The sequence below is a fragment of the Labeo rohita genome, chromosome 16, assembly GCF_022985175.1.
Source record: "Labeo rohita strain BAU-BD-2019 chromosome 16, IGBB_LRoh.1.0, whole genome shotgun sequence".
Taxonomy (NCBI): Eukaryota; Metazoa; Chordata; class Actinopteri; order Cypriniformes; family Cyprinidae; genus Labeo; species Labeo rohita.
The window spans coordinates 13,437,915-13,510,003 of NC_066884.1; positions in this window are offsets into that span (position 1 = coordinate 13,437,915).

A 72,089-nucleotide genomic window follows, 5' to 3' on the forward strand; every position below is an offset into this window, starting at 1 on the left:
AATATCTTATTCAGGTCTGTACTATATAAACAATAATATGCATTTTGTTTGATCCCCCTTATTTTGGTAAAACTATTAATATTTTTTTTAATGATTTTGAAAGGGGGATGCAAAATTTTGACCTCAATTGTATATCTATTAACAATTGGACAGTGGAAACATGTATGAAACACAAGAAACTCTCATCATTCTTAATGCAATACATGACATTTATATCACATATCAAATCATTTAATATAAATATTATAAAATATAAATGTTGTGTATAAAATCTTCATAAATCTGTGAGTCTATATGAAACAATATGAAAACTGATCAATGTATCTTAAAAAAGGCTGAGCAGTCCATTATATCAGATCAGAAGTGCTGCACCAACAGACGCTGCATCACTCAATAACAGAAAATGTGATGTTAGTGGAATTTTAACAAACTCTGAAAATTAGTAAGTGGATCTTAAAGTTAAGTAGATTACGGTGCAGAGCAGGGGACGTAATGAAATAATGAATCAAATCTACCTCTGTTTCTCTGCGGTACCGCCGTGTTACGCAAAGCAGGGCCCATGCCAAATCCATTGCATATGGGAAATAGATTAACTCTTTTTTACACCCTCTCCTGGCTGGCTGCGGTGGCTAGCGTGGCCAGCCAGCTGATGACAAGGGAAACCCCACCTCTCCAGAGCCCATTAAGACACTCAACAGACTGTGTAACCCTGATTATTGCATCACAACACCAGGAACGGCCGTGCAAATTATGGCTGGCTGAGGAGATTGGGTATTTCCTTAATTTAAACAATAACTCACTGCCCTACTCTTGGACCTCCCATTGATGTATGGCTCTTTTATTTAATGTGTTAATTATTCCAGCTTGATCTGTAATTCCCAGCGCAAGGATTTACAGAGGCCGAGACGGAGAGAGAGAGAGAGTGAGAGAGAGAAATAATATGAAAGAGAAACCTTGGGGAAAGATCTGTTTAATTTGCTCCTCGCCAAAAACACGCTTGCTTTATTGATTTACACCCCGACTCATCTTTCCATAGATTTACTTATTATTTTTCGATTCCAACTAATTCAATTAAAAACCTTTTTACACATCTTGTCGCTGATGTAAATTCCGCCGCAACATTTCATGTTTCTTATTCACACACTTACACTCACACTCTTAGTAACACATGCCCGGCCACAGTCTCGCGTTCACGCGCACGTACACTCGGCGGTGGAGATTTCGCAAGTGTAAATGAGCCTGTGCCTTTCTCGCCAACTGACTCCGCTTATTATACTTCAGTCACACCCCAAGCGTCAATCAGAAAGCGTTGCCCTGCAAAGTGGCGCAAAACACCGTTTCGGCTAACCATATGCTACGCGTACACGCTCGCCGCTCACGCTCCATGTCAGCTCGTGCCCATCCAGCCAGGCATTTAAGCATTGCTAAGACCCAAACGAGAGCTTTAAATAAGTGCGCTAAGGGGGGAAGAAGCGCGCCAAGCGGAGTGTCGAGTCGCCGGGCACAAACATCCTGGCTAATACACATGAACATTCTTCCACACAAACACGCTTCGGAGAGCAAATCAGTCTCTCTCTCTCTCTTTCTCTCTCCCACATGCACTTGTGTGTGTGTGTGTGTTTGGCAAAGAGTAGACTGAAGTTAGCTGTGCTTGCCCTGGGGAGGACTCGTGGCCGTGGCGGTGTGACAGGCTGCTGGCAGATCAGGCTCCTGTCAGCCATGCAGGCCCCCGTTAAACAAGCCACACTTATGAGCCAGAAAAATAATTGGAGGCTGCCGCCCGCAATATGCTGCCCCCACTCTCTGTCCATCCGGGTGGCTTCAATAGTGTCAGCTTCGATTAGGGCGTGGAGGCCAGTGCAGAACAGGCTCCTTTCCACATCTATTTCCCTCCCAACCTCTCTCTCTCAGGTCCTCAGAGCGGCCTGAACTCGCCCTATCGCCCACCTCTTCCCGAGAGGGCGAAGATATAGAGGAAATTCTGAGAGTGGAAGCGAAGAAAAAAAAACTGAAGGGGGAAGATGGGCTTTTTTTTCCCAGTCGGGCCTGTCATGTCAGAGTCTCATGTGAGCGAGGAAGCCTGGCTGATTCCGTTGATGTTGTCGTATTGTGTACGCGTGCATGTGTGGGACGGTGAAGGCATGCTGAAAGGGACAGGGGTGAGGATGTCACAGAAGAGCTTAGTGAGGACCGCAGCCTCTGATCTGACAGGTCAGCGGGGCCACGAGAGATACACAGCCGGCCGCGCGCACACTACATGGCCATTATCCCCCTTGGGACCGAAGGATCGCTGACCTACTGACACCGGATCAGCCTAACTAACACACTAGATACTGTCTACAATGCCCAGTGTACTGTCAGCTCGGACACATGAGGCACAGCACATGTAACCGCATCCCGCGGCAGCACGTTACACAGCAAACATGTCAGACTGTTTGGACAGGGCTAAAACTATCTGACACACTCCAATGTGTGATATCCCAAACAACAACCCGCACTGCCCACCTTCCCTTCCGGCCTAAAAACGGGCAGGGCGTGGTGACCACATGCAGTCGTCAGTGAATTTCGACAATATATGGAGTCAAATATGGAGTGCAGAACCAGAATATTCAACCCAAATAACTTTGGACACTTTTCATATTTCCAGGGTTCTCAGAACCAGAAGTCAAAATCTTTCAAAAAGTTGTTTCAACTTAATATAATTTGTTATCCCGCTGACTTAAAATTTTTAGTTTAGTCAACTTGAAATTTTAAGTTACTTAATGTTCATTTAAGTGTCAATTGGAATATTTTAGTTGACTAAACTAAACATTTTTGCGGGGTAACAAATTATTTTAAGTTGAACATTTTTATTTATTTTAACATATATAACATTAGTTATTTTAAGTTTTTTTTACAGTGTATAACTTTCCAAAAAAGGAAAAAAAATATATATCCAAGATTAATTATTTTGGTCTGCAGTGAGAAAGATGTCAACATTTCTGTAACTCTACACTGTAAAAAACAATTTGTTGAGTCAACTTAAAATAATCTGTTACCTGGCTGCCTTAAATTTTTAAGTTCAGTCAACTCAAAAAAATGTATTTAATTTGAAATGTTAGGTTATGCTAAGTGACAACTTAGACATTTGAGTTGATTCAACTTAAAATTTTAAGGCAGCTGGGTTACTTACCCAGCTTTTAGGTTTAACAAACACAAACATCTAAGTTGTTACTTAGTACAATTTAACATTTCAAGTTGACTAAACTTATTTGAGTTGACTGAACTTAACATTTTAAGGCAGCAGGGTAACAAATTATTTTAAGCTGTCTCAACAAATTGTGTTTTTCGTTTTTTACAGTGTATCAGCTGTTGTGTCAAAAACGGCAATAATGCCAAAATATTTAAATAATATAAATGTACACATTTAAAAAAACGAAATAAACATAATATATTTTTATAAACTCAGCTAGATTTACAATGTTAATTGTTAACTGTGGAAACACATCATCATAGTCTGTGAAAAGTGTCCAATTTAATGCTCTAAAAAAAAGGATAGTTGTTAAGGTTCTTTAAGGATGTTAAAGTGATAGTTCACCCAAAAAAGATTCTTTCATAATTTACTCAGCCTCATGTCAATCCAAACCTGTATGAATTACTTTTTATTACAAAAGAAGATATTCTGAAAAATGTTTCAACTGTTTTTGTCCATACAGTGAAAGTCAATGAGGTCCAAAACAACACTGAGGGGGTGGGGGGGAAAAAAGGCACTTTTAAAAATGTTTTTTCTTTTCTCAGAAACCAAATAGGTCAACCAGGAACCAGCTCTGGTTTAGGTGAGAAAATGATAATTTTCATTAAAACTAGCCCTTAACTTTAAGGACCACCTAAAGATGATGAAATTTTATTTTTAAGTCAACATGAAATCAAAACTGAGCTTATTTACTTCCTAAATTTGCAGTGTTCCTGGTCTTGTTTATTTAATTATTTTTAATTTATTGCACACTGTTCCAAAAAAAAAATGTATTTCATAATCTTTCATCAAAACATACAGACAAACCGAAATTTATTCAGACACCTTCAACATTTCTCACATTATCAGTTTATTCGCTGTAATTCAGAAAATGGTAATGAAATATGTCAAGAGATTTGACAAGAGTTAAGCTGTCAGAATAAATTCATCTTGATAATGTCAGATAATTTTGATAAAAAGGTATATAATGGCTTACAATCTACCAAAAACTCAGACAACTAAGTATGACAATATTTACACAACTATCAGTTCTTTGTTCTCAATTACCAAACAATGCTTAATTAATGTTCATCTGTGGTGTAAAAAGGTCACATTAGCAATTAAAGAAAAAACACTTAAGCAAAACATGGTCAGGTCAAAGTGTCTGAATAATTTTTGGTACCAAATGTTTACTACATTTTACTGGTAGTCCACTGTAAACATGTCACAGTTTACTTTATTTTGCTGTCCTCACATAAATGAACAATTACGTACTGCACCCACTAGTAAAAAATATCAAAAATGATATCTAGTGTCTAAATCATTTCTGTTTTGAAAGTAATTAGTCCCAAACACCTATTTTTCAGCTTATGTTAGCAAGACCTCTAATTTTTCTGCCGCTCACTTCATACAGGCAACTTCTCATAGTCCATTCAGATCCCGATGGAAAAACATTTACATTTATGCATTTGGCAGATGCTTTTATCCAATGAGACTTGCACTGAATTATGAATCTATACATTTTATTTTTTAGTAATTCATGCATTCCTTGGGAATTGAACCATGACCCTTGCGTAGCTAGCAACGTTCTACTGTTTGCACTACGGTAGAGCCCCACGTGTTTCTTTCAAAATACACATCACATGAACAACATGGGTTGCGAACAATGTTTCATGTTGATTTTTAATATTTTTGTCTATGCATTACACTCTTGTTTATCTACTGAGCAATAAAAAGGAAAGTAAATGACTTAATCATTTTGACCTGCGATCAGTGAATCATGCCTCCTCACACCATCGGCAGCCCGGTCTCTAGGCCTCTGCATCCCTGTGAAACCAGTGCAACTGAGGTTGGAGACGCCGCGTGAGGTGACATTGAACGTACCTACGGTCTCTGTGGACGCGGGGCATCCGTCCGTCCATGGCCGGCGTACAAATAAATAATGCAATGTACACCTAATGCAGTGGTCCCAAACGTAGGAACCTGCCGTCGCCTCCAGCTGCCTTTGGGGTGGAAAATAATTACAATGCAGAGAGTGAGAACAGGCCTCCTATACACAGCGTAATGGGCCAAAATAAGGGGATGGAATGAGGCTGCCCTCTACGCTTCACTGCCTTTTTCACAACACACGCGCACATACACACACTGCCCAGCTGAAAGTTACTACCAGCAAATTGCCTTTGCATATCCCCATTCAACACTGAAAAAGGCTTCCATCTAGGAGGAAGTGAGAGTCACTTATAATGGAGGGATGAATACACAAACAAGTAAACAGAGGCCGGGAGCGAGTAAATAAACCTGCGGAGTGGAGAGATGGAATCGTCTTGCTTGCAAATAACTTTTCTGTTTACCTTGTTTGTTTCCTACTGTAATTATGCATTATATTATGCATCTGCCAGCATTCATAACAAATATTTTGTTTAATGCTTTAAACGTTTCCACATGTTCTAATTATGCATATGAGGAAGCGCAGATATGTAGTGCCGTAGCCTTATAATGCTGACGCCTCACAGTATTGATTGGACTAACAGATTAATTGGAAATAGAGTAACAGATTCATTGATCGACTGATTACTTAATTGCGTTTAGCAATTAATATTAATTTACAGTCTCTAGGAATTGGATGCATTCACAGTACGTCTGTATGTAGACTGTACACACTGTAGAAGCACATTGTGACCCAATGCACACAAAATGAAAGGCTGTGCATGTGTAATAAAGGCGGTCGATGCAGTGCTGTTTGATTGGAGATCAACGTGTTTACTCAAGCTCTCTCAAACCTCAGTCTGGGCTGAGAAGTAAGCCACTGTATGCATACCTCGAAACCACAAACTATACGCTTTTCATGTAAAAGTTACATTTTCATTGCTTTGCTTGACAGATACTCTCTTACAAATGCAGTACATAGATACAGTATGTACATTCACATTTTTATCTGTCATCAAAAAGAGTCATTTTAGCAGTTTGGGGTCTCAGAGACACCAGGGCCATTTTGATAGCTTGGGAAAAAGTGGTCAACATTGAAGTATCAGATAGATACTTCATGCATTTTCTTAATCTAATGAGAGCTGAATGCAAACAAAATTTCAACCTAAAATGTGCAATTTTAGATCTATTTTAAAATTATTTAAATATAATAACAATACTTTTATTTAAATTTTCTACATTGTGGTTTTGCTGGGGTCAAACTGATCCCAAACAAACAATATTACAACCAATTAACAACCAACTAACCAATCACATTTACAAATAAATAAATAAATAAAAGTTTATTTCTAAAATTACTAACTTCAATAATATATGCCTAGATGGACTTAAGTCTGATGAAATAATAATAATAATAATTCTTAATAATTATAATAATAAATCATTGACAGTGTTGGGAAGGTTCCTTTGGGAATGTAATAGGTTAATTTATTTAATTTAATTTATTTACCATATTTAAAATGTAATAAGTAGCGTAACTATTTCAATTACTTATTATAGTAATGTAACTTTTTACTTATTTTTAGATCGTTCTGAGGTAAAATACAGATTCAAAATCTTAATCAGAAATAGTAAATTTTAATACAGGAAGTATTCAGATGTAACCCACTTTGTAATCGTTAACAATTTCATAGGTAAATAATTTCATTTCACAGTTTTTTTGAGTAACTGTAACAGAGATCAGTTACATTTATTTCGTAATTAAATTATGTAACACAGTTACATGTAACTAGTTACTCCCCAACTCTGACAATAGTTAATAAAACCTAAAAATAATGTTCCTGGAATGGTAGTAACTGATCCTTGGCAAAAACCCGCCCTCCTTAGTTACTGTTTCTATGTCCGACAAACAATGCCTCTCTCACACTACACATCACGCAGAGCAAAGAGGAAACTGACAACACTTACTTCTGGCATGAAACAAGGTCTCAGTTTTGAAATATTGTCATGTTTTAAGAAATTCAATTCAATTCTTTAATGTGTTGTGACAGATCACTGTATTGCCTTATTAAAATGACTGGAGACACAGGTCTTGTCTTCCTTACTTAAAGCACAAAAAAAAAAAAAAAAAAAAACACAAATGAACATCAGAATGTATTTTATTTAAACCATGGAAAGACGTCAATACAAACAATGTTTCAAGTTTAAGTCCACTGAAGTTAATCTACTCTCCTGCCTGATCTGTTTGTCGGACAGAATGGCGGATTCTACGTTATGATTGGTCAGATCGCCTGTCAATCAAGCTGTTTTCGAACAGTCAATTGGTTCCCAAAAATAACCAAAAAAAGACCCATAACAGTACATAATATTGTTCTCTTGGACCCCAAACATAAGAACAGTAAATTGAATTTCAAAAGAACAAGTATGGTTTCCCCATCACAATGGACTTTTGCATAAAGGCTTTTGATTTGATAATGAAATTTGGTTATGCAAACCAAACTGAAAGTTCTTGTCAGCTAGTGCACAACTTCCACTAAAAACAACTCCAATATCAAAGCTAGAATACATCAGACATTAAGAAATACGATTTGCCAATGTAATTCTTGTTTTAACCACATAATAAAGTTTCCTCTGTGTTCTCAGCAGCTCCTCAAGGTCAAGACAGAGTTTCTCGTCCCACAGGAGGATCGCTGGAGCCGAGGCCTACTCTTTAAGCTTCGCTCTGCTCTCTCCACTGGGCACGGGAGATCCGGAGCGGGTTGAACTCATCTCAGCTGCCCACATCGGCCTGCTTCCCCCTGGGTGACCACTGCTCTGGGGTTCTGGACACTTCCCTTTGAAGCTCTAAAGACTTTTGTTGGAAACATTGAATGTCCTTGAGAGGCCCCACCCCACTGTCACCCTAAAAGGCTCCAAAATTCCCTTGTCCCCTGTGTTATTTTCAGCCCCTTATCTTTGTCTAGGGCTATACTAAAAAAGGGGGGGGGGTATACGAAGGTTAGGATTCTACAGATTTGCCCACCAAATAAGGTTTAAAATGTTAAAACTGTGTGAGAATGAGCTATGTAGTAGAAACAGTGAGATCTTCAACTTGCTTTGTTATAAAAAAAAAAAAAAGTTGTCTGAGCATAGGTTATTTTAATAATCAGTGATTGAACAGTGATAGTAAAACAAAACATGTACTTCAAAAACGAAAGCACAGCTGTTTTTATAAAACTGAATCCTTATATCTCACAGTAGAAAGTGCAGTAACTTATATGTAAATGCTTAAAGAGTCATTTCACGACAATATCCAAAGATTGTGAAAATAAAATAAAATAAAATAAATTAAAATAATTTTAAATATGAAAAAAAAGAAAAAATATTATTATTACTATTACTAATAATAGTACTGATAATTATTATAGTTATTATTTTTTTTTAGATAGACAGACAGACAGACAGATAGATAGATAGATAGATAGATAGATACATAATATTAAAAAAAAATAAAAAATTAAATATGAAAAAATAGACAGACAGATAGACAGACAGATAGATAGATAGATAGATAGATAGATAGATAGACAGTCAGATTTAATTGATAGCATTTTATTAAAAGTTCATTTTTTAATTTTCACACACATTTTATGTACTTTTATATTTAACATTTATTTTATTGATAATATTTTAATACATTTATTTTGTTTATTATTTACTATATTTTTATACATTTTTTGCTGCACTAGCATGATTATTATTTTACATTTTTATATTTATTTAAAATAATAGCTTTATTTGTTTATTTTTGTAGTGTTTAAAAAAACAATAATAATAAAATAACTGTTACGCTGTTTTTAAAATTAAAAATGCACCTGTAACTGTAGTAATTGGATTCCAAAAATGTAACCAACTGAGAACTATACACTTACATTAGGAGAATGTTATATTTGCTGGGTTACAGAGACCTATTAAATGTCTTTCAAGATTCAGACACTGAAAACAGAGTTTAAAACTAAAATGTGTTGTTCTGTCAGACACCTTTCCCACAGGGGTCCACGTTAGTTGGAAGTCATTACTACACCATAATCCTTCTGACAGTAACATAAAGTTTAATCATCGTTCTCATTTGCTTTGGAATTGGTTGCATTTTCTTATGTCTTCTACTATACATCAATATGAGTTGCATATTACACCTCAAACTCCATCCCCGTAAGATTCATTAGCAGCTAGAACTGCAGCACACATAAAAACGCACAAATAACTGAGTGTACATCATTAGGTTTTCAAGCTGTACACTGCACTCTCACACACACACACACGGCTGTCATTTTCTCTGAAACAAGCAAGGAACACGCATTTGACCTGGCAGTCTTTTCCACTGTCCCACCTCTATTTTCCTGTCATTATCGCCCGATGAGGAGTACAACTATGTGTGTGTGTATGTGTAGAGACGTCACTGTGTCTCTCTGGCACACACAGAGTAGATTCATGCCCAGAGGCAAGTGCCTTTGAATAACGGTAGGTTAAGACATAATCATCTACACGAAGGAGAAGATTCTCTTTGACCCGTGTCACCTCGCCACCTCATTCACCAGAGCTGGCGGGCCAGGAGAGAGGAAAAGCTAATTGCAGAGGGTGAACCTAGAGGCAATAGCGGAGACACTGAGAGACAGAGAGAAGGAAAAGAGAGCACGAGGGAGACAGAGAGGGGGTATCCCACCGCTTTGAAGCTAAATGAGGAGCTCTTGTACCGCTCCAGAGACCAGGAGACGGAGAGACATATTTTAGTCAGCTGACACCTGTTAAAGTCAGAGTTATTGGGCGCTCCTACATCTGAGCTTGAGATACTTGAATAAAGTCGTGGGAGATTCGGCGAATGCTTTCAAGCACTCTCGCTTTGTGTGCACTCTTAAATCTCTTGCTCTGACACACAGACATGGGCCAGAATTAACAGTCGGCAAGTGATTTTCTGATAAATTGTCAAGCTCTGTCACGTTCACCTCAGTGAAATAATTCTGCATTCTTGGTAGTTAGCTAGGAATACAAAAAGAGTTTGTCCCTTCATTTTTGTAAGTCTGTGACTGTATAGTGGCGTTAAGCCACTACAACATAAACACAAAGAACAAAATCAAGCGTCATGTCAGCAAGAGATGCTGTCTTTTCTTATTAAATAAGAAAACCATGGAGAAAGTTGTCCGTTAGTACTGAGCTGCAGTAGCTCAGCTGGTGCAGGAACCCCTGCAAGTATACAATCTGAAATCTGCCAACCTGCCAAAGCTTCTGTGGTTCATGTGAAATGCCATAAATGCCATGTGACTAATAACTCTTGAGCCACGTCAATATTACATAATACTGATGGCACAGGTAAGAGTCAGTAACAAATAAGAGTGTTACAATAAATAATAAGGAAATCCCTTAAAATCTGTTTTTACTTAAATGTGCCAAGTACTTATAATCTTTTCTTAGAAATAATAATTTTTATGCCAAACGGCATTTGTCTTTTTAAGAAATTTATCCAAAAATATCTAAATTAATTTTTATTCAGAAATTAAAATCAAGGTTTATTCAAGTCACAGTGTGTAAGAATTGCATTTTTATTTTATATTTGAATAAACTTAGTGATGTACAGAAATTTCAGCAAGTGAAAATGAATGAATCTTCAGTTGCAGCCGAAACAGTTTTGGAGAATTTAATGCACAATATAGATAATATGTATTATTGTTTACAATAAGATAAACATGTCAGCTGTGGACACATTTCACAACGGCCATAAATAATGCTAGTGTAACAATAAAACTTGTATGTAAATTGTAACATTATAGATTAAAAAAAATGTGTTGTGTCATTGGCCCATAATTCTTTAAGTGTTAATATCTTTTCTCAGCAAGCCTTATGTGCTACAGTCAAACCAAAAATTATTCAGACACCATTTTTTTTACTTGTGGGTGAAGGACACTATAGTTAATTTATGTAAGTGATGATAGCAAAATAAAGTAAACTGTGACATATTATACCCAAAAAATTCTTCATACAGTGGACTACCAGTAAAACTGATACAAATGTGAGACCAAAAATTATTCAGACACTTTGACCTGACCAAGTTTTTTTGTCTTTAATTGTTGATGTGATCTTTTTTACACCACAGACTGAATAAAATTAAGCACTGCTTGGTAACTGATCAACAAAGTATTGATAGTTGTGTAAATATTGTCATACTAACAGTTTAACAGTTACAATTGTAATCCATCACATACCTTTTCTGAGTTCTTGTCATATTTTATTACTCAGTTTCTAAACTATAACAAATAAACTGTGATAATGTGAGAAATGTTGAAGGTGTCTGAATAAATTTTGGTTTGATTGTATAGGCATCTGACTATAAATCAACAGGTTAAAAGTCTGAAGAATTAGCAGTTCTTACCTTTCATATACATATAAATTCAAAAACATTATTATGTACAAAATTATGTACATTTTGAATAAACTTATGGAATATTTTATTAGTATTTTGGAGAAACAGAAATAGTCAGATATGACTGCTTTGGCCCAAAAATTCATATCCTTGATGATTTTTTTTATAGTGTATAGTGTATTTTATAGTGTATTTATAGTGTAGATACACTATTAGGAGTTAAATGTGCCTTGATAACCAGAAAAAAAAAGTGATAATTGGGATAATAATTTTGAAAATTCACTTACATGTAGGGCTGGGTGATGAAATGATAACGATAATTATCGCACTATAATTTTCCTCAATAAAACAACAACAAGAGTTCAATAAAAGTTCGATATAATGTTTATGAGCTAAAAGCGGAACAAAACAACGCTACTCATTTGAAGCGCGCCACACGGACCGTTTATCCACTCAGCTCAAAGTTCAGTGTGAGCTTACAAAAACAGATACATTTACTCGCTAATAAGTCCCGGTCACATGACCAGTAAACAGCACTGTGAGATCCAGTGTGAAGCACTTTAAAGGAGAAGTCCACTTATTGATGTTTTTTGAGGAAAACATTTCAGCATTTTTCTGCATGTAATGGACTGCTATGGTGCCCCAAGTTTGAACTTCCAAAATACAGTTTAAATGCAGCTTCAAACGATCCCAAATGCGGTTGTAAACAATGCCAGCCGGGGAAGAAGGGTCTTATCTAGTGAAACAATTGGTTATTTTCATTTAAAAAACACAATTTAAATACTTTTTAATCCCAAATGCTCGTCTTGTCTTGCTCTGCCTGAGCTCTGTGTATTCTGGCTCAAGACAGTTAGGATATGTCGAAAAACTCCAATCGTATTTTCTCCCTCAACTTCAGAAATCATTTCAAAATAATCCTACATCGCTACAGAAGTACCGACCCAGTCTTTGCAAAGTGAACATGCAAAGAAGATCAAACACCCTTAACAAAAAATGTAAAACAGCAATATAGGACAATTCTGAAGTTGAGGGAGAACATGAGTTTTTCCACATACCCTAACCGTCACAAACCGGAACAAAAACAGCCCAGGCAGAGTAAGATGAGACGAGCGTTTGGCATTAAAAAGTATATAAATCGTATTATTTTTATTAAAATAACCGATCGTTGCGCTAGACAAGACCCTTCTTTCTCAGCTGGGATTGTTTATGACCACATTTGGGATCGTTTGAAGCCGCATTTAAACTGCATTTTGGAAGTTCAAAATCGGGGCACCATATCAGTCCATTATATGGAAAAAAATGAACATCGTGGATGACAAGGGGGTGAGTAAATTATTTGTAAATTGAGTTCTCCTTTAAAAACCACAATTAATGGTCTGATTGCTAGAATTTTTATTCAGGAGCAAAAATCTACCTTTAAACTTAAACTTTAAACTTAAAGATTTGAAATTTATTGTGACAATTAGCAAAATCAACTGATATAAAAAAATTTTTCATGATCATTTTTGGGTCATATCACCCAGCCTTACTTACTGTACATGGCAAGCAAAAACAATTATGGCTTGTTCAAGCCATTCAATCACCATTAGCAGGTTCTGGACCCTTTGTACAGATGAGCTCACATATCACCACAAAGAATTCTTCTCGACCGCTTATTTTTTAGCATTTGCTGTCCCACTTTTGCCGTTTCTACTGGAGTCTGTCTCTCCACACGACTTGCGGTCCACTAACCTACTTTAGAACCACGTCAACACATCCTCTCAGGTCTTCCTGTCTCGACTGTCGTTTGAGGTAACTCAAGCTTTTAATGAGCTCTTAATCACAGAATCCCCGAAAAAGAATTCCCCCCTCAGCTACGAGCGATTCTCTCCACAGAACGAGACGACTCGGTGCGCTCCGCCTGTGAAAATTCATGAATTCAAAAGGCTGAGCCGATTTGTCTAAACACAAAGGAGCAGAATCGGTTCAGGAGATCAAATCTACTGAGGAGTGTCAGTTGAGGCATCTCATGCATCACAGTAACATGAAGTTCATTCATGAATATACACAAGCCAAATCACAGAGAGGATTCACATGGCTTGACTTGGCATTTCATCCTTCAACTGTCTTACTGAAAACCTTTTCCCTAAAAGCTAGCACGTTATTTTTTCATTGCTTTCTTTTTCTTTCCTCAGGCTGTTGGAATGCATGATTGACCTCAACTTCAAAGGCAGGACAAAGAGCAAATTTTAACACTAGAGCTCTGTCACTTACACAAACAGATATAGAGAGGGAAAAACATATAAAACGACAGACAGAGACGCACACTCAGGGTCTAAAATTAACATCCTCCATGTGGCAAACACCATTAAGAATTGGCTTTGGTGGGTATTTATCTAATTTGGAACCAAAACAAAGGGTGAATATGGGTAATCTGGGACATTTTTGCTGTTTTGATGTCAGCAATTTACTGTGCGTCACGCCAACAGTGCAAGTCAACAGATGAGACTTTTTTTTTTAATCATGACTATTAAAAACTTGCATGTGTTCCTCATGTTAAGATATAAAATTATGAGGAACACAATCATGTTTTTAAAATTTTTATTCAGAGTAGTTAATCTCTTTTACAATGCTGACCTGTGATGTTAATCATGATTATACAAAAAAAGTATAAAATAAATATTTTTTCAATTATTCATAATTTTCATAAGACAAAGCAATACATGCATTTTATACACATAACAGAAATCTAAAGCTCATTAGAATTTTTTTTTATTATGTAATTTTAATTTTATTTAATTTTTCAATTTAATTAATTTTTTATATCAAATTAATGTATTGGGTCTCATTCACTAACGGGGCATTTGCACAAATGTGCATATATATATATATATATATATATATAAATAAACACACACACACACACACACACACACACACACACACATATACATATATATATATATATATAGATAGATAGATAGATAGATAGATAAATAAATACACACACACACACACACACACACACACACACATATATATATATATATATATATATATACATACACATACATACATACATGTACATATATATATATACACATATACATATAGACAGGACAAATCTGGAATCTGAAGGTGCAAAAAAAATTATATATATATATATATACATATACATACATACACACACACACACACACACACACACATAGATATATATATATATAGAGAGAGGAAAATCTCCTTTAAAGTTGTCAAAATGAAGTTCTTAGCAAAGCATATTAATAATCAAAAATTAAGTTTTAACATATTTATGGTAGGAAATTTACAAAATATCTTCATGGAACGTGATCTTTACTTAATATCCTAATGATTTTTAGCATAAAAAAAAATAATAATTTTGACCCATAAAATGTATTGTTGTCTATTCCTAAATTTACCTATGCTACTAAAGTGAAAAAAAGTGTATTATACAGTATAGTGTGAGCATGCACCTCACCCAATTTTGTAAGATATATGCCTAAAAAAAAAAAAAAAAAAAACGGGGTGACAACACTACATCCACATGGAGTTAATAAGGGAAAAAAAAGGAGGGGGGGTGTTCAGATATTTTTACCAAGTAATGGGGAAAAAAATAAAGTTCCGCACACTACAGACACAACAAAGCACGCGTAAATGATGCAAATGTGTCACAATCAAAACAGCGCACCTCCACAGACACACACACTCTCTCAGAGCCAGCCAGTGATGAGGGACAGCTTTAAAGGTAATTGATTTTATCCCCGCCTAATTTCCCCTTCTCTCTCCCTGGAGCTTCATCAGCAGTCTGTCAATAGGCTTGCCGGCCAAGCTCCATTCGTTAGTGCCAAGGAAACGCCTCAATCAGATCACCATCACTCACACACACATACACAGCACCCTTGCGGAAACCCTGCAGCAGAGTTCAAACACTCAGAAGTGCTGTCATACATGCACGAACACAACATACAGGCTCATTAGAAGCGCTGTACGTACACGCGTTCACAGAAATACGGATGCGCATACACACCTAGCGCTGGAGAGTAAATCAATGCTTGCAGCTAATCACTGGTTGATTAGCGTGTGTTAAGAGGGCTGCAGTAAAGATGGGCAGTCATGTCACCGTGAGCCTTTAGGCCTGAATGACAGACACGAAACTAGAGCAACTTGAGCAACTTGCAAAAACTCAATATTGTACAACTTTTGAGATTTGTATTATTTAGGTTAAGAATTCAGCCAATAGTTCACTCTAATAGTTTACTATTTTATCAAAATAAATCATATGATGTGTAAATGACAACAGAATTGTAATTTTTTGGAAAAAGTATGCTTTCATTTTGAAACCCTGAACCTGGCCCCTATATTTAGGCCATACATTACATAAAAAAGATGTGCTGAAAACAATACAACTCTGTGTCTAGTTAAGGACAACACATTTCGTGTTACTTTTAACTCAACCAAGTGTTATTCCTGCTAATTTTCTACACACTAATGCGTTACACTTACACAACTTGTCTCAATTAGGTACACAAAATGTGTTAAAATAGTCAACACAAAAAAAAGTGTTAAAAAATTAACACATCCTTTTTGAGTGTGGAGATATACAAGTTTGGGGTCTGTATGATTTTTTTACTGTTTTCGATTGAAAAATACATTCTAAACAGTAATTCCGTGAGTAGAATGTAACTAAAAGTAACTAAAATAGGGATGCTACTGACTAGTAGATCAGCTGTCTTTATAATAGAGTAGTTTATCCAGCAACAAGCTATTTTTTTATAAACAAGTGGCAAAATGTGTCATTTGTAAAGTTTTTTTCATGTGTAGCATTGAAAAGTCTGATTCATTCTAGTGATAAATCGGTTAAATGCACAGACGAAAAAAACAAGAACGAGTCACTGATTCAAGTCCCCGCAAGCCATTTTTTATCGTCTACATTAAAGCAAAATATTTAGTTAAATGCTCCTGTTAATCACTATAAATTCAACTCAGTTATAAATAAATTAGGCTTTTTATAGCTTCATAGTTGCAGATTAAGATCAAGTTTAATACAAATTCATTCAAAAACCCTCTTTTGTGCCTGAAAAATGCAGCTTTGACTAAAACTGAATTGTGTTATATAATTTTATAAAGCCACATCCTGGTAAGGTTCACAACCAGGGCCTAAAACTTTTTGCCACACCTGCCAATGGCCAGTGACGTGATCAAATTTACCTCCCTTTTTTTTTTCTTTTTTTTTTTACCGGCCATGAAACTCTTTTTTGTTTTTGTCTCTATTAAATGCATTTTCCCTCAAATGTACCTACTAATTATAGCCATTTAACGTTACAGTATAATTGAAAGCCATTATTTTTAACATTTAATAGGCTCTGAAATATATAACAACTTTTAATTTGTGATTTAAAAAGTGATTTTAAAACAATCTTCACATAAACTGTAAATTGTATATGCATAAACTATACAGATTAATCTAACAAAAGTTAATCAGCGACTACAGCAGTCGAGTGATTTCTCTTTTTCTTTGGTTCTTTGATTTACATCAGTGACAGACTTTACTTTCACTTTAAAATCAGTGCTGTCTCTGTACACATCCGATATTCTCTCAACTCTTTATGGTCATTTAAGACTTTATAAATCATTTAAATTTTTGTTTACGAGGTAACTTACCAAAATGTGCATTTTTATGTGCATTTTGATATAATTGTGTGTGTTTTCACCCGTTGATGCGCTACTGGTGAAGCTGTCTGAAGCGGCTAAGCCTATGCGTACAGCCAAACACGCAACCTTTCAAACTATACTTCACTGCACCGTTAAGGCGGCGTAACCCCAGGTATGAGTCGCCACATTCTTGGGTTATGAAGAATAAAGAAAAGGTAATTTTCCGAAAAGAAGCAGCAATATCTTCTTAGGTAAAAGTTATTAGAACCGTGTCTTGAGACAAGCTGGCCATCACAACGCTTATCAGCCCATTTGTGTCCTATTATTTGATTCAGTCTTTTTGCTAATGACAGAACAGCTAGTCACAATGATCTTGTCTTCGGAAAAAGATTATTTTATTCGCTTACGTCAGAAACAACGAATCTCTTTAAAACTGGCTGTTGTTATCACTACACTGCATAGTTATATTTCATAAAAAAATTTTGGTGACTGACACTGTTACATATACTCGCCAATGCCGATTTTTATTTTTTTTTAGGCCCTTTTTTCTTATCTATACAGTTCAGTTTTCCGGAATAACAAACCAAAAATGACCAGGTAGTACTAGCTTTGGTTTTTGGACACAGTATCATGGTAATACCATGTTTATTTGAAGTACTTTGTAAACACCATAACATATGAAATTCAAAACCAGTACCATGGCACTATCAAGTTTTTTGGCCATGCACCATGGAAATACTACAGTAATCTTAAAAAGACAGTTCACTCAAAAATCAAAATTCTGTCATGAATTTTCACCCTCATGTCGTTCCAAACCTGCAAGACCTTCATTCATCTTCAGAACACAAATGAATTTATTTTTTAATGAAATCTGAGAGCTTCTGACCCTGCAAGCCAGCAATGGTACTACCACGTTCAAGGCCCACGCTCTTAAAAATAAAGGTGCTTCACGATGCCATAGAAGAATCTTTTTTATCTAAAGGTTCCATAAAGAACCTTTAACATCTGAAGAACCTTTCTGTTTCAGAAGGTTCTTTGCGGGGACAGAAGGTTCTTCAGATTCTAAAAAGGTATGAAAGAGATTTAAGCACCTTTATTTTTAAAAGTGCAGAAAGGGCTTGAGTGTGGTAGATAAAATAGTCCATGTGACATCAGTGGTTCAACTGTAATGCTACGAGAGCTACGGGAATACTTTTTGTGCACAAAGAACAAAAATAATGACTTTATTCAACAATAATTTCTTTGACGTGTATACAGTAGTACCAAGACTGACAGGAACTGATTTGTGTTCTGAAGATGAACAAAGGTCTTACAGTTTTGGAATGACATGAGGGTGAGAAATTAATGATAGATTTTCATTTTGGGGTAAACTATCTCTTTAACAGTACCTTTGAGTGTTTAAATACTATATGATAATTATTCAGTACCATTGCATATATCAAAGTGGCATGGTAGTACCATTGGTAGTTGATTTTACAATAAAAATATCATGCATTTTTCAAAATAAACCATGATAACACTGTGGTATATTTTTTTACACTGGTAATTAGCATAATTATTGAGTACTGATGTACATTTCAAAGTATCATGGTACTGCCATCTGATGCCAACATTGTATTTTGGTAGCACTCCAGTTCATTTTTTGTCAAAGGCATAGTACCATTGGTAGCATGCAGTAACCCTGATAACACTTGGTATTTTTTTACACTGGTAATTAGCATAATTATTGAGTACTGATGTACATTTCAAAGTATCATGGTACTGCCATCTGATGCCAACATTGTATTTTGGTAGCACTCCAGTTCATTTTTGTAAGGCATGTCGTTCCTAGCAGGAGTTACCTGTTCGCTGCCACCTCTGGCACAGGAGGGGTTAATTCTATTTTGTCTGGGCATGTGTGTGTATGTGTTTCACCGAAGCAGTTTGTATGTGGCTGTGTGTCTGTTTGTGTGTGTTTGTGTGTGTGTGTGTCCGTGTAGCGCCCTGCCTCTATGTGTATGTAAAGGAGAAATTTGCCTGTCCTTGCCTAAGTGAATGGCTAGGATTAAGCTGACAGCCCACCTTAGTGATGGCGAAATAATTGGTTGTTCAGCTCTGTCCTTGTCAGAGCGCTGACAGTTCTGCAGATGTCCTGCGCGGTTCTCCAAAGGTTAGGCTCAGCTGGGGCTGCCGTTCATTAATCATTCTGCTCTGACAGTGCTCTGAGCAGCCCACAGCTGCCACCCCGTCCCCCTCAATTTCTGTCACCGCCTACCACCACAGCCACCGACCCCCCCACGCCAAGCATCCCTATGCACGGCCGGGCGTGTGTACATTTAAACACACATTTGCATCCAATAAGATCATATACACAAACGCACGCGCCATATGACGGTGATGTATGAACACACAGGGTTAAGGTGCTGGTGTGTCCTGAATGCATGATGCATAATTGGTACCTGGGCCACTGTGTTTTGATGGTGGGAATCTAGATCAATAATGTTAAGATACAGAACGTACAGCCATTGTAAGAGGTGTGTCCATTGTACTGACTAAACTTTATGCGCACAAACAAGAACTACGACTTTTGTCTAATGAACACTACAGCATATTAACAGGGTTAACATGAAATACCACTTTTATGGTGCTAAGCGTATAATTTTTCTGTCAGAGTTTTAGCACGAGAAACGGGTGTGAAGCAACAGCTATAACTAGCCTTCAGTCTGGTCATGCTGGTCAGCAGGCTGCATTTAGAGGGGTTTTGACCACTTCTGGTCAGGGCTGGGAGACCAGCTAAAAACAGCTACTTCCAGCTTAAACCAGCTGGATTTAGAGGGGTTTTGACCACTTCTTTAGATGGTCAGACCGGTCTTAGTTGGTCAGGCTGGGAGACCAGCTAAAAACAGCTACTTCCAGCTTAAACCAGCTGGATTTAGAGGGGTTTTGACCACTTCTTTGGACGGTCAGACCGGTCTTAGTTGGTCAGGCTGGGAGACCAGCTAAAAACAGCTACTTCCAGCTTAAACCAGCTGGATTTAGAGGGGTTTTAATCACTTCTTTAGCTGGTCAGACTGGTCTTAGCCAGTGTGGCTGGGAGACCAGCTAAACCCAGCTACTTCCAGTTTAAACCAGCTAGATTTAGAGTGGTATTGTCCACTTTTTTTGCTGGTCAGGCTGGGAGACCATCTTAACCCAGCTACTTCCATCTTAAACCAGTTGGATTTAGAGGGCTTTAACCACTTCATTAGCTGGTCAGGGCTGGGAGACCAGCTAAAAACAGCTACTTCCAGCTCAAACTAGCTGGATTTAGAGTGGTGTTGACCACTTTTTTTGCTGGTCAGGCTGGGAGACCAGCTAAACCCAGCTACTCCCAGCTTAAACTAGCTGGTTTTAGAGGGGTATTAACCACTTCTTTAGCTGGCCAGTCTGTGAGACCAGCTAAACCCAACTACTTCCAGCCTAAACCAGTTGGATTTAGAGAGGTTTTGACCACTTCTTTAGCTGCTCAGGCTGGTTTTAGCTGGTCAAGCTTGGAAAACAGATAAAACCAGCTACTTCCATCCTAAACCAACTAAGACAAGCCAACCAACTTAGGCTGGTTTTAGCTGGTATTTTCAGCTGGGACTACATACAGGCCCTCAGTAACTAACAAATAACTAACTATAGATACTGCAGCTATACAAATCGTAATCATTACACCATGGTTACCATATTTTTACTACAATAAAACCATTGTTAACTTTTGAAAGATGTAGCAGTACTACTATCTTAATAGAATTTTAACTAGCATTACATTAGCATAACTGTTTTCAAAATGAAGTAGCTTTTCCAGTAACAAGCTACTGATTCATTTTAGTGAACTGTTTCTTTTAGCAGTTTTGTTAAAATGAACCGGTTAAAAAACGATTCACTGAATCCTTTGACTCGCGAGCCTGACTGTATAGTTTATCTTCTTAACGACTCAAAATTATGACCAACTTGTACTGTAGCAGTTTAACCATTTTAGTTTTCCCAACACTGCAGCTCCCAATACTTGCTTCTCATTGTCAAGCTCATCTCTTCATCAACCAATCAGCATCATTATCCCCAAAACACATTAAACAGATCTTCTAAGCAAATTAGTCCTCTAACTCTTTCTCAATCCAGCTCCACTCACCATGATCAGACACCGTCCTTTCTCCAGCCCCTAAATCTAACCTCTCTCCGTCTCTTTTCCTCCATTTTTCTCATTTTCCCTCTCTCAGCTGTGGCTCTGTCTCTCAGGAGGCTAAGCGTTCATTCCTGTGTCTGTGTGCTGCTGTCGATTGGGCACTAAGTGCTGTGAAGACCCCAGATAAATCCTCAATTACGGCCTATCTGCTTCTTACAGCCACTGATTAACGGTCAGGCCCCGTGGCCGGCACTCTCTCTTGCTCTTTCTCAGTCTCTCCCTCTCTTTCTCTGCCCCTTGGATACAGTACAGAACAAGCAGGAGATTTCCCCAGCGTCTGGTCAGTTCTCCTGAGACCTCCGAACACCAGATGACCAGTGGACGCTGTGAGCTGACTGCGCTGAAGTGTGCAAGTAACAGATTCTACAATATAAAGAATATAAATTCTAGAATATAAAGAATCATGTGGTGTGCCACAAAAGCAAAAAAAAAAAATTATTTTCCCCACTAACCGAATGTAAATAATTTCATGTTCCTTGTTCATGTAATGTGATTATATGTTGCTAAGATTTACCTGAAAGACACAGTCAGAAATCAATTGGGCATCATATGCACATAGCAAGCTGACTATGCTGAATTTTAAAATGCGTAAAAAAATTACAGTTACAGGCATCAAAGGTTCTGGTGTTTTGAGTTGTTGGACACCAATGCCACATCAATAATATCCAAGTTTGCATGTTTACCATCATGTTTGATGGATGTTATCTGAACGGTGGAAACTGAAGGTCAGATCAATACTTCTTAAAAAAAGGATTATGAACAAAATATGGATGCTTGAGCTCCTCAGGTTTTGGGCTTCTCAGTGTGAGATATTCACCTGTCCAGTTCTTGATTCCCTGGAGTGTCAGATCTCAGCATGGTGGGACTACGGTCGTATATCTGGACGGATATTATTGATCCTGTTATTTCAGTGTGGTTAAGGCTCACCGACCTCTCCCATCATGTCTAGTGATTCGCTCATCTGACTTGCAAGAACTTGATTGATGATGTTACCGACGCGACAAAAAAGTTCCGGCGGGATGCTAATGCCGTTGCACATTTTCCTTACTGGCTCTGATGACTGGGTGACCTTTGCACAACATCTACAGAATACAAACAGGCAAAATAACCAACACATAAAACTTCGCAATATTCAACAGAAAGAAATACAGAACTGGTATGAATAAAGGACCAATTACAGTGTATTAAGATAATGAATGCCTTTCTATACTGTTTCTGATGCATCACTGACATTTATATCTTTTTAAGTATTCTCATAGCTTCATAAAATTATGGTTGAAACACTGATGTCACATGGACTATTTTAACAATGTCCTTACTACCTTTCTGGGCCTTGAACGTGTCAGTTGCATTGCTGTCTATGAAGGGTCAGAAAGCTCTCAGATATCATCAAAAATATCTTAATTTGTGTTTCAAAGATGAACAAAGGCAATTTAATTAATAACATCATTTTCTTTTTTGGGTGTACTACCTCTTTAAATCATGTCAATTTTTTTATATAGTGGCTAATGACAAAGAGGTGTAAATCACAGTACTTTTACTGTGACAGCTGTATTGTCAGCACACCAAAATGACAATTTCTTCTTACACAGCCATTTTAGCTAACCTGATAAAGAGTATGTGGAAACATTAAGTATCTACTTTTAGTATTTTTCATGAAAAAACTGTATAGGTCTACTTTATACTGAACATGTGTAACACCACAGACACCATAACATGACATATGATGTTTGCAGGAGACTTTACAGGAGGGTCACATTAAATAGCAGCTTACAGTGTTGAGTTTCATCTATTGTGTGGCCAACAACAACCTGAGATATGTGCTTGCATCAGCATGTGAGTAGATGAGAATAGTTTGGTGTTAGAGTGGGGGATGGACGCAGTGACGACAAATGTTATGTTGGGAAAATACCCCTCTTTTTCCCTGCTAAGTCCAAATGAGTGTAAATGAAAGGCAGACAGATGTAGATCTGCTTTAAAAATCTAAATTTACAAATGCAGATCAACTACAAGGCAATTGACAATAAAACCAGAAGGGATCATGGGGAAGTTCACAAAATGGTTTGTAATGGTTGATATGCCAGTCTATTAGCACACAAACACACACCTTTACTGAATCCGCCAGTCCGGTGAGTGTACAAACAGAGTCATGTGACTGGTGGGGTCATGTGACAAGTCCTCAGAGGAGCTCATCAGCCTGTATGTAGATGTGTGGTGAGTGAGTGATTGCCAAGGGCTGAAAATTGGTGTAGTGAGCTTCACAGGGGAATTGCAGCACACACATACATACACATATGCAGGCAAGATTATGGCCCTGTGCAGAGCTGCCAAGCTGTAGCTGCCGTTACCTGCCAAGTATTAATATATGGTCCTGTATGCTCTTAAAGGAACAATACGCCCTGGCCTTCAGAGTGTCTGAGGGGTCAAAGGCCACTGGAGCACTCTGCGTAAGTCTTCGTGCACTTATAAATTAATCTCGTTCATGCAAAGCACATTTTTCACTAGGTTATGATTTTATATTTTGACTGAAATGTTAAGAAGATACACAGTGTTACTTACAGAATGACAAATACATTAAAAATAGTTATTGAAATAGTAAAATTATATATTTACAAAGTAGTGCTGTCAGATCGATTAGTCGCATTTCAAATCTATCATTTTCAAGCATCTATTTATCTAGTTGACTATACTTTTTATGTTAATATACGTTCATTTATGTTTAGATTTGTGTGTGTCTTATTTATTTCTATATACATTTTATTTTATTTATTGTATTTATTTATATAATTTATTTTGGATGTGATTAATCGCAATTAATCAATTAGACTATACTTTTTATGTTAATATATTTTTATTTATGTTTAGACGTGTGTGTGTATGTGTGTGTATTTGTTCACACACACACACACACACACACACATATATATACATACATACATATATATATATATATATATATATACACACACACACACACACACACACACATATATATACACATATACAATACATATACATACCGTATATATACACAGTATATATACATAGTTTTTTACAGTATATATACATAGTTTTTTTTATATATTTTTTATTTTATTTATATTTTATTTATTTTAGTTTGTTTATATTTAAGTCTGTGTTTTTTATTTTAAATAGATAGATTATCTATCTATCTATGTGTAAATACAGTACATATATCAGCAACTATGCCTAATAACTCAACAATGTGTGTAAAAGTAAATGTCTTTAACAGCATTGTTTTATCACCTTAAACGGTTTATACAAAATCCGATCAGCACGTAGATTTAGAGTTGAAGGTTTTTATAATAAAGCTGATTCTTTATACATGTAATTCATTGAGCATAACTTGAATGAATCAGTGTGGAGCGCCATGATCTTGACCGTTCAACAAATCAAAATCTTGAGTTTCTGAAAGGGTGAAAGGACATTTCACAGTACATTACATTACCTTAAAAACTGGTACACACCATAAATTTACCTAAACCTACAAGACGTGACTAGCAAAGCTAAGTACAGAAATCTGCTTTCAGGTCAGTTCAACACTCTGCTTCATACAAGAGACTTTGCATACAGCCTAAACAGTCTGATCCCAGACCGGCTGATGGTGTAGTCAGCTCAGCCATGTTCCCTTGGTATATTGGAGTGAGGGGGTGATTTGTTACTCTTCTTGGGCCGCTCATTTCCCCATGCCGCACGTTCTTCCCTCCGCCTTGGTGGTGTGATGAATAGCTGGCCGCATGGAGGAGAGCGGCCACGCCACCACCAAGGTTACAGTAACCTGGGCTCTAGTCTTAGGCTACCTGCCTCTAATTAGCAACCCATAGAGACGCTGAGAAATAGAGAAAGAGAAAAAGGAAGAGGGGGTGGAAGGAGCCCAGCTCTGTGTTTATGGGCTCTAAATCTGCATGGCAATTTTCGCCCGTCTCTCAATCTCCTTCTGATTACCTGCCCCCCATCCTCAGCCCCCTCCACTAAAGGTGGTTTGTGTCGACGTGCGTCTCTTCTGTCACTGATCACTTCTTCCGGCCTGCCTGAGGGAGATTACACACACACAACTGTGATTTATCAGAGGAAAGGATGGGATGGACTCCTCTCTCACTGTCTCTGGCTGCGGAATCTAATGGATTTATGAGCTGGAGATGCTGGAACAGAGATAGAGGATGAGAAAGAGAGAGAATCACGCAGCATTTGTTAGTTATTTATACAGAGGAGAGATACAGTGAATCCAGCCAGAAGGTATGTAGACTGATATACAAGAAAATTGAGCTTAATGATTAAGTAAGACAGTTAGTGTTCGCAATATTAGAGATTTTGACTCAAGCTTTTTTCTCAATTCTCACCATTCTAAACAGACAGATATTTAGGGCCACAGAAATGATATGGACAGTAGGGAAAGACCGTATCAGCTTGGCTTATGAATATTAATTAGCCAACATAATGTTCAGCCAGTAGTCTTTGCTGAAAGACTAGCCACAATCGCTGACTGCTTCACACTGGCGTATTTAATCGGTCCACTGTCAAAGCAGAATCGGAAGTTTTTGCTAAGTCTTAGAGTTGTCATTTTGTGACACATTCAATATTTTGGCAGTGTGGAACTAGGGGTGTGCGATATTTAAGGTCTTAATGAAAAGTCTATAATATACTTTGGTTAAAAATTCTCAATGGTTGTGTAAAACAGCACCCATTTTATCTTGCCAAAATGAGCTCTGCAAAAATCATCTCTTTCTGGTAGAGGCTGCTTTAAATGCAAATGAGCTCTGCTCGCCCCGCCCCTCTCTTTTCTCTGTGGAGTGATGAGCTGCTCTGAGAGATTGTTTACTTTAGCCGCATTTAGCGCATTTAGCCGCTAAACTTGCTAGCTAGCACATTATTAGGAAAGGTGATCGGAAAGATTCATAAAAAAAACCCTTATACTCACTTTTGCTGTAGATGAAGCTGGATCATGAATGATTCGCGCGAACATAGACGGATATATGTAGATCAGGAGGTGTATTCCCTTCAAAAGCAAACGTAATCTACTGCATCTTCAGTGGCTCAGATGTCAGGAGTAAATGATGACCACTATGTTCATTATTACATCCAGCAACACAACACCTCAATCACTCAATCAGAGATATTCTTGTCTAACTTACATCCCTGCTCGGGCATTGAAACAAAGATGACTGTGACAGCTGATCTGAGGTAAAATGCTCATGTCAATCAATTATCGTGGGAGCGGCCTCTGTGGGTGTGACGCCACAACGTCAGGCATCTAAGAATGGCTCGTTTTGAAAAAGGGGATATTATTTTTACATAGTAATTCAAAACCACTGCATGGATTTTTATCATTATAGGGTAGATTTGTACATACACTGCCAACACACATTAATGTTCAAACAACATAAAAAAGTGAACTTAGCATCTGATGACCCCTTTAACAATAATTAGACAATATTTTGCTGAGCGTGTTATTGTGGTGGTATCTTAAGGACTACCATGGACAGCTGACTCCTAAATGTTTTGATATTCTTCATATTCTGTGTGGTGGTCAGTTCACACTGATAGAAATTTATCTTTTCCAAAAAGTTTCAGTTGATTTTTACCTTTAATGGGCATTTTAACTTTTGAAAAGCCATTTTTTTTTTCTAAAAGTACATTATCTTCTGAACAAATTCTTACATTTTGGGCTGTTACCAAGCAAATGAAATCACTATCAACAAAATTTGTCTTCGCAATGCAAAGGAAACACAGAAGCTACATCTTTAATGCAGGTCATGCATGCATTTAACCTGCAGTTACAAATGCATAAATAATGTTTTGATATTTTAAACATAAAACGTTGAATACTAATTATTTAAAATATTTGAAATTATTTAAATAGTAAAAAGATGCTTTAAATGTGGAATTAAAACCACCAGTGGCAGCAAGTCACATCTCACACACCTCTACATGGAACCCATAACTTTTACATTTGATAATTTCCCAAAAACAAACAGGAGGAGGGCACATTGCTTTGCTCCAGTGTCTACTAAAAATGCCAGTTATGTCTCTGCCAAGACTGAGACAGAGGCATTAGAGTGGCACTTCAACCCCTGAGGATAAAGACAGGGACTAGGGAAATGTGCCAACCATAGCAGAGGCGCCAGTTGTAGAGGCTGAGGGTGAGGAAACGGACTTGGCACTGCATGGTCTGTGGACAAAGAGTGGACATTGAGGACCTCTCTGAACGTGCATCAAAGACTGACATGGAAGTCGCATTATCTTTGTTTTCTTTGCGCACAAAAAGTATTCTCATAGCTTCATAAAATTACTGTGGAACCACTGATGTCACATGGACTATTTTAACAATGTCCTTACTACCTTTCTAGGCCTTGAACGTGGTAGTTCCGTTGCCGTCTATGGTCAGAAAGCTCTCGGATTCAATCAAATATATCTAAATTTGTGTTGTGAAGATGAACGAAGGTCTTATGGATTTTGAACGACATGAGGGTGAGTAATTAATGACAGACTTTTCATTTTTGGGTGAATATGCAGAAATCGTGGCACTAGTACACACCTCACTGTGCTGGAGTGTGCTGTCGGGTGGTCGCCCTTTCCACACCTTCTCAGGCCACTAGAGCCTCATCCTGTGACACAAACATACTGTTTCTCTGTCCTAAAATACCAGCGTGCGTGTCTGTTGTAGCCTTTGCTTGTTCACTAGTGGAAACTCCTGCTGCCCAGTGCCAGCGCTAATTGCTTTTGACATTGTTTGGCCTCTTGCCGCCCAGTTTAGGACAAATCCTTCATTCATGCGGTGAGGAACGCTCACAAGACCCTCGACCCCATCCAGTGTCCTCCGCCTCCCGCCTCTTTAATTAACTGCTAAGAAACTGCAAGGACCGTGGTGGGAAATTTGCACACAAAGGGCCGGTGTCTGGCCTCTCCTCCCCTCATCTCTCCATCCTTTGCTCTAGTATGCTCTTTCTCACCTCACACATCCCTTCATTTTGACCCATGTTCTTGTCCGGTACAACAAAGAAAACTGACAGAGCTTCTTTTTTTTCTTGTCTTGTCTTTCTTCTCACCCTCCGCTCGTTCTCGCTTAAAAAGCGGCTTTTCCTTTAACACGACTCGTTGGGAAAAGGCCCGTCATCCCTTTCATTTCGCTCCCTAGCTTTCTCCTCGTCCGATACTCTTTTTTTTTTTTTCTCCGACATTCCCTCTGTCTTGCTCTTCCCTCCTTTTCATGGCTCTGCTGAGGGTCGCGGAGGCCCTTTGTGCGCTGGCGGATGGCGCTCTGAGGCAGTTAGCCGACTGAGTTGAGTGAGAGCCCTCCAGAGAGGCCTCAGAAGAATGCGGCCAGAGCAGAAGTGTAAACAGGTGGAGATCTCTATTGTGAAGCGCCGCACAGTTTCCCGTACTGCGCACACACACACGCACTCAACATTCCTCCATCCACCCACTGTCAGTTATTGTTTTGGGCTTTTTTTCTTCCTCCCTCTTTTTATTCAGTCCCCACCTTCCCAAAAGCAGCCTTTTGTGCTCTTGTTGGGCCACAAGCTCCCAGAAGACCCCCCCAACATCAGTGGTGGGTCTCTCTGTTGGCGCTGGTCTGAGGGCGAAAGATGGGGTCTTGACTGGATCCATGTCTTGGTGACACAAAAGGACAGGCATTGCTATATTCATGCTGCCAGAAACCACTGCAAGACATGTAACTATATGCAATGTGTGAATTATACCCTGATTTTCAACAGGGTCGAACTGTTACAACATAACTTTTAGAGCCCAAATTCCTAGCTATCTGCTTGTTGTCAACATGAGCTATCTAAATGCTAACACTAGCTAACCATAAGTTTTCACATGCACAAATTGTAACAGAATGCATTTGTGCAAACTAGTATTGCCATCGTTAAAAAGACGCTTTATAAAGCGTTTTTCAGCGCCAAATTAAAATACTCACAATGGCCTCCTTTACACTTGCCATTAGCATGTGTTTTTAGCTAATAAAGATGTAACTGCTAATGCATTTTCATTATCTGCATTTAGCATTTAAGTAAGTAATCTATAATGTTGATGTAAGTTTATGATATAAATGTACAGTTATGTACAGTTTAAAGTAAGGCTTTATTTTTTTTCTTTAAGGAACTCATAATTTATTCAGCAAGAATGCATTAACTTGATTAACAGAGACAGTACGTATTTACAATATTACAAAAGATTTCAAATATAAGCTCTGTTTCACCACTTCCACAAAAATATTAAAGGGATAGTTTAATAATAATAAAATTATTATTTTATTTCAAAAATAAAAATTCTGTCATCTTCAGAACACAAATTAAGATATTTTTGATGACATCCGAGAGATTTCTGACCCTGACAGCAATCTAACTGACACGTTCAAAGCCCAGAAAGGTAGTAAGGACGTCATTAAAATAGTCCATGTGACATCAGTGGTTCAGACGTAATGTTATGAAGCTACAAGAATTCTTTTTGTGGCTAGACAACAAAAATGTCATCTTCTCTTTCGTGTCAGTATTAAGCCCGGGACACACCAAGCCGACGATTGCCCGTCGGTTAACATCGATCGTATCTGTCAGGCTAGTCTGTTTGGTGTGTTCCACAAGTCAGCTCTCATTGCATGCACGCCAGTGGGAGTTTGCCCGATTCAACATGTTGAATCAGCATCAGGACCGATGGGGTCGACAGGGAAAGTGAGAACTCTGATTGGATACATGATCTTACCCAAGCATTCCAATATAAGAATATTTTCATAACAACATGAGCCGCTTAAAATAAAGAAAGTTATCAACATTACTGATATTCAAAATAGTAAGCAAGCACATATCTGGTATATCATTGTTTCGGTTTCTCCTTTAAAATGATGAATATATACTATTAAAAGCTGCTGATTTAGACAGATAAATCTTCTCACGCAGAATGCATGTGTAAGTTTGCAGTCGGCTGTAGACTCTGCGGTGTTCAAGTGCAGCTTTTTGGTCCGACACGAAACAACAACACCATTGGCTTTTGCGCCGCTAGACGGCTTGGTGTGTCCCGGCCCTTAAGGTTGGGTGATTTTTCCAATTTTATCGATTAATTTGAATTTAATGTTTTGGCACGAAAACGAGGAATCGTGATTTTGAATAGAAATATTAGACACCTTGACAATGTGCCAATGATAACAGTTAAGAGAAAAGAATGATCCAACCGCATGAGGACGCATGTGATTAACCGCTCACGTGTGTGACACGCTCAAATCGCTAGGGGTCATTCACACAGACTGCGTTTTTGAGTTGACAAAGATGTGACGTTGGCAGTAGAGTAGGAAAAACATGCAAGATGGGAGTGAACTTTTAACTTGAGCGCCGCGTTTTTAGAATGCCGTTTCATGCATGAAATGCAAGAGACGCGAGTGCAACACTCAAACGTGTACGTGTTTACATAGAAAAAAAAACAATGGAAATGCAGCGCAATTGAATTAAAAAAAACTATGCAGAACTACTACTGTATGTCTGATATTTCATGTTTGCATCATGGTGACAGGCTGAAAGCTGCTGTTCATTATTTTTACAGAACATTTATAGTTAATAGTCTACTGGTGTTATACCTTCAGTCATTTTGAATTTGAATTACCCAGACTTTTGATTTTTTTTTTCCTCGTATTATTTCTTAACATATAATATGTATAAGACGAGTTCATGCATCTTTTCAGTAAAGATATTTAACAATTTAACATGTGATTTGTTTAACATTTACATTTACACATGTTGACAACTTCATGTGTGGTGCACTTGGAATAGAATTTTCTTTAACTGAAGGGTTAATAAAGAAAACGTTACTTGAATCATGTTGTAGTTACATTTTCAAGCTAGAAACCTTAAAGGGGTCATCGGACGCCCATTTTCCACAAGTTGATATGATTCTTTAGGGTCTTAATGAAAAGTCTATAAAAAAATTCTCAATGGTAGTGTAAAACAACACCCTTTTTAAGAAACTTTCTTAAGCACCAAATCAGCATATTAGAATGATTTCTGAAGGATCACATGACACTAAAGACTGAAGTAAGGACTGCTAAAAATTCAGCTTCACCGGAAAGAATTACATTCTAAAATTAATCTAAATAGAACATAGCATTCACAATATTACTGTTTTTACTGTATTTTTGAGCAAATAAATGCAGCTTTTGGTCCATAAGATACTTCTTTCAAAAACATTAATATGGTAGTATAAAAAAATATATATATTAGACCCTCCTAAATATCATATAATTCACACCTAGGCTAGCATTTACACAAGCAACACAAGCAAATTTAACTTCAACCCATAGAAGAGAGTTCTTGTTTCACAGCATTCATGCATTAACACTAATAAGGCTCCCTACTGCTGTATGGCAACTAGTGTATTTGCAGTTATAGATATTACTGGTGCATTAATAAATCAATAGAGAAGAAAAAAAGGTCTTTAAACCTGCAAGTGACCCAGTTGGCTTTCTCTTGTTTTTTAGAGTGACAGGGAAAGGAGAATGTTAGTGCATGCATGCATGAATGAGTGTGAGTGTGTGTGTGTGTGTGTGTGTGAGAGATCAAACATGACTATGTGTGTATGCTCAGACAATACCTGAAATGACACGATAACACCGACAATCCTAGCGCACAACTCCAGAAAGAAATGACAAGCAGAACGAAAGAGAAAAACTTCTGTTCGCCTGGGGAATTGGCGCTGACCCATCTGTTGAAAACGTTCCACATATTGTGACCTAGATAATAGGGCATACTTGAGCTACGTAGGTAGATCTAGTGATGCGTCTAAGCATCGGACACATATCGATTTATGTTTCTGAACTAGATGTCTTAAAATAGCGAGGGCTTTTGCATAATTCGAGTATGCAGACGGTAAGACGCTACCCTAATGATGCAGGCAAGAGTTGAAATGAATGTCTCAACAAACACATTTATTTGCTAAGAACGCTCTCGGTTTGTTCCACTGTCACTTTCCTTGAGAAAAGTCTCTGTCTAGTGAAAAGACGGAACGAAAACATGAACGAACTGACTCTCTGAAACTCCAAGGTGCTCGATTGCCCACCCATAAGCCCGCTGTTCCTTTTTGGCCCCACTTTCTCATTATTGAAAATGTTGCTTTTCTTTTGCTCTCCTTTCTTTGCTCGTTCCAAAGACGGAGGTCTTTTGTGCGAGTCCAGAGGACTGTGCTCCGGGTGAGGGGCTGAGGTGTATGGGAGAGAAAGTGATATCTCTAGCTCCTAATGAAGGAGCCGTTCTGTTTATGAAGGCACCTTTTCAGGGCCACCTGACCTCGGAGGCACCAAGAGAAAGTTCTAGAACACTGGAAGGGTAAGTGGGGAGCATGTGTATGTAGGGGGAAGGTGGGGTTAAGGACTAGGAGTTGCAAAAGAGCCCCCCTTCAATCACTTTACCTCCGTAAATGCACACAGACACAGGCAAGAGACATCCTCAAGAGTGCCCATTGTAGCTGGCAGTATTATGCTTGAAACAGAGGGAAATTAATTTGCTGTTTTCTATAAAGGGTCCTTCTTCGCAGTCGAAAGGCCACTTCACGAGAGGGTGGGCTGGAGAACCCCTGGTCCGATCCACACGTCCGAGGGGGCACATGTGTGAATGGATGCACGCATTTACAACACAAATACGTGTTCAGATGCAGCTCCCATTTGGTGAACCTCTGAATTTTAACACAAAAATGAACTATTGGCTCCTAAAATCAAATAAAGAAAGACTTTTAGTTGAAAGATTACCAAATCTTGAACCATACATGACAAAAATCACAAGCATGATTCATTAACAAGAAAACGCATGAGAGTCATTTGTTTGCACAACAGACATCAGGGCTCACACTCCGACGAATACAAATTTAACTGATAAAACCTGAAAAAATTTAAACAAAAAAGTGCACTGAAATTTGTATCTGAAAAAAAGGATCTGAAATGTTGTATCCTAAATTAGCACATAAAAAATGTTGTACCCTAAATTAGAACATAAAAAAATTGACTTAAATAAGTTTAAAGCTAAAATGACTAAATCTGAAATAAAAAATAGAGCTAAATAGAATTATTTTTAAAATACAAAAACTAATAAAACAAATTACATAAACACATAAAATTACTAAATTAATCAAAAAACTTGAAAACATAAAAAACAAAAATAATTAAAAATGTAGTAACTAATACTACAATAACATAAATAATACCAAAATAACACTGCCACATACATTTGAATTTAAAGTCTGATGTACTGTAAGTTTTTCCAAATTCCATTTTTTCTGTTTTAATTTTTCTGGATTCTATATATATATGTGTGTATATATATATATATATATATATATATATATATATATACATATATAAATCATAAAACTTACACAATTTATCAGCAATTTACTAAAAGTTTGACCAATATATATATATATATATATATATTTTTTTTTTTTTTTTTTTTTAAGGCTCTATGAAATAGATTTTTCCCTCAACTTCAGTTTTATTGATTTTTCCATTAAATTTCTAAATTTCATTTTAATGGTTTCATTAAACTGTAATAAATCAAAAGCATGTGCAATAAATTAATTGTATAAAAAATAATTTATTACTATTTTATGCCTTTATTTATTTTTTTATATATAAATACTGTGTTGTGTATGTACTTTTTATTTTTTATTTTTTTATTAGGTAAATATTCCTTAAAATATAATGTTTTAATAATCATTTTATAAGTAGTAGAAGTACTATCATTACATTAAGTAATATATTTCTGTCACGGATACGCTGAATTTTTATTTTGACGGGTCGGTGTAAAGAACTTTAAGTTTCTGTTTGTATATGACATGACAATAGTTTTCTCTAAAGAAAAGGTAAAAAGCTCATCAAGTGACTCTCAAAGCAGTTCTAGATTATGTTTAATGTGTTCATGTACTCATATATTGAGGCGGCAGAGGCTGAAAACACAGCAAGCGTCATATGCACTTTAGTATACGGAATAGGGCCCTAATAATCAATTTCAAATAAAGTCTCAATTCCTAGTTGCAAAAATACCATTCAATATTTACCTACTTTCTGACTGCCTTAAAGGATGCCTTTATTAGTTATCTCTAACAAAGCACACATTAGTATTTGAGTTGTAATAAAGCCAAATTTTTGCTAAATGACACTAATGTTTAAGCATTTAGAACATACATCATATATTCTATATTTATGCAAAGCTTTTAAAGTATTTGCTCTCTTTTTTTGGGATGCACAAATTGGAGGTCAAACATTATCCTGAGCACAGCTTCTTTTAGTACTATTAGTACAACAATCAGCTTTGACCGATCATAGACCCTCAATCACACGTGGTTCATAAAGGCAACTGCACGCCGTCACCCTGTCACATAACTTCACAAGCAGAACTGTAATCACGGTGCCCCGGCCCAGCTCCTCTTTGTCAGCCTCACTGTAGTGGCATTAAATTTTAAGTGCGAATGTGATTATCGTGCCGCATTCATTTTTAATGGGCTTTGCCACTATGTGTTTTAACATGCAGCAAAGCACCACCGTCAGCTGAGTCAGCCAAATTTTGTGCTGATGGTGCATATATTCGCATATATACATGTGCTGCTTATTTCTGCTTCTCTCTTTCTAAGCCATCTCTTATTCTTTCACCTCTTTTTCTTCCTTCCTGGCAAGTTGTGGGACGAAGGCCAAGGCAATGGTTAGTGGTGCAGTGAACTTGCAGTTTGAGTTCCAACTAAAGTTTAAAATGCAAATGCTGAGCAATGCATTCATTTAAACATGAACTGTGCAATTTCTAGCTTTTAGTGTCACCAAATGAAACTGCAAAAATAATGATAGATTTGAACAGGTTTCCAGAAAACACCCCCTATCTGCTAATAGAGTCCAACAATGCCTGCCCACTTTTTCAGTGGCCTTGGTTCTACAATTATTTTTCCCCATTAATTGTTCCTAAGGATTTAACAACAAAAAAAGATTACAAACTGTGATTTGATGCAAAAATGATTTGAAAATCAGACAAATTAATTCAAAAACTAATTCAGCGATATCTTTGCCGTACTATCCTTTCATCTCTTAAGGGTGATTTCCAATGACACCGCTACTCAGTGCATTTAGTGGTGTCTTACAAGATGTTGTTGAGAGTAAATAACTTTCCTTTACAACACTATTTCAGTCTCTTTCAATATAAAAGTCTTTACTGTTAACGCACTCTTAAAAACAGTCTCTTGTTGCCATCTAATGGCGGAATAATGTAACTAAAAATAAATAACTAAATCACCATTTCTCAATAAATACTATCACTAAATACTATTATTATTTATATAAAATAGTATTTATTAGGGGTGTGACGAGACGCTTATCCCACGAGACGAGACACGAGACTGGGTTAACGAGAACGAGATGAGATAAGACGAGATTTTTAAACTTTTCTTAAGAAATCCTCAGTGATGAAATATATAGGGAAAATAGTCTTTAATTCAACTAAAAAGACAAAATGCAAAAAAATGTAGGTAAGACAATAAGTGTTTATTTCCAAACTATAAACTTTTATCCCAGTACTTCTATTATTTAAATGTCTGTAAGAGAAATAATGATTAATGTGATTGAAAAGACTGTTTGTGTTGCTCTTTCTGCGTTCACATTTACCCCGACCCTCTGATTCATTAACATTGACAGCGACAAAAGGTGTTTCTCATGCTCCACTGACACTCGCAATGTTAACAGTCCTAATAGACATAGCTAAATCGTTGTCATTTAGGAATAAGATCACGTGGGTGTTTGAATCGAGATCTTGATATTTTAAGGATTAATTGTCACAAGATCTTGCGAGTCGTGAGATCCGACTGCCACGAGATCTCATCACATCCCTAGTATTTTTTGAATAATGGTATTTAATAAACAACAACAGCCATCATAAAAAATTGTGAGGCAATTCAGTCAAAAGTACACCCACTGAGCAAACGACGTCCAAACGACGTCATTTCAACGTCTTTGTCGGAATATAGACATGATCTGCACGTCGGGTGGACGTCTCATGTTTGTTGGGCAAAGACAGTGGTCTGATATACAGCATTAAACTTACATACCGTTTTGAGATTTTGCCCTCAGCCAAAACTATTTGCTCCAGAACAAATAATAGATTAATGAAACCAAAGACTGCCTGTTAGATTTACCCATTTCTCATGTTTAACCACTGTAGAGACAGAGCCAGTGGCCAATACCAGAAGACCTGGCCGATGATATGCTGCTCTCGGCGAGTTCATGAACACAGAAACTCACATCTCCGAAAACACAGAAGCAAATTTTTAAATAGAAAATATCTTAATTAACAAACCACATATATAAAGTAAAAACAACCATATTGTCGACTAAAAAAAAATACATTAAAAAAATATATTGATAAAATTGCAGTGGATTTGAGCGTCTGCCATGTCACTCGCTGTGAGAAATACTGCAAACTAGGGATGTGACGAGATCTCGCAGCACGAGATCTCACAAGATCCGATGTGTCTTAACGAAGCGAGACACTGACTGCTTCACTGCATGTTTTTTTTTTTTTTTAATGAATATATGTTTTTAAAAGACTTAAACGATGAACAGTTTGTCAGAACCACTAGTAAATTACTTTATTTTGTTCAGTTTTCTAATCTTTTTTCTCCAGAATCGCGAGAGAATCATGCTCTCCAATTTATTAAAAACAACTGGGATTCTCAATTTATCGTGAATCGTGAAGCTCTTGTTGTTTATTACTGCATATAATTCATTAAAATGGAAGTTTAATTTCATAAAGTTCAAAATGCACCTACATTTCTTTGCATTTTGTCTTTTTCAGTTGAATAAAAGATTATTTTCCCTATATATTTCATCATTGAAGATTTCTTAAGAAAAGTTTAAAAATCTCGTCTCGTTCTCGTGAACCCAGTCTCATGTCTCGTCTTGTGGTATAAGCGTCTTGTCACACCCCTACTGCAAACTGTGAAATGGTTGGAGTTCTGTTATCACTAGAATATCAAAAGGCTCTTAGCCAATCAGATTCGAGAACAAGAAAGAACTATTGTTTAAATATTCATATTTAAACAATACACAGACGGACAGACAAGAGAGACAGACACCATTGGTTGAGTCAGTGTTGCTATCAGTTAGTGCTGGGGTGCATTTCCCTACAGCATCGTTAGCTAACTATGGCCATAACTTCCATTGAACTCTATTTTTAACGAAGCAACTTGCGTCCATAGCTGCTTTTAGTAATGCACCCCAAAGCCACAGAGCAACAATCAAAACAATCAATCAAATGGTTTCAGTTGTAGTTGTCTACACATAAAAAAGCTAGGGTAGGAGAAAGTATTCCAAATCACACACTTCAGCTTTAAATGAACCAACGAAAGCCCAGTTTTGACAGCTTGATTAAGAAAAATCTACATGTTCATAGACGTCTTTGAAAAGATGTTGAAAATAATCAGCCGTGATTTTCCTCAGGGCATTTGTTGGCATCTTTATCGAGAGCAATAAAGAAAATGGACCCATCCTACCACTGCCAGCGCAAACGCGAACAAAGACATGATTCAACGTAGAGGAAGAAAGAACTGAAAGGTGATGCCTCATGGGAGGGAAGCAGACAGGAAGTCTGCCAAATCAATAACACATTATTAGTTCGGGGGGCATGAAAAGAGATAGGTGAACCTTAATACACCTATGATATCTTCATAATAACAATATTGAGATTTATAAATAAAGGGGGGCAGATACTCGGGCGAGTGAATTCCAGCTGGCTTTATTAGCTGCCAGTCTCACTGCCAATATGTTCCTTGACTTCACTGCCCAAAATGGTAACTGTCCTTCGTCAGATCAAATTAAAGAGACTGACAGGCAATAAGAAATTTGCGACATTAAACGTATTTTCCTTTGCTGCGCATTCACGGCTCTTTACATACAGAAATGTGTGTGTGTGGCGGGTGCTTCAGATAGAGCTTTTATTAAAGCAGGTAGAATTTTCAAACTCTAGATCCTGATAAGCACTGGCAATGACACAGGAAGCTTGAAGACATGCATGTGACATCCCGTCACTTTTTCATGCTATCGGCCTGTGTGGTGTCCACAGAGTTTACAGATGGTGTGGGCCTGGTGAGCAGCTAAACATCTGCATGCTACATTACAGGGTTTTGAACTACTATTTAATTGGTTTTGCTGCCACATTTGCGTCTTTTGTTCGCTCTTAGTTTCTCTTTCTTTTACATTTCTCCAGATGCATTGTTCTCAGAATCCTGCAATCCCTCTCAAGCTGACTTTTTGTTCGCCGGGCCACACAGGGAGTGTTCTGTGGAAGCTGCTCTTGCGGAGAACTAACCCCACTTCACCATCAGATTCTGACAGAAGAAAGAAAACTGAATAGAATTTTGCAGATGCTCAAGCTCTGCTGAAATCCCAAACGCAGAGGGCTAAGCTTTACTTCAGGTGCTTTAAGTCATTTTCCCTTGTTGAAAATACAGCCTACAGTACTCTATAGCTATGTTTCCATCACCCTGTCTTTATGCACATTTTGAAAAAAAAACACTTAATTCACAAAAATGTTTTTATTTATTATATATGAAAATCATTATATTCAGTTGCTACTTTTCTTAGTGATATTTAGTGCCAGTTTATCCGCGATTGATTTTGGGATTTTGTTCTCTTTGACCCGTTAGATGGAAATGGTGCTTATCTGCAAATGTTTTATGCGATATTTCAAATTTGCACACAAGTTAAATTCAACAACTTTGGATGGAAGCCCAGTTTATATCGATAATGACAAAAAGTGATTTCAAGGAAATAAAAAAACTGAGGCAGAAACCAGCTTCCATACAGGTGTAAAGAAAAACAAACAAATTTATAAATAATATTAAAAAAATGTATTTCTTGTAATTGCAACTTTACATCTCACAATGTGGTTTTCATGTGGTTTTAATTTTTTATGTATGTATGCATGCATGCATGTATGTATGCTTTTATTTATTTATATTTATTTACTCTGATGTGAAAATGGGCTTCCACCAACAAAATGTTTGGACTTGTTACAAATGGGTTTATGCATAGATTTGGTTTTGATTTAGCCAATAATTAGTGCCATGTTATGATCGATATCCAATATTAATTATATATAAATATACACTACTAGTCAAAAGTTTTTGAACAGTAAGACTTTTAATGTTTTTTGAAGAAGTCTCTTCTGCTCACCAAGCTTGCATTTATTTGATCCAAAGTACAGCAAAAACAGTAAAATTCTGAAATATTTTTACTATTTAAAATAACTGTTTTCTGTTCGAATATATTTTAAAAAGTAATTTATTCCTTTGATTTTTAAAGCTGATTTTTTAGCATCGTTACTCCAGTCACATGATCCTTCAGAAATCATTCTAATATTATAATTTGCTGTTCAAAAAACATTTATTATTATTGTTGTTGTTGTTGTTGTTGTTGAAAGTAGATTTTTTTTTCAGGATTCTTTGATGAATAAAAAAAAAAAACAGCATTTATCTGAATATCTTTTTATTTAAAATAAATGATGATATTTTGATCTTTCTATTCATCATATAATCCTAATAAAAAATGTACCCAATTGTTTTAAATGTTGATAATAATAATAATAATAATAATAATAATAATAATAATAAATGATTCTTGAAAGAACATCAGCATATTAGAATGATTTCTGAAGGATCATGTGACACTGAAGACCGGAGCAATGATGCTGAAAATTTAGCTTTGATCACAAGAATGAATTACATCTAAAAAAAATAAAAATAAAAAATAGAAAACAGTTATTTCAAATCGTAAAAAATGTTTTAAAATTTCACTGTTTTTGCTGTACTTTGGATCAAACATAAAGGCTTTTGACTGGTAGTGTACCTAATAATAAACAATACAATATCTATAATTAGATATTAAAATTCAACCATTTTAAATGGAAAAGCAATGGAACGATGGAAAAAGGCACGACAACATTACAATGTACAGTATAAAAAACCTGATATTTACTTTGAAAAACATTCAGTTTAAAAGTGTTGATAAATTATTAGTGTTTTAAAGATAAAATTAAAGAAATGTTAGATGATGGCAAATGCAGGTTTTCTGAAATTTTGAATATAACAACACATAAAATTCACAACAGATTCACTCAAATATCTGCTACGTATCATTGATCATAAAAACACTGAACCGAATATATATAGTACACTTTACATCTACAAATACACAATGCCTCATCTCAACATGCTTACATTACAAGTACTTATCAAAATTATTCTGATTTCAAGTTATTACACACAAAATCATGGTTGGCTAAAAGTGTCACTTTTTATAGGTTGATAAAAATGAGGTATGCTGCTGCTTAAGACAATCGGGAATCTCAAGCAATTTGCTAAGACAGGCACCCAAATTGAGACAATGCCAAGAACACAAAGCTGTGGCTCTAAGAGACTCCAAGGCCTGTATTTGGCACTAAACTAGCTCTGCTATAGGCTGTACCCACTGGAGACCTATAGAGACATGAGGTTCATGCCAGGAGGACTCCCTGCTTACATAACCCTGCCAACTCAGAGGCCCGTATAAGACTGAGTACACGTGGGTATATGTTTGTGCATGCCCTCTGCGCCCTCTCAGCGTGCGGCATGTGCACGGTTGCCCTGTAGGTCAGAGGTATTGGGCACAGTGCCTGGCACTGACACAGACTGGGCATCTGACTCCTGTCACTGTTCCCATTGCCCATGCAGCAACAGCCTGGCATGGGCCGTCGACAACTGGTAATATTGGCACACACACCCAGAAACATTCTCCTACATGCCATCTATTCAGCCCAGAGCCATTTGGCAGGCATTCCACCCTCCCCAATTTAATATGAGGTGGCCTCTCATTCCCTAATCATTAAATAGTTCATCTTTTGATTCTTCTCCATGTGAAATACACTCATTTAACTTGTTGCTGTAAAAGTTCTATTCATATGTATTTGATTTTAGATTCTGTTACGCACAGATATGAGCTCACTTTATGTGCCAAATGAGTGTTCAGATATCAAATGATTTAGGGTTCAATACAAGGCAAGCTCAATCAACAGCATTTGTGGCATTACCACAAAAATAATTTGACTCGTCTCTCTAAAATGTTCTCAAAAAAACAAAAAATAAAAATAATGGAGTTTACAATGAAGCACTTGCAATAGATGAAGGATTTAAAGCCAAAACGGGACGCTTATAATTTTATACATTTCCAATAATTCAAGTTAAAACTTGCTATTATTCGAGCTGTAAAGTTGTTTTACAGTGTTTTACAGTCATTTTAGGTTATCACTGCAAAAATTGTCAGAAATGAACTGCTAAAATAACTGTTTAACTGTAAGGTATCTTACCACATATGGTAAAAAACTGTAAATGGTTTAACATTGTATATGAAATTGTACAGTAAAATACTGAAAAATTAGTTTTTCCATGTGAAAAATATAATTTATGGTGAAAAACATAGAAAGGACATTCCCAGAACCACCTGAATGACATCACATGAGATCATATTTGTTTCTCATTTTTGTTATTAGTAATGGCAGGCTTTTTTTGTTTGTTATTTGGTTATTGTAGGGTGCTATGAAATCAGTTCTATTTTTTCCCAAATTACGTTTTAATTTTTTATTTTCCAAATTCCATTTTTAATTTTTCTAGACTCTGTTTTAATGATTAAATAAAAAAATATTAATAAAAAAGCATGTCTACTTACTTAACACATGAAACTTACACAGTTTAACAGCAATTTATTGTTTAATTAAAAAATTACATTTATAAGGCCCTATAAAATGTTTTATTAAATTATATATATATTATTTTTCTGTGTTCCATTTTAATGGTTTCATTCAAAATAATAATCAAAAGCATCTTAAATTAATTGATTTAATAAGAAAATATTTTTTTTTGTGCATTTATATTATCCTGATAAATAAAAGATTAAATTGTGGTAATTTTTTTTTTTTAGTAAATATATGTTAATATTAATTTTATTAGTAGTAGTATTTTCTTTAAATTAAGTAATATGTTTTTGTCACAGTTTCTTCAAGTTAAACCAAACTTTTATTTTGACAGGTTGCTGTGAAGACCTTTACGTTTCTGTTTGTATATGACTAGTTTTTCTCAAAAGAAAAGGTAAAATACTCATTAAGTGACTCTCTGAGCAGTTCTAGAGATCTCTTGAACGCAGAATAAGGTCATTATTTTTGTCTTCTTTGCGCACAGAAAGTATTCTTGTAGCTTCATAAAATTAAGGTTGAACCACTTAATGTCACATTGACTATTTTATCGATCTCCGTACCTTTCTGGGCCTTGAACATGGTAGTTGTGTTGCTGTCTATGCAGGGTCAGAAAGCATTTGGATTTCTTCAAAAATATCTAAATTTGTGTTCTGAAGATGAACGAAGGCCTTACAGGTTTGGAACAACATGATGGTGAGTAATTAATGACACAATTTTCATTTTTGGGTGAACTATCCCTTTAACATGTATATTGTTTACATCTCATGGCTATGCTATTGAATATGTTAACATAAACAGGTTGGCCCCCATTCACTTCTATTTCAAGTGCGTCCCTGTAACCTTGAAATGTTAAAGAAAAGAAGGAACAAGTCTAAACGAACTTTATGGTCATCAACATTATGCCACAAGTGCTGTCGATTGAGCTTGTATTGAAACTGGATGCTCTTTTAATGAAGCCCACATATTCTAACCACTCTGTGACATTTCAGCCCCTTTTCATGAGCAAACACACCACAATCCCAAGAGGCCTTGTGGCTATGAAGCTTTGCAACATGGTGTCTGGTGTGTAAAATAAATAAAAACGCATGCTAACACAATTGGGTGGGAGACCTTGCGCGTGTGTGTGTGCGTCTACGTGTGTGTACAGAGATGGATCACCACCGCCTCTATCTTCTCCGTGGCCATGCCTAGCAGCGCGTCAGCAGCGGGCCGATTTACATTAGGGAGATTTAAGCTGTCTGAGCCAATGGTGACAAGTCAAGGTGTTTCACTTTAATTACAGCCGGCAAGGTCACCTCCCTCCCCGCTCGCCCTCACTCACAAGGAGTACAGAGAGACAGCAAAGAGAGAGAGGGAGCGATCGCGCATGTTTTCTACATTTATGTTTAAAGACCCCATGTTTTTGAACACAGAACAGCCTTAATTACAAACGCTGGCACACGACCAAGCGTCTCTCTCGCTTTCACAGCGACAGAACAGACATGTTCACACGGAAACAGTCTGTTAGAAATAATCCCACATGACAAAATAAACGCTGAAGCACGGGAGGCTATTTCTTTAATGCTTCGCGTTGCATTGTGGATGACACAATGCATTATGATGCCGTAATACGACAGATTTTGCTTTTTTCAGCTCTTTGTTTTACAATGGCTGCCTCTTTCGCGCACCCCCAGGCTGTTGTTCTGTAAAGTGGATATGACAGGCGCTGAGTGCAAACAGTAGCTTAAAGGTGTGAGATTTCAGACCATCAGTAGCCCTCTGCAGGATTCAGGATACTGCGCTGATGAGAGGTGTCAGACAGGTGTCTAGGGGTCTTTTTCTCTCCATCCCATGACAAGTGAGAGCAAGCCCCCTGGGCAAGCTGATAGTCTACATTGCCTATCTCCTCACACATCTGTCATTGAAACCTAGGCCTCACCTGCCCATTTTCCACCAGCAGGGTCCTGGTGCTGGTGGTGGAGCACAATCGAGAACCTTTCCTCATATTTACACTTCAAAAGGCAGTTCAATGAAAATAGAAAAATAGGTAATGTGCACATCATGGCATAGAAATGCTAAATTACACTACCAGTCAAAAGTTTATGAACAGTAAGATTTGTTTTTTTTTAAAGGCACTTCTGCTCACCAAGCCTGCATTTATTTGATCCAAAGTACAGCCAAAACAGTATAATTTGTAAATATTTTACTACTTAGAATAACTGTTTTCTATTTAAATATTTTTAAAAAATGCAATTTATTCCTGTAATCAAAGCTAAATTTTCAGCATCATTACTCCAGTCTTCAGTGTCACATGATCCTTCAGAAATCATTCTAATATGCTGATTTGCTGTTCAAGAAACATTAATTATTATTATTATTATTATTATTATTATTATTATCAATATTCAAACAGTTAAGAACATTTTTTCAGGATTCTTTAATAAATAGAAAGATCTAAAGATCAGCATTTATCTAAAATAAAAAGCTTTAGACACAATATCATTCAAAAGCTTGGAGTTATAAATTATTATTGTTTAATGTTTTGTTTTTTTGTTTGTTTTTTTGGAAAGAAATTCATAGAAATTAATACTTTTACTTAGCAAGAATGCTTTAAATTGATCAAAAGTGATTATAAAGACATTTATAATGTTACAAAAGATTTTTATTTCAGATAAATGCTTTTTTTTTCTGAACTTTCTATTCAGTGAAACCTGAAATAATTCTACTCAGATGTCTTCAACATATTAATAAAAATAAATGTTTTTTGAGCATCAAATCAGAATATTAGAATGATTTCTGAATGATCATGTGACCGTAATGATGCTACAAATTCAGCTGTGATCTTATAGCAGTGAACTCACTGCTATAAGATCACATCAAAAGATGCTTGTGATGATATAAATATGAAGAATCAAATTACTTTGGATGGTAAAACATTAAAAAAAAATTATATTAAAATACAAAACAATAAAAAAAATAATAATATCCAAGGTAGCCACAGCATGACTTACAAATAATTAAATAAATAAATTATTAATAATATATTAAAACAATCTAGCTTCAATCTAAGTTTTTTTAATCTAACTAATAATAATAATAATAAATTAATTTCCTAAAAAAATTTAATTTCTTAAAAATATTTATTTTTTTTCTCCCTCAATAACTATGGTTCCTGAAACTTCTTTTAATCAAATTAATCATTAATTAATTAATTTCATATATCAATAATCCCAGTTTTGTTAATTAAAACAGTCTGAAAACAAGCATGTTTGTCATAATTTACATGTACATACTATGGGAGCCTTTAAATATTGTGTTGGACAACAGGGGGACCTTTGAGTCAAAAAGCTGAAAACCACTGATATAAAGACACTAAATTACTTAGGACAATAAAACATGTTATAAAACTAAAAAAGACTTGTGCTTATGTTAAGTAACAATATAGACAGTTATGTCATTGTTCGACTGAAGTTTGCAGATGAAAAAGGGAGTATGTGTGTGGAAGCGGGCAGACTTTAACATGTGAACTGAAACACTTTGAAAGCATTGCTTTTCAGAGGCACCGTATCAAATCCACATGGTTTGTCTGGGACTTATCACGCATTCACGTTCACAGTCTAGCATCTCAGCTTTACGCAATATTACAGACTGAAACCCCCCACGGGATGCGTTTAAGAGCAGAGCTCACTGAGTGGCATTGAATTCAGATCTAAACGCACACAAACGCATTTGCACATGCACATACAATCGGGGAGACGGCAAGCTGTCAGTTAAACGCAGCCATACCTTTCTTATCAGCATCACAGCTTTGCCAGAGAGAGCCATGGTCAAATTAAAAGGAAGGGGGTGTGAAGTGGAGAGAAAAAAGAGGGAAGTGCCTTCCGGGGAAGTTATTAAAAAAAAAAGAGAGAGGGAGAAAGAAAAATAGAGAGCATAGAAAGCTGGCTGCAGTTCAAAGGGGGAGGGTCCTTTGCCTCTTAAGAGTCCAAATGGCAGTTGCTGGCAAGGCTGCAAAACACACAATGCCTCGTGGCCAAATGGCAACACACAAGTCTCTGACAGGGAATAGAAAGGGGCGGGGGGCTAAGGGGCAATGGGGTGAACTAATTTGGTACCATTTCATGTCTAGGCAAATGAAGGAAATGACCTAAAGTGATGCTAACCCTTAACCACAGGGAAAATGAGAAAGGGTGAAACCAAGGGCCAATGGGAACCTGGACTCGTTGTTTATTTATCATTTTTATGACTGACTGTTATGAGAGACCAGACTCTATAGTTTGGGTCTCTATATAGCTTATTATCATGATAGGCACCTTTTAGCCTTAGTTACAGTAAACACATAGAGAGGACTATGCGAACACTGTGGTTAGAAATGTAAAAGGTAAGCAGGATACTGTGGTGCACGATCAACTCGCATGTATACCAACGCACTAACATGTGCAGCTATATCTAAACCACCAATTTAATGAGACACTATTTCATTGCATGTATGCAGCTAAGCAGATTTATGCACAGTTCTCCTCTCCCACCGCTGCTGTAGCCCTGACCTCAGGTCAGTAGCAAGGCTGGATGGAGGAACGCAAGCTCACAGTTCATCATTACAGTCTGCAGCGGGAGCCCAAAGCACAACACACCCAGCTCAATCTCATTCTTAATCATACTGGTTATACGATACAGCACATGGAGACCAGCAAATCAACTCCGGTAGTACAAGAACATGTTGGAATGCCAGACTGAGAATATTAATGATATAATTAAAATATTATATACTACAATTACGCAATATCAAACTAGCAAGCGCTGCTGTTTAGCATTAAACACAGGCTGCACAACATGTATACAGCATAATTGCGATTTTGATATACAGCAGTCCAATAAACAACAAGTTAATGTTGATAAACAATAAACGTACATTTTAATGCCATATTTCCAGGTACTTTGTCCGTTTTCTCTGTTTAAAGAACTGAATCCAAACAAATCCACAATTTCACGTCTGTGTCGCTATTTTTTTACTGAACGAATCAGTTTTTTTGAAAGAACCCGGATGAGAGACTGATTCAAACACTCACTAAAAGACGTCCTTTGTTTCGTTCGTTTCTAAATGAATCACTGCGTTTGAACGAATCGAATGAGCGAATGAATTATTCAATCCCTTGCTTAAAGGGGTCATCAGATGCTAAGTTCACTTTTTCATGTTGTTTGAACATTAATGTGTGTTGGCAGGGTATGTACAAATCTGCCCTATAATAATAAAAATCTATGCAGTGGTTTTTAATTAATCTGTAAAAATAATATCCCCTTTTTCAAATCGAGCCGTTCTCAGACGCCTGTCGGTCTGGCGTCACACCAACAGAGGCCGCTCCCATAATAGTTGATTGACATGAGCTCTTACCTTAGAGATGATTTTTGCAGAGCTGATTTTGGCAAGGTAAAAAGGTGTTGTTTTACAAAACCTTTTCTTTAAAAGACTTTTCTTTAAGACCCTAAAGAATCATATCAACTTGTGGAAAATGGGCATCCGATGACCCCTTTAAGACTGTATTGTTTCACTGGTTCCTGAATTAATAAGTGTTTGTAAAGAATTTGTTGAGTGATTCATGATCAATCAATCAATCATAAAAACTGACAATCATAAAAATGGTTCTGTGAGATTCCACTTTGAATGAATGTATGTTTGTAAGGAATCTATAGAGTGAACGATTCAATTAATCAATCATAAAAACTGAAAATCACAAAAAATGGTTCTGTGAGATTCCACTTTGAATGAACAAAATGTTTTGAACAAATCAGCTGAGTAAATGATTCAATGACTCACTATAGTCGCTTGTTCAATCCTAAATGACTCAGTGTGTTTTGAACAAATTGATTCAATGACTCGTTCAAAAAAGACACTTGTCGCCACCTGGTGGAAAGAGGATGTAACTTGAAGAAAAGGTCACATAAAAATACTAAAGCAGCTTTTTGGACCGAACTAATAGGCCTATAATAAATGTGACCCTGGACCAGAAACCAGTCATAAGGGTCCATTTTTTTAAATCGAGATTTCTACATAACAAAAAATCAAAATATTGAGTAAAAGTTGTCCAAATTAAGTTCTTAGCAATGCATATTACTAATCAAATATTAATATTTATCAAAATAAGTTTTGATATATTTATGATAAGAAATTTACAAAATAATTGAACATGATCTTTATTTAATACTCTAATGATTTTTGGCATAAAAGAAAAATCACTAATTTTGACCCATACAATGTATTTTTGGCTATTGCTACAAATATATCAGTGCTACTTAAGACTGGTTTTGTGGTCCAGGGTCACAAATATCAAATTTATATCATGATTTATATCATGAGACCAGTGTTGCTTTAAACAAACAGGTGGAAAATAAACCTGAAGGATGCTAAAACTCACTTTTACTCTTTAGCATTTGAGTGATGCTGTGTATGTACTGTGAATAGCTGAACTGGTGTTAAATTGGTGTTTTATGTATTTTAATTTTAATTGTTTTGATAGTTGTTTTATTTTCCTTTGACCTTTTTTTTCTTTTCCTTTTCTCTTTTAAATTCAGATTTTATTTTTATTGTAAAGCACTTTGGATCGACTACGATTGTGTTAAACTTGTGCTCTATAAATAAAATTTGCCTCGCCTTGCCTAATGTCCATTTGTGCGCAGGATGGGATAATGGGGGTTGAATGTGAGGTGTCTGTGGGAATTTAAATAAGAACCTTGTGCCGGCACAAACAATGACCCAAATCAAATGACATACGATCCCTCAATGCACAGAGAGTGCGCAGAAGGTCCTTTCTGGTCCATCTGTCAGATTTTAAGTGACAAAGCCATTGAAAAGTCAAATCAGAGTTTATTGTTTTCGTATGCACACTAATGTCAAAATATCAATGGAACGTGACTTTGAAGTTCCAGCACAGATTTCATGTTTTAAATGTATTACTGTTGTTTCCAGTCCAGTCTGAAAACACACTCAGAGCTCATTTTGAAAAGCGGCATTAAGGCTGAACAAAGCGAAGGACCAGGCAGCGCTACATGGTCATACCGGAGAGAGAGATTTGAGGTGAATAGGCCCAGATTCAGACTTGACAGCAACAGCTGCTGAGAGATCTGCAAGCTAACAGCTGCTACTTTCAAAATGCCTTTATTTCTCTTTATTTTCAATTAAAAGCCTTTTTTCCTTTCTCGATCCAGCTCTTTGCTAATAACATAATGGCAGGTGGAATGTCATTGCTGGGTGTAATGCAGCTAAGTCCTGGTTGCTGTTTTAATGCCTTTCTAATTGGAGCCCACTCTCTGCCACAGCGTGCGGAAGGCAAACAGAAATGATTTGTAAAATAACGACTGCGGAACTAATAACTAGCCCTCGTCCTAATGTAAGGCTTTTTGTGAGGTGGAAAAAACTGTGCGAGCCCTAATTGGGTTTGCCTCAAAAAGACGTTTTAAACTCATCATTTCATTTCACAGGCTTTTTATGTCACATTTTGCTGGAGAAGAAAAAAGTCGAAGAGAGAGCGCTCTCTCATCCATTTTGAGGTTAATGGTCAAGTTTCAAGCTTTTAAAACAGGGTGAAACCACGCTGAAAGGATTTGGGTTAATTAACTAGAAAGGTGTTTTACTTTTTTGCTTCTCTGGATGACTTTTCAAAGTGATTTTTCCCATACACACAAAAACAAACAAGCCATGGTTCCTCCTGAAAGCTATGTACATAGAAGGTGCAGAAGATACACCACATTAGGTATTCTAAAATAAAACCTTTCCAACATTTTCCAGAAAAAAATGTCCTAAATATCTAGGCCTTAAAAAGAGTTTTTTTTTTTTTTACTGCTAACCTGCCAAACTCCTTAGTCTAAATTCTGAGTACTGGGTTAAAAAAGTAGCAATGTTACTAACTTATAAATAATAAAATTAAGTAAATATTAAATTAACAAATAAAGTATGCCAAATTTCATAGAGTATTTAGTTAAATCATGCTGTTCATCACAATATTTTCAATTCAGTTATACAGTGCCTTGCGAAAGTATTCATACCCCTTCATTTTTTTTTTCACATTTTGTGAAACATAATTTATCTGCTTTTAATTACTTAATCTTCCACACCCATCTACACATCATACATCATAATGACAAAGCACAAAACAGGTTTGCAACAACTTGTTTCCGATGCACAAGTATTCATACCCTTTTCCGGGACACTTGAAAATGAGCTCAGGAGCATTCAAATTGCTTGTAGATGTTACTACACTTCAAGTGAAGTTAAACTTTGGCAAATTCATTTGAATGAGTATGATTTGGAAAGGCACACACCTCTCAATAAAAGTTCTAACAGCTGAAAATCCATATCAGAGCAAATATCAAGCCCTGAGGTCAAAAGAACTGCCTGTAGAACTTAGAGATAGGACTGGGGACATGCATTTGGGGAAGAGTTTACAAGGTTCACAGAAGCATGTAGCCTCTATTATCCATAATGGAAGATGTTTGGAACAGCTAGGACTCTTCCTATAGCTGGCCTTCTGGCCAAACTGAGCAACTGATGGAGAAGGGCACTGGCTAGAGTGGTGACCAAGAAGCTGATGGTCACTCTAGTTGAGCTCCATGATCATACATGCAGATGGGAGAAACTTACTGAAGGAAAAACATCACTGCAACATTCCACTCCAGTTTGGTGTGGTCAAACTCAATCCTCTCCTCAGTGAAGACACATGAATACACACTTGGAATTTGCAATAAAGCTGCTATGGTCCCCCAAGTTTGAACTTCCAAAATGCAGTTTAAATGCGGCTTCAAACGATCCCAAATGCGGTTGTAAACAATCCCAACCGAGGAAGAAGGTCTTATGTAGCGAAACGATCAGTTATTTTCGTTAAAAAAATACAATTCAAATACTTTTTAATCTCAAATGCTCATCTTGTCTTGCTCTGCCTGAACTCAAGACAGTTCAAAAATCAAGTTCAAAGTGAACATGCAAAGAAGATCAAACACCCTTAACAAAAAAGGTAAAACAGTGATATAGGACGATTTTGAAGTTGAGGGAGAACATGAGATGGGAATTTTTCAACATATCCTAACTGTCATGAACCGGAAAAAAAAAACAGTTCAGGCAGAGCGAGACAAGACGAGCATTTGACATTAAAAAGTATATAAATTGTATTATTTTTGTGAAAATAACCAGTCGTTTTGCTAGATAAGACCCTTCTTCCTTGGCTGGGATTGTTTAAAAACGCATTTGGGATTGTTTGAATCCGCATTTAAACTGCATTTCGGAATTTCAAACTTGGGGCACCACAGACATCCACTATATGGAAAAAAATCCTAAAATGTTTTCTTAAAAAAATATAATTTCTTTACGACTGAAAAAAGAAAGACATGAACATCTTAGATGACAAGGGGTTGAGTCCATTATCTGTCAATTTTTGTTCGGGAAGTGGACTTCTCCTTTAATAAAACCCAGTCCAGAGCATTTAGAACCTCAGACTTGGCAGAAGGTTCACCTTTTAACAGGACTATGACCCTAAGCACACAGCAAGAGTGGCTTATAGACAACTCTGTGAATGTCCTTGAGTGGCCCAGCTACAGCCTGGGCTTAAACCCAATCAGACGTTTCTGGAGAAACCTGAAAATGTCTGCCAGCCCGCATCCAAAGTGACAGAGCTTGAGAGGTGAAGAGGTGAGGCAGAGAATGGCAGATAATTGCCAAATGCAGATGTGCACAGCTTGTCACATCATACCCAAACAGACCGGAGGCTGTAAAGGTGCTTCAGCTAAGTGCTGAGTTAAGGGTATGAATACTTATGCAATGTACTTATTTCAGTGTTTCATTTTTAAAGTTGTCACAAATCTATTTTGTGCTTTGTCATTATGGTGCACGGAGTGTAGACTGATCTGGAAAAAAAGTAATTTAAAGCAGTACGCTGTACGTAAAAACATAACGCTGCAACATAAAACATGAAAAAAAAAATTAAGGAGTATGAATACTTTTGCAAGGTACTATATGTTCTAGCTTTATTTGTTGTATTTAATATAAAATAGTTTGTGCCAAACAAACGCTACTCTGACACAAATAAATATTGAATATAGTCTAAAAGCACTCCTAAAAATAAAGGTTACAAAAGTGAGTGATGCCATAGAACCACTTTAAATTCTCTAAACAACCTTTCAGTGAACAGTTTTTTCATTTTTTTTATCAATCTAAAGAACCCTTTGTGCAATAAAAAGGTTCCACTGATGTTAAAAGTTCTTCATGAAATCACAGATTCCAAAAAGAACCTTCATTTTTAAGTGTGAATGGTAGCTTTAAATGTGATTTGAACTGAACTGCTTTTTCAAAAAGGTAGTAAATAAATGACTTGTAAATAATAAATGAGCCTGTACATTGAAATAAGCCTCTTGACACCTGGATTGAGTTGCTGGTGTTTTAAAACAAAATGCATAATAGTTTAATATAGGTATGGAGGTAGACTTCAGTCAGTAAACAGCCCAAACAGAGCTCTCCGTCTAGCATGCATTAGTGTCCTGACCTGCAGGTCCTGTTGAATCTCTGTCACATCGTAATAACCTGTCTTTTATCTTAAACACCTCCTCTCCCCCCCAGGCCATGGTAAAGCACCTGCAAGCCTGACATATATCAAAAGATAATGGTAAAAGCTGGAAAATCTTTTTATTGGAGTCTCCCTCCACTAGCAGGCAAGATGTGGCAAGGTGTACAAATTAGCCTCGCTTCTCTTCAGCTGTTTTACTCGTAGATAAACAATGTCCTTAAAAAGCCTCTTCCTACCTTCCCTGTTACTCGTTTCTTTTTTTTTTTTAAGAATTTGAAATATTATCTTGACAAAAATAGCAGAGGAAATAAGCCCAGGGTGAGAAAACGTATAATTCGTCTAGCGCTACTCCACGTATTTGTTTTGCGAGAATGCTAATGAACAGCAGACAAACAACTTCGTAAAACAGCATTCATCAATATTTAAAAACTAATGCTGTAATTGATTTACTTACCTTACAAAACTCATTCAAATCATCACAATTTACCACAAAATATGCACATATTGCCAAGCTCAGTGCTCTTCCGGGATCAGGTGTCATCTCATATACTGAAATCTCCTTTAGCAACAGTCTGCATAATCCTGTAACATAACACACAGGAGATATGTTTTATGATATCACGTTTAACAGCACTATCAGACTGAAATGAGGTAAATTGGGCTGTCTGTAGCCTGTAGCTATAGGTAAAAGCCACGCAGTGGACAACAGCCACATCCGAGTTCATCCGCCTTCACACACCTGCTCCAAAGCACAGCTGCAACCCTCTTTCCACTCCACAGGAACTCACTTTCACAGCTGTAGATGCTTTCTCAGAGCTGCTTTAAAGTGGTAGAGCTAATCTGGGATCAGATCGAGCTTGACAGAATTGATGTTGCTCACTGAATGCTATCTGTAAGACTGATCTGGAAACAGTATAGCCTCAGGTGGCCGCCTCACCTTAAAATACCTGTTTTATATACCAGCGTCTCAATTTCCCTGCCAAACATCTGCTTCCGAGTTCTTTAACTACCCCTATTATGGCTAATTACGTGAGATTTTATCTGAGGACCGACTCTTAAAGTTCACTTACGTCTCGCCTGCGTACGAGCCAATGGGGCGAGAAGTCTGTGTGTGTTAACATGAGGCTTATGTGACAGATGAGAGAGAGAGAGTGACATTAGGGGACGTTCAGAATGGCAGAGATGCCCGCTCCAGCTGGTAGTGATGTCTGTGCCAAATGTTTGTCGATGCGAGCAGCTTGCCGAAACATGGCAGTAGAGACCTGCGAGGCCTCCGCAATGACCAGCTCAGAGCTACAGGCCATCAGCTGCTGAACCCAGATATTCACTCACTGCCCAGATGGACCCATACGGGCATTAAATATAGCAGGAAAAAGAAATTCGGAACTTCAACAGGATAAAATGGCACGCTTTATAAGAATGCTGCAAAACAAGATGAAGAGTGCATGAAAGAAATCATTAAATATGATCATTAAGATATAATATGTCATAGCAGTTATAGTAGTGTGTGGGATCTATTTTAGTAAGACTATTTGCGTAACACTTCATTTCTGTTAACGTTTGTAACTTTTTCTCAAAGCAAACAGCGTGTGAAGGTTTATCTGAGAACGTGCATGAATAATTTTTGAGGTGAGGTAGGCAGTTTGTAATTAGTTGTCGCTAAAAATTTGCTGTTACGCTCTATCACCGTATAAATTTGGTTTTACACTGTATACCTTTGGTTGGCACCACTTTGTTAAAATCTTACAATTTCAAAATGGTGTGAAATGTTGCTTATTTGTGTGAAATGCTGCTTAAAAAGATGCTAACCCAGGGTTAAGCACAGAAACACAAAACACATAAAAGGCTTGTGCAATAAAGTAAAGTAGTGAATTAGAGAGTACATTAAATCTCTTGACCATAAGTCTAAACCATGACAGTCTGGATGTTAATTGTGACCCTGGGCGAAAAAAAAAAAGTCTTAAGTAGCACGGGTATATTTGTAGCTATAGCCAGAAATACACTGTATGGGTCACAATTATACATTTTTCTTTTTTAAGCCAAAAATCATTAGGATATTAAGTAAAGATCATGTTCTATAAAGATTTTTTGTAAATTTCCTACCATAAATAAATCAAAACTTAAGTTTTGATTACTACTATGCATTGCTAAGAAAATCAATGGAAAACTTATTTATTCAGCTTTCAGATTATGTATAATCTCAATTTCATAAAATGGACTCGTATGACTAGTTTTGTGGTCCAGAGCCACATATGACCATTACATTATTTACAACAGGCTATGTACTGTATAAAAAATTGTACCTTTGCACATTTACTTACCCTTAAAGAGTGCATATTATCATTAAGGGTGCCTTTACACTAGCACTTTTGGTAGGTACCCGTGTTCGACTGACATCAGAACTCCGTTTGTTTGGCTGATGTAAATCGTACCGAATCGCAGAAGTAAATCGCTATTAATGACGCATTATTTCATTTAAAAAAAATTGTTTCCTGATGAGCGTGCCTGACAAACTGCAAGCAGAGAGCTATATCTCATTTCTGTTCACCTTCAGTGTTTTTAGAGAACTTGCAGTACATAAGACAGACTTAAGTGCCGTTATATAGGCTACTAAAGCTTTGGAAAAAAAAACAATAAATATGTGGGCATTCAAACTCGGGTCCAAAGCAGACAATCGAACCAAGTGTGAAATAGGGCTGCACGATTATGACAAACTGCATAATTGTCAATTACTCCCTTGAAATTGTAATTGCGATTATTAATTACGATTATCACGATTTACATTTAATGATGTTTTGAATAGCTTTATACCATTGTTTTAAGCACTGCATGGCACCTTCTTATATAGTTTCTTCTTTACATCTAAAAAAGCAAAAATTTAAAAATTAAAACAATGAAAAAAAAAAAAAAAACTTAAGATAACCTGTAGGAAAAACACCCCCAACCCTACACAGGTAAGTGGATTTTTATTTATTTATTTTGTAATTGTGCCTATGAATGATTACATAATTGTGGCATCTGTAATTGTAATTACGATTAGAAATTCGATTAATTATGCAGCCCTAGTGTGAAAGCACCCTAATTCTTGCTCCCTTTAGGTGTAGATAAAGTACAAGGGTGTTGACCTGGGGGTATTTCTACAGTGACAATCTAATGGTACAATTTTTATATCACAGCCTAATTAAAATGTTAAACACAGTAAAAAATATAGATGTAGCAATATTAAATATTAAACTTTTTTTATTTTAGATATATTTATTACAGCAGGATCCACCTTTTTCTTCCTGTAAGAGCATTTGTACATTTTATGGGTCTGGCTTCACGTCCAGCTATTTTTAACTGTTCAAAACTTGCAGCTTGTTTTGCTGCTTGATATTGCAAATTGGTGTGTCTTACCATATTTTTTATGTATTATTTTAATTATGAGCACACTGGTTTTCAGTGCAAACATTTTACCGTTACTTCACGTTGTTATTCTTCTCATTATTTCCCTATAGTGGCTAATGAACCGGAAGTCTCACCCACAGGCTTACTTCCGCCTGAAAGAAAAAGTACATGAATACGTCTTGGACAAAAAGGGGCTTTTGGCCGTCAAAACCACATAGTTTTGTATTAAAATAACTAGATTTTATGGAAATCACATTTCCATAATAACTTCGATTAGAATTCATAGTCAGCTGTGCATTTTGAAACATCCTGACAACACTTCTTAAAAGTTACTGACATTCAAACCTGCATTAGTCCCACCTGATGAGCGTGAGAAGCGGAGAGAAACTCCCAGAAGCAGCTAGAAGTCTTGTTAGTTCTCTTGGCTAATGGTGGCCGCGTGAAACATCGAGGCTGGCTTTCATTAAGGCAGGGCTGTTTTATTTGGCAACGTACAGCTCGGAGGACTGCCTGTTGCGTTCGCGGGGCGGCTCCATCTCGAGTCAGCGGATGAAGCGGAGAGCGGCGCATGAGAAATGATAGGAAGGCGTCTGATCGGAGCGAAATCAAAGGGAATCTGGTGTAGTACTTCACTGAGCACCGATTCCTGAGGTGAGTGATGTATGAATGTTTGATGAATCTAGCACCATCTTTGCTGGAGCCTCCCCACACACGCGCAAGATTGAGTGCTCAGGCAGAGGTTTTGATAGGCATGCATAAGAGGGACGATGAAATACCCTCTCGCGCACACACGAGTTCGAACGCGCGCACACACGCAGAGCGCTCAGAGCCATCGGGAGGGGGCGTGGAGGTGGGTATGTAGAAGGATTCGGGCTGTCAGTTGCCAAGATGAGTGCTGACAATCAGTCAGTGGGAGAACAATGTTTCCTGTCAGTAGGTACTCTAATCACCTCACTACAGTTTTAGTTAAACTGCTTTCTGCACGCGCGCCTCTGACACCCAAACCGCTGTTCAAAGACTACCCTGAGGGTGGGCAGGTGGAGGGGGGTAGTCAGCACCAAGACAGGTAGGAAAGAGGGAAACAAACAACTGCATTTTCACCTCTCGCCGTTTTCAAAGCGCGCGGGAGGGTTGCGAGCGCCGCCGAGACAGAAAAGCGGCTCGCGCTGCCTGCTTCACTCCAGCAGGTAGTGCCTGTCAGAACACATCGATGTCTACTAATTGGGTCATTTTTGATATGAGGACGGCGTGCCAGCGTATTGATGGGGGAGTGATCGAGGAGCCAAGCGCCTGTGAGGCCGCTCTGGCACACGATCAAAGCCGGCGCGAACGCCGCCTGCAGACAATCTGGCACGGGCCGGGCACTGCCAGGCACAAGAGCATCTGAATACAGGCCCGGCGCCCCTGCTGCAGTCGCAGGAATGTAATTTGTTACATGGGCATTTGAAAGAGGAGAGACTTAATCCACATGTGTACTATGAAATCGGCGGTTTTGTACCAGACTATTCCCCCGAACAGCCTCTCTCCTCTCCCTTTCCAATGTCTCAAATCCCCCTAGGAATGACCACGCTGTTTAGGCTGTGAAGGCGGACAAGTATCTCTAATCTGTACTCGTTGCTTGCTTTGACAAGATTTCGCTCTTTGTGTGTGTGTGTGCGTGCATTGGAGATTCTAAAGGCTGGAGCGAGTGATGTAGAAAGGGAAAAACCCCCAGGAAGTGTGCGCTATCATCCTCTCAGCATCCGTCCATCCCCCGTCATGTTAAAAAAGACAGGAACACACACCTCCCTCCTGCACATGTTTGTTTGCAGAGTTGTTTGTTTCTCTTACCTCTTTTTCAATCCACAACTTTAGTGAACGTGTGTATGTAGTCCCATATCCTGAAGCTTAATTGTTTATCTCAGATGGAAATCAGAAATGGAGAGATATTGCTTTTCAAATGTTTAGAATGATAAAAAGACAGTAATCCCACTTATGATATCTCAATAATCTCTCAGGCTCAGATTTACTGTACCAAAAAAAAAGTCAGAGACTTTTTTGCATTACTTTTAACTTGAACTGTTTTCTTCCCATTAGAGTGGGTACAGCCAACTGTATATTTTATGGGTCTGGCTTCCGGTCTCATCCATGTCCAGCTATCTTTAGTTGTCCAAAACAGCTTGTTTTGCTGCTTGATAATGCCAATCAGTGTGTCACCATATTATTTTAATGTTTTATCTTAATTGTGAATACTGGTTTGTAGTGCAAACAGTTTTACTCTTTACTGCACATTGTTATTCTTTCCGTTATTTCCCTAATAAACCGAAAGTCTTGCCCATAGGCTTACTTCCACGTTGAAGAAAAAGGTGGTCACCTCTAGGGATGTAATAAAATCAAAATATTAGGATACAATAATATTGCGTTTTTAAGTCCATGATACAATATCTATTGCCATATGTAAAAAAAGAGACAAATGAAGAAAATGAGACAAATTTAAAAAAATAAAATTTTGTGCATTTTAAAGTTAAGTTAATCTATTTAATGAACTTTGAGAGTTCAAAACTAAAAACTCCCACCCATGTTCTTAACTAAGAAAATTTAAGTCAGAAAAACATCAGTGAATTGACTTGGACTTTAAAGGGGACTCAACTAGGGTATCCATCTGGCAATAGATCGGGACAGAAGATGTGATTTTGCAGGACAATGTGGGACACGTGTGAGAGATACATTTACATCTGTTATGCTATGTAAATACTGAATAACCTCCGTTGTCATATGCGCTTATATTTGTAAGCACGCATATGTAAGCGAAAGAAAGCACGTCAGTTTTGTGTGAGAGTGAAGAGAATCCACCTGCGAGAAAAGATATTTGATGCGCGCTCACATTAGAATAATTCGCTCTGGACATTCGTCATTAAAATAACGCCATAGAAACCACCTCAAACAAACTATCAAAATAAGTCATGTCTGAAAGCTCCATCGATTTTTTTAAATAGTTAAAATGAATGGAGAATCTGTATTTTCCCGTGTATGCTCAACCATTTCCGTCGGCGGTGCTAGATCACTTAATGAGGTCCGCACATTGTTTGCGGAAACTATGCAGCAAAAAGAATAAATAAAAAAGCTTTCTTAAAAAGGCAAAATAATGTATGTACGCTTTCTTAATATGACAATCAAAAACCAACAGACAGATGAAAATACAAGACATGTTCTCAATATGCAATTGGGGGACAAGGGGTGAAAATGCTGTGCGGAAAAACGCAAAGCAGGATGGGTGGTCACCCTATACTGTAAAAAATTACAGTGAATTTAACAGTAAAAATACTATAAAAATGCTACAGTAAAAACCTGTTAAATGGTTAACGGTAAAAGGCTGTAAAATTTACAGTGAACAGTGAAATTTACCGTAAACTGATTAATAATTACCAGAATTCCCTGTGTTACATTTTTTTTAAATTTGATGTTTTTTTGTTGAAATAACCCTTTCTTCTTAGTTTTTTCTTAGCTGTTTTGTACATTAGGGTTCTATGTTACATCTAATGTTGTTAAATTAATGTTTATGCATTATTTCAGTTTCATGTGTGTTACCATGATGGTGTTTAGTGTTCGTGTGAATGACACTGTGCACCTTCTACATGTTAATATTTGAAAGCTATTTGTGATGAGCTTTGGTTGATCATTTGATTTTCTCATCATCATCTGCTTTTGGTGGTTATCAGTGTATTAGAAATGTACAAAACAGATTTCAGTACTTCAAAAGGTTGGTACATTAACATTATATCAGTTAATGAAATTAGGGTATTTACCTGTAAATGTAAGTGAAAACTGCAAAACATAAAATGTTGCTACCGTATTTTTTATGGTAAAATTCCGGCAACCACAGCTGCCGTTTTTTTACCGTAAATGCAATAAACGAGTTCACTGCATTCATTCACTGTGAAAGGTGTTCTGAGGGGCAGGAAAACACCGGATCACAAACTGAACAAAGTGCGATATTGATAATACAATTACATCCCTACTCTATACTAATAATATTGTCAACAAAATTGATACTTAATACTTAAGACTCCTGTCACCAGTTGCATAAACTTAACTTCTATGTTAAGACAGTGTCTTAAGTACACGTTTCACCAACTAGCTGTTAGCCAAGGGGTAATCAGGCTTATTTTTGGATTCAACTTAGAAAATGTATGTCTTAACTGAATTAAAAAATTAGATGACTAACTAGTCTAAACCTTTTATGCAACTAGCCCTAATGCAACTAAGAAAAAGCAATAAAATTGTTTGGGGATATTAAAATTGTAAAATCAGTCATTAGTATACATAATTACGTATGTATTTAATCGCATAATATATCATCTGTACAATTATTTATACCATACCCCACATATTACATAATAACACTCATATCTGCATATATTCAAATAAAATGAAACAAAATTAACCATGCATGTATTCATACTTTTTACACATACAGTATTACTTACTAAAACTACTGTTTAAGGCTTTTTACAAAAGCATGCTTTTCATTTAAGATTTCATGCTTTTCTCAGTTAGTTACCTTATGTTATCTCCTATGTGTCACCCATGTCTGGCTAGGAAAAATCTGGGACAACGACTTTAATTTTATTAATATTTCTTGCAAGAACGCTACAATCGCAACATTGTAATGTGATCAGCCTCCAATTTTTTAGATTAGTTGGATCTTTATGTTTCCCACCGGGGTCCTGTTTAAGCAATAATAAGATTAAGCCTCCTTGCTGCGTATCTGACAGTCTAGGGTTGTTTGTTTATTTGTTTACATGGTGTCTCTGTCGCAATCTGGCTCTAGCACCATACTGAAGCAGTTCCAGTTGGGTAATAACTGTGGGGCAAACTCCCACACCTCCAGAAAGAGTCTCACTTCTCTCTCTTTCACACACACACATGCACGGGCACACACATCTGTTTGAGTCCAGAAGAACTCTGAGACCCTTCTCCAGACCTCAGGAAACCTCTTACTGGCCAACAGAGCAGAAGACAAAGGACAACTTCTCTCCCCATGCCAAGATGAATCACGCCTCAGCCTCATACATAAATCATGAGATCCGGAGGAGTCTTTAAGAGAGAGAGAGACAGAGAGAAAGACAGACAGAGAGAGAAAGAGGGAGAACCCAGAGGATATTTTGCCTCTCAAATTCACCCACGCTGTTCTGGGTGAGTTAGATCCACTCATATATATATTGAGAGGGGAAAAAGAACAAATAAACAGGTGCAAAGGAAGTCCCTCTGAGAGAAACCCCAAAAGTGTTTGTGTTCTTGTGCATTTGCTTCCACGTGGGCTCATAAGTGCGTGTGTGTGTCCACGCACAAACAAGTGGGGGTTTTAAATGTATGGGATATAGCAGCTCGGAGATCCAAAGAGAAGCCAGCAGCACTGGGAGAAAAGCACCTGTTCAAAGGGACCTAAAAAAGCCAGTGGAGTCCTCAATAGTCTCCATAAGGCCTGCTGAGATGCTGACTGAACTGCCCGGATCTCAGAGAGCTCTCTCTCCTCTTTCATCACTTCTACCCCGCGCGTGGCCATCTTCACCAGACCTGCAGAAAAAGTGCAGCGAAAACATGCTGAGGTGACCGCGAAGACCTTGTGCTGGCAAATTCACAGACTGACTAAAAAAATTGCTGTTATAAGAATTGACTTTTTGTTCGAGGAAAAGACTGGAGATGAAAACGTCTGTCTTGAATAAAGTCCTAACACTAACTATAATATTTGACTATTAAACATTACATCATTAAATATTTAATATATTATTATTATTATTATTATTATTACTATTACTATTATTATTATGATTATTATAGCAAATATTGCTGTATTTATATTCATAATTAAGTAGTATATTAATTAATATGTATACTAATAATAAAAATATGAATTAATTCACATAATAATAAAAAATTATAATTATTATGCTAATACAAATTTTTATATATATAAAATAAAATATTTATATAATAATAATTTCTATGTACTACTACTACTATTATTATTGCAAAAATGGTTAATTATTTTTATTATTTAATTTTTTTTTAATGGCAAAAATTGCTGTATTTATAATAATTAAGTAGTATATTATTAATTAAATAAAAATAAAATATTAAAAATGTGAATGAATTCACTTAATAATAAACAATTATAAGTATTATGCTAATGCTAATTCATACTTTAATAAAATATTCATATCATTATAATTCATATTTATTTTTATTATTATTGCAATTTTCTGTATTTACATTATTAGTTAAGTAGTATATTATGTATGCTAATAATACAAATATGAATTAATTCACATATTAATAAACAATTATAATTATTATGCTAATACTTATTTATAGATCAGTAAAATGTTTTAATTATAATAATTCATATATAATTATTATAGCTAAAATTGCTGTACTTATGTAAGACATTAAATAATATATTAATATGTATATTAATAACAAAATATAAATTAATTCACATATTAATAATTATAATTATTATGCTAATACTTATTTATATATCAGTAAAATGTTTTAATTATAATAATTCATATATAATTATTATAGCTAAAATTGCTGTACTTATGTAAGACATTAAATAATATATTAATATGTATATTAATAACAAAATATAAATTAATTCACATATTAATAATTATAATTATTATGCTAATACTTATTTATATATCAGTAAAATGTTTTAATTATAATAAGTCATATATTTTATTATAATAGCAAACATTTCTGTATGAATATACACAATTAAATAATATATTAATTAATTAATATGTATATTAATAACAAAATATGAATGAATTCTTATATTAATAATTATTATTATGCTAATACTAATTTAAATATCAATAAAATAATTATATAATTATAATAATTAATATCTATTATTATTATAGCAAAAATGACTGTACGTATATAAGTAATTAAATATATTTATTAATTAATATGTAATATGTACAAATATTAATTAATTCATACATTAATAATGAACAATAATTATGCTAATACTAATTTATATCAATAAAATTATTGTATAATTAAAATAATTAATATCTCTTATAGCAAAAATAGCTGTATTTATATTAATAATTAAGTAGTATATTAATTAATATGTATATTAATAACAAAAATATTAATTCACATAAACAATTATAATTATTATGCTAATAGTAATTTATATATCAATAAAATAAGTATATAACTACATTAATTCATATCTATTTTAAATATTATTATAGTATAAATTTCTGTACTTATATTAATAATTAAGTAGTATATTAATTAATATGTATCATTGTATTATTATATTAGGTATATAGAAGCACTTTAACATTGACAGTGACCATATCATGTCCTTTTTGTATACAATCTGCAAACATGAAGCAGAAGACCTGGCAAGAGTCTGGAAGGTCAGTCGCAGCAAGAGAAGTTTAACCAGGTCTCCTCAAGTACAGTCATATAATGAGCGCTGAGAAACAGGAAGACAGAGGTCAGTAAAAGAGAGAGGTGGAAAAGTAGATACAGAAAGAGGGAGAGAAAGAAACCTGCACTATTTCCGGACATATTACATCATCTGACAGTACTTTCTCACAATCAGCGTTACTTTTTATGAACCCCAATTGTATTACTTTCAGCATCTCCAAATTCTGTCTCTGTAATTTAGAGTTGATAGTCTTTGCCAACAGTATCATCATTTATTATGTGACACCAAAGTTCTCTATTTCAGAAAAGCAGGTCTGATTGGGAAGTTGCTAATTACGCTGTCACGGGGCTATCAGTGTGTTCCCACTTCATGGGAAGTAAAGTGCAGCCTCCTGAGGGACCCTCATAATGGGGAGAGCGGTGCTATCACCTCGGGGGCTGAAGTGACAGGGTGTATGGATGTCAACGCCAGTTTGGTATGAGGTGTCTGACTGAGAGTACAGTTCATAGCGGGTCGATGACATCAACCCATCATCACCGTCACCATTCTTACAGTTCGCAGCCGTTCGTGCGCCGCAGCGTCTGTGATTAGTATAATCATCACACTCTATCCGTTAAGTTAGACTATCACACACTCCTGCCCAGCCAGAAGACATATGCTTGAAGAAACAAGAGACCTCTATTTAAAATACAGCAGCACAAAAGGCTGCTCTGTACATATGGGAAATCAGGAGATTCAGACAGTCCTGCACAGTATCAGTTCCTTGCAAACATGACCATAAAGTGCAAGATAAAACGAAGGTAGTTAAACTAAACTGAAATAAGCTTAAAATCTCCTGAGAAATTACTCACCGCCAGGCCGTCCATGATGTAGATGAGTTTGTAGAAATTTTGCATCACACGCTCACCAATGGATCATTTGAAGTGAATGGGTGCCGCCAGAATGAGAGTCCAAACAGCTGATGAAAGCATCATAATAATCCACACGACTATAGTTCATGAATTTCTGTCATCCTGTAAAGTGAAAAGCTGTGTGTTTGTAAAAAACAAATTCATTATTAAAATATTAACTTTAAACTGTCCCTTCTGGCTAAAATTGGTTTATAATCCATACTAATTCAATATATGAGTGCATGAACATGCAAACATATCTCTAGAACTGCACTGAGAGTCACTTCATGAGCATTTTACAGTTTCTTTTGAGAAAAACCATGGTCTACAAAAGGTCTTCACAGCAACCTGTCAAAATAAATGTTCAGTTTAACTTGAAGAAACTGTGACAGAAATATATGACTTAATGTAATGACAGTGATTGTTAAGTGATTGTTAAAACATATTTTAAAGAAATATTTACCATAAATGAACAGATAAATAAATAAATAATAAATTCAATTAGAGATGCTTTTGATTATTAAAATTTAATGAATTCATTAAAATTGAATCCAGACAATGAATGGAAAACACATAATCTGGTAAAAATAAAACCGAATTAAAAAAAAGCACTTCATAGGGCCTTAAAATGTCTATTTTTGATAAACTTTTAATAAATTGCTGTTAAATTGTGTAAACTTCATGATTTCAGTTAAGCAGACATGCTTTTTGTTTGATTTTGTTTTTTAATTTAACCATTATAAAAGAGTCCACATAACAGTATTTACGAAAAATAAATAAATATAATAATAATAAATGAAATTATTAAACTAAATTATTTATTTTTAATTATTATACATTTTCTTTAATAAAATCAATTAAAGATGCTTTTGATTTTAATAAATTTAATATGGTCATTATTGAATTTAATGAAGTCATTAACATAGAATCCAGAAAGTTAATGAAAAACATATAATTTGGTAAAAATAAAACTGAATTTGAAAAAAAAAAAAAGTATTTCACAGGGCGTTAAAAAAAAAATATTTTTGTTAAACTTTTAATAAATTGCTGTTAAATTGTGTAAACTTCATGATTTCATTAGACATGCTTTTTGATTGATATTTTTTAATTTAACCATTAAAACAGTCTAGAAACATTAAAACAGCACAGGTTTTTTTAAGGAATATTTACCAGAAAAAATATTTACCAGAATTTATTTACCAGAAAAATACACAGTATTTAAAAAAAAAAAAAAAAAAAAAAAAAAAAAAAATTTGCTAAGGTTTTAATAAATTGCTGTTAAATTGTATAAACTCCATGATTTAATTTCATTAGACATGCTTTTTGATTGATATTTTTTATTTAACCTTAAAATAGAGTCTAGAAAGATGTAAAATAGAGTCTAGAAATGTAAATACACACAGTATTTGTGTAATAAATTAATAAATAAAATAATAATAAATTAAATTATGAAACAAAATTATTTATTTTAATTATTATAATATTTATTTTATATTATAATTATAAATAATCCAGGTGGATGCTGCGCACTGGTGGTGGTTGAGGAGATTCCTCCTTCCATGTAAAGCGCTTTGACTGCCCAGAAAAGCATGATATAAATGTAAGGAATTATTATTATTATCATTATTATTATTATTACTATTCAATTATTTTTTAATAAAATCAATTAAAGATTCTTTGATTCTTAAAATTTAATGAATTCATTAAAATACAATCCAGAAAATTGATGAAAACACATAATTTGGAAAAAAAATGTATTTCATTGGGCCGTAAAAACAATTTGTTAACCTTTTAACAAATTGCTGTTAAATTGTGTAAAATCATGATTTCAATTAATTAGACATGTTTTTTGATTGATATATATTTTTTTAATTTAACCATTACAACAGAGTCTAGAAAATTAAAAAAAAAAAAACTGTGACATAAATATATGTAATGATATTTAATAAATTGCTGTTAATATGTGTAAACTTCATGATTTCAATAAATTAGACATGTTTTTTGATTGATTTAAATTAAATTTAACCATTAAAACAGAGTCTAGAAAAATTATAGTACTACTACTAATAATAAAAAGATTATTAAAACATTATTTTTAAGAAACATTTACCAGAAAAAATATTTACCGGAATTTATTTACCAGAAAAATGTAAATACACAACATAGTATTAAATAATAATAAATTAAGTTATTAAACTAAATTATTTAATTGTTATAAATAATTTTTTTAATAAAATCAATTAGAGATGCTTTTGATTATTAAAGTTTAATGAATTCATTCAGACAGAATCCAGAAAATTAATGGAACACACATAATTTGGTAAAAATAAAACGGAATTTGAAATAAAAAAAAAAAAAAAAGTATTTCATAGGGACTTCATACATTTGTGTACAACCCTGATATGCCACCAAACAAGTATGCAGAGCGATCCGCGCCGCAGCCCTGATGTACTGTCGTCCGCTGCCACCTCCAGCAGTCGGGCTTGTGAGGAATGAAGGGACTGAAGTGGAGGGCCGTGTATAGGGATCGATGGTGGGGGAGGGCAATAAGAGCTCTCGCCCCGCAGACATGCTGGCGGTACCGTGATTCTGCGGGTAATCAATCTACTCCCCAGGCCGCCCGGTCCAGTGAACAGCTTTGTTGCGCAGGGCCCTGTGGAGTCATGGGGGGAATCTGCTTTATTAAGACTCATTTGTCCTCTAACAAGCCACAGCGGTGGACAGGTGATGAAACACCACACCACAAACACATATGATTACCGTCATCATCGCCAGCGTTGTCGGTGCAGCCGTCGTCTCCCCCCGTGCAGGTTTGTTTTGTAGTGGCAGCTCACACCACTGAGCGCAAAACGGTACGTGTGTCATGGACCAGAACCTACAGGGAAATAATACAGTTAAAATATGTTTGGTTTAATATATATACACTACCAGTCAAAAATGTAAGTGTTTACTGTCGCTTTTGTCAATTTTAATGCATTTTTGCATTAGAAGTAAAAAGAAAAAGAAAAAAATCGTACTGATCTCAAACTTTTCAACGGTAGTACATATACACTACCAGTCAAAAGTTTTTGAACAGTAAGACTTTCAATGTTTTTCAAGAAGTCTCTTCTGCCCACCAAGCCTGCCTGATCCAAAGTACAGCAAAAACAGTCTGAAATATTTAAAATTACTGTTTTCTTTTTAAATATATTTTAAAATGTAATTTATTCCTGTGATCAAAGCTAGATATTCAGCATCATTACTCCAGTCTTGTCACGTGATCCTTCAGAAATCATTCTAATATGCTGATTTACTGTTTAACATTTTTTATTAATATTATTATCAATATTTAAAACAGTTGAGTACATTTTTTTTCAGGATTCTTTGATGAACAGAAAGATCCAAAGATCAGCATTTATCTGAAATATAAAGCTTTTGTAACGTTATACACTATACTATTCAATACAACTTTGTTTTAGTGCCATGTTAAAAAATAAAAATTCCGAGATCAAAGTCATATATTTTGAGAATAAAGTTGAAATTATGAGAAATAAAGTCTTAATGTTTCGAGAATAAAGTCCAAATATTTAAATTGTAGCAATTAAGTTTATACTATTTTGAGAGTAGCCTGCACACGCAAATTGGGAGCACCTGGAGAAGTTTCCAGACCACCGGAATTTATTTGAATATATGTGGGATTGTTAGCAGAAATCATACCATGTGTTATACTCATAGGGACAGTATGCTTGGGAATAATATTTCACGTCTTTGATTGCATTCATTAGGCCTATTTGTAGTGCGCCATCCACGCAATAATAGCAATAAGCTTTGTGCTTTTGGTACTTTTAATATAAAAGTCTCAGCTTTCAAAATCTGTCAGCTGAAATAATGTGTTTTCCATGCTCCTTAATGTGACGAGACAGATTGCTGTATTCATGTGAATCAATCATCTTTTTTAATTACAATGAGACATTCATTTCATGAAATTATACTTATTTCTTTGTGAAAATTCCACCACCTACTCTGCAAAAACATCTATGGCATCTAGTCTTTCACTCCTCACATGTATTTAATCATGTAATTTATTTTACTTAATTCTTGAATATTTTAACATTATTGTCGTAATATTATGACCTATATCTGCATTATTCTATTCTATTCTATTATTCTGTTATATGTAAAAAAAAAATATCTAAGATTATGAGATTAAACTCATAATATTTGGAGAATAAAGTCAAAATTCAGAGAATAAAGTCATAATATTAATAGAATAAAGTTATAATATTACGACTTTATTCTCGTAATTTTGACTTTAAATTTGACTTAAAATAGACTTTAAACTTGACTTTTATTCTATTTATCAAAACCTGAAAACATTCTACTCAGCTGTTTTTAACATAATAATAAAAATAAATGTTTTTTGAGTAGCAAATCAGAATATCAGAATGATTTCTGAAGGATCACATGACTGGAGTAAAGATGCTAAAAATTCAGCTTCGAAATCACAGGAATAAATTACATTTTAAAAAATATTCAAAAAGAAAACAGTAACTTTAAATAGTAAAAATATTTCAAAATTTAGCTGTTTTGCTGTACTTTGGATCAAATAAATTTGGCTTGGTGAGCAGAAAAGACTTCTTCAAAAAAAAAAACATTAAAAATCTTACTGTTCAAAAACTTTTGACTGGTAGTGTATATACGCAAATATGATTTTTTTCTTCTTCTTCTTTCTCTTTTTACTTCTATTCAGCAAAAATGCATTAAAAGTGACAGTAAAGACGTACACTATTACAAAAAAATGAATTTCAGACAAATGCTGTTCTTTTTAACTTTCTAACATTTTAACATGATGATAAGACAGATTTTCACTCTGGCAACTGAGTCCATATTTCTGTACATTTGTTTGACTATGAATACTTAATGATGACGAAGACCTAATCACGATGACCTGCTTGTACTTCAACACTAAGAGAGCGAGGGAGAAAGAAAAACTGAAACTAGATGAACAGCAAAAACTATTCATCAAAAAACCTGAAAAAAATCTGCTCAGCTGTTTTCAACATAATAATAATAAAAAATGTTTTTTTGAGCAGCAAATCAGGGATTTCCAAAGGATCGCGTGACTGGAGAAATGGTGCTAAAAATCAGCTTTGAAATTAAAGGAATAAATTACATTTTAAAATATATTTAAATAGAAAATGGTTATTTTAAATAGTAAAAATATTTCAAAATTATACTGTTTTTGCTGTACTTTGGATCAAATAAATGCAGACTTGGTAAGCAGAAGAGACTTAAAAAAGCATCAAAAATCATACTGTTCAAAACTTTTGACTGGTAGTATATAGACACTACCGTTCAAAAGTTTAGGATCAGTATGATTTTTCTTCTTCTTTTTGTTTTTACTTCTATTCAGCAAAAATGCACTGAAATTAAGTGACAGTAAAGATTTACATTACTACAAAAAAAATCTATTTCAAATAAATTCTGTTCTTTTTAGCTTTCTAACATTTTAACATTGAAATATGTTCTCAGATTTTCACTCCTGCAACCAAGTCCATATTTCTGTACGTTTGTTTGACTATGAATACTTAATGATGACGAAGACCTAATCATGATGACCTGCTCGTACTTCAACACTAAGAGAGCGAGGGAGAAAGAAAAACTGAAACTAGATGAACAGCAAAAACTATCCCCAAGAGCCTTTTTTTACAGTTAAATGATATAATTAGAGCCAACTCCCCTGTGGAAGCACTTTTTTTTTTTAAAAATCATTTTCAAGGAAATAATTAGTTTTTTGTAATTATGTGTGTGTCTTGCATCTTTAATCTTTAATCATTGGGAGGCAGCTCCCTTTGGGCACCAAGGTGCTACGCTACACCTCTTTGTTGGAACATTTGTAGTTTCGCAGACTGTCCACACGGAGTGCCAGAAATGGACTTGAATATGAGGGATGCATAACAATGCTGGAGCTGACCGCGCATTATGTACTTGAGGAAGCCTTTGCCTAATTGGGCCACAAGGTTCAGAGGCAGTCCCTTTTGTAGCAAGAGAAACATTAATTACAAACAGGCCTCTCTAACTATTGAGGCAGCAAAAATCTCAATAGAACATTAAAAATAACCTTGTGTGTCACTGTATATTTTTAACCAGACGAATTTATGAGAAACAAAGGTCAATGGCAACAAAGAGATAAAACCACAAACCCTAAACTACGTTTTAATTCTTGGTAGTGGGCATATTGTGCTTGAGAGCCTTTGTTTGTATGTTCATAAAACCCTCCTCACATACACAAACTGCACTTTAAACAGGCCACAGTATTAGCGGTTAAGCCCTGAGATTGGATGCGGGATCGCCATCGGCGGTTTAGTTTATGCTTGGCCACAACATCTCCTGCGTAATGTCTTTCCTTAGAGCTCTGAGCTCCCAGGCACTTGTATTAATTGAGCTAGTAATTGAACAGTTGTCTTCATTAGTTCTGGTCCCCTGCACACGAGTCTTGGTTTCGGGATTACCAGCGATGTGTTTGCGTGAGGAAGAGGGGGTTGAAGCCCTGAGGTGGATTTGCAGAGGGTTTCGAGCTCACACTGCTGGATTCTGTGAGAGGAAATGAGAGGTGACCAATGTGTTCACCCTAGCAATCGGAGCTAATTTTAACAAAAAAAAAATGCTTGAGATGGAATTGCAGCAGCAATCAATGTAATTAATCACCAAACACCACAATAACGCACATTATATATAGTCGTTAAGTTATATGATCAAATCCATATTTTTATGTCTGATTATTTCTAAAGAAAATGATTCATTGAGTTCAATTAATCAATCAATTATTTTGTTTCACAAAACCAGTCTGAATTGTTTGTTCACTGGTTAATGCTATCAGACAGTTCTTTTGAGTGTAAAGTTTCAATGAATCAAATGAAATCAATTATAAAATCAGTGCTAATATTTTTTTTCATTCATTAGGATGTTTTCAACGAATCAACTGAACCAGTTCACAAAGCCAGTTCACTCATTAATGATAACAAATGATTCTTTGAATCAGATGTTTTCAATTATTTAATTCAACTGATTCACAAAAAAAATCATCTGGATGATACATTCACTAGATTTTGCTAATAAATACCTTTTTTGAGTCAGATGGTTTCAATTAATCATTTGAATCAATTCATAAAACCACTGTGTCTGATATTTGTACTGTCAGATTTTTTGGGGTCTAATGTTTTCAGTAAATCGAAAACTGAAACAAATTGAAAGAATTCATAAAACAGTACTGAATATTTGGTTCGCTCATGATTGTTTGAGTTTGATGTTTCCATTTAATCAACTGAACCGAATCACAAAATGTATCAAAATGTTCTGTTCAATGTTTATTGCTTTTTGAGTCAGATTAGTTCAGTTTCAGTTACTTGATGAAACTGATTCACAAAACTAATCAGAATGATTCATTCACTAGTTATTGCTAAAAAAAAAATAATAATAAGTCAAATTGTTTCATTGAATCAACTGAGCCGCTTCACAAAACCAGTTCACTCATTACTTCTAACAAATGATTCATTAATAAATAAATATAATAAAATTATATTTATAAAAATAAAATAAAATGAAATAAAATAAAATCAACATACTTACATACTTCTTTTGAGTCGGATGGTTTCAATTAATCATTTGAATCAATTGATAAGACCAATGTCATTATTTCTTTTACTGTTTGATTCTTTTGGGTCTAATGTTTTATTTAAAT